Here is a 70729-nt window from a genome sequence, read left to right on the forward strand (position 1 = left end):
CCTGGTGCATCTGCACAGGTGGTCTGCAAGTACGCGCACTCCTGGTCCTACTGTCTGCTGAAGCCGGGGCCTCAGTGGGGGCCTGCGACAGGACAGCCTGTGCGTGGAGGTTGGGGGGGGCAGTGGCGGGTTTTGCTCTCTCTCCGGCCCCCAGGAGAGTCGGCATCCCCCGAGATGGCCCTTCCAAAGTGGTCTGACACGCCCCATGCTGTGGGTCCGCGCAGGAGCAGCTGATTCTGTTCCCATTTGCAGACGAGGACAGGGAGGCTCGCTGAGGCCCGGAAACCGGCTCAAGCACCAGGACGCACCGAGTCTGGACAGGTCCCTGACGTCTGACTCCCCGTGCCTCTGAATGAATCCTCGCCAAGGGAGTGGGTGCGGATTGGGGTCCGTGGCCTGGATCCTAGTAGATCCATGGATTTCTGATGAGCTCAGCTTTTGGGAACTGAGTCTCCTTGGCAGGATGGGCCTTTGGGGGTATTCCCGCCCTGTAGGGCGCTGCCTTCCCTGACCTCTGTCAATGTCATCAGGCCTTAACTGGCACCCCTGGAGCTCCATTCACCTGGGTCGATAGGTGAGACTCAAACCTGGAGGAATTAAGACCAATTACATCTAGTCCTGTGCTGCAGAGGTCACCAGAGAAGCTTTGAGTTTCCTCTGAATTCGTCTCCACAGGTCCTGACACCAGCACCCCCACCTCACTGCCTCCTCACTGCACAGGTACCGAGTCCCACACAGAGCTCCCCAGGCCTGGGCTCAGATGTGGCTTTCTCAGCAAAACCTGCTCTGAACACCTCACCCCCAGGGCCCCAACCTCCCTCCCGACTCCCCAATGCCCTGGGTCTGCTAGTCACCATCTCTGCAAGGCAAGGTGCTCTTTGCTCCCAGCAGTATTCCTAGCTCCTAGGACATTCCTGGTGCACAGTAGGAGTTCAATGTAGACTGAAGATTGAAGGCTTTGTGCACCCCAAGCCCAGAGAGATTTTCCTCTCTCCCATGCCCTCTGCCTCAGTGACCCTGGGATTTGTCTCCCCATTGTGAGCTTCCCACCTGATGTCCTGGGCTAGGTTGTGGTCACAAGTGTGTCCCCCCCTTGCTTCAGGTGGGGTCTTTTAGACCTTAGGCCATCACATCTGTGGACTTCTAGAATGTTCTGTGATACTGTGATACTTTGCTTTTCATTTCTTCTAAAGACTGAGTTATGATTTTTAAGAGTTGAGGTTTAGTTCCTTCCTCCAGACCACTATTTTAACTCTAACAGCCCATCTCCCCTTCTATGTAGGGGCTGCAAAGTCAAGGTGGGGCCCTGATTTATAATCCAGGCACAGGTGGGCTGAGCATTCCCACTCCATCCTGCCAGGAAGTGCCCCAGGCTGTAACTCCAGAGGACCCCAGGGCTCGGGGCTGGGAAGGCAATGTCTTCCCCAGATAAATCCCCATGGGAGAAGAGACCTAAATGTAAAAACAAGCTAAAAAATGTAGACGACTAGAAGGCAATAGAAGTGATTATTTATCTGATCTCAGAGCGGGGAGAGCTTTCCTAGGTATTTATTTCACTCTAACTCTGTGGTTAGGGTTCAGCAGGAAGATCCACGTCACCAGGAACTCCCTCGTGCTCCCTCCCGACACCCCCTGCACCTCCTCCCAGCCCTTATCCAAAAGGTACTCATTGAACAATTATAGTCTATTTACAATTTCCTTTTAGAGCTATTACATGCATTTAAAATCGATATTAGCACATCGCACATCCCGTCCACACCTTACCTGCCCACTGGCAGTGCATTCTTATCATGCATGTACAGTCACTTCTTTCTTTCTTAATCGTTTAATGCGTTTTAAGAGCAACTGACAAAAATTAGCCGAGAAGACAGGCAACATCGAAAATTCATAGTTGCAGGCAGGACAGCTCAGAAGCGTAGCTGAAATCTACTGTAAGATTAAAAATGCTACAGGCACCATTTAGTTGCTGCCAATAAGAAAGTTACTTTTTTATAGAAAATACAAAACGGTGGCACTGTCCGGAGAATTTTTCAGGTCTATTTGTTATCATTATAAAGTTGAACTGCTGAAAGTGGCCACTGGAACTTTCTGACTTGAATGAACGCTTTACATCGGGCGTTCTGTAGACCATCCACACACAAGTAAAAGCAAAAACCTGCCAGGACCTGCTTTCTGTCCTGTTTGTCCACCTGCCATCAAATACTTAGGTAACTTTAGATCCCATAAGGAAATAAAAAATGACCATTCTGAGCCATGGCTGGGGGGCTGGAGCTCTCTTGATTTCATTTATTTTCTTTGTCCCCCTCCTGCTTTGTCATATTTTGCCCCCCAACCTAAAGTAGTTCTATTTTTGGTTTCTTAAATAATTAATTTTGACAGCAACTGATTGGTGTGAAGCTTTTGAAACTTGTGCTTTTCTGTATAAAAATACTTGTAATTGTTTTTATTTTTCCATTATAGATTCAAGCTTCCTTTTTATTTATTTACCATAAATCATTAAAGTTATTTGTGTTTAAAAAATGAATTAAAAAAATAAATGCCCTCTGCATTCCCCTCTGGGAGGTGTCCCTATTTCTCTTTTAACTTTAATATTGGGTGTTGCTCTGCTTTAAAATAATCCATTAATTAATAATTGTTCATGTAAGTATTAAGGGGTTAACACTTCATTCATAAATAATTATTCATCTGGTAATATTTTAATTGATGAAGTCATTTATTAATTTGTAGGAGATGATATATATAATTCTAAATTTCTTACACAACCCAAAACTGTTTTTCCAATTTGTCACTTGTCTGGTGACTCATGTCTTTGCCACATTGAATTCTGAAATTTACTTCGTGGAATTGATAATATTTTCTTCTAGGGGTTTTGGATTTAGGATTATGCTAAGGAAAACATATAAAATATATATATATATTTATACACCCCATACAAATTTATCCAGTTTTCTTTACTGCCTTTAAAAAATTTCATTTCTTACTTGGAAATGTTGCTTCATCTGGAATATATTTACATCAAGAATGTGGAAGCAGTCAAAGTTACTTTTGTCTGCATACTTACCACATTATCCCAGTTACGCTGATTGAAAAATTCATTGCCCTCCACCCCCCTTAAAAGGCCTCCCCTGTCATAGACTCAATTGAGAGAATTGTTCAGTGTAAGGATAAAGGAAGAAGCAACTTCGCAGAAGGTCAACAGACTGTCTGCCTGGAATTGTAAAAATGTCTGTGCGTTCCACTGTGCTATAAACAAGATTAAAGGTTATAAAAGATGCTAACCTTTTGCCAAAAACAGGACAAAAGCTATCTATGTAACATATAAAGATTCACATGTTTGCATTTCCCAAATGTATGAATTTTATAATCAGACAAAAATTTACAAAGCAAGGAGTCTCTTGGGGAGCTGTGTAGATTGTGCTTCTGTTGAACTGGTGCTTTTGGTTGCATGGGTGCTGACTTTCGGCAGGAGGGCAAAGATAAAGCAGCTAAACCAAAGGCCTGTGACCAGTGGGTTTTTGTTTCCCCTCGGATGGGTCTGTGACCACACGGGTGTCACATTTTAATCAATATAGGCTGAGCATATGTATTAGTAACTGGAAGGTCCTGTTTCTGGACCTATATTTTATTGTTCTTGTACAAAATTCTCTCAGCGGTTCCAACACCTTAAATGAATAACTTGCTAATTACTTTCGTCAAATGATGAACGACTGTTGGTTTGATTGTTGCTCTTATTGCATTAAATCTTCATTGAATTTGGGGTGAATGGATGGCTTCTCCCCACTGTGTTTTCCCCTTTTACAGCCCCCAGTAAAGTTTCATATATTTCTTCATGTAGCATCTTCAACCTTTTAGAGTTATTTCTAGAAATTTTATCTTTTTTTAAAAAAAGATTTATTTTATTTATTTATGCATACAAAAGCTGGGATACAGGCCAGAGGTATGGGGGTAGAAGGATTCACCAGAGACAGAGTGGGGAACAGAACAGGTAGATCTTCTGAAATACACTGCTGAGGGGAGCAGCAGGCAAGGCAGGAGAGGTCTGCTGCACCACGTGGGTCAGCTCTCTGGCTGGCGATCGATCGAACTCCTGCTGCAGTGGCTGCCTATGGCTTGATAGGACTGAGATTTAACCCCTTGCACCTCCAGGGAGGCCTGAAATTTTATGTCTTGTGTTATTATACAGGGAGTCTCTTTTTTCTTTATGTAGTTTCATCTGTTATTGCTGGTGCATAAAAAAAGCTATTGACTTTGACCTATTCATCATGTAACTGGCCATTATATTGAACTCATTATTTTTAATAGCTTTTCAGATGATTCTCTTGGGTTTTCTTGATATAGCATACTGTCTGAAAATAACCTAATTTCATCTCTTCCTCCAGAAATTCTATCTCTTCATCTATTTTATGCAGACTTGCATTGGGTGGGAACTCAAGAACAACGCCTATGAAAATATTCTCTGGCTTCCTTGCCTTGCCCCAACTTACTCTGTGATGTTTAACCATGAAATGGGAGATGACATTAGATGTTCTGCTCTTCCTAACTTTCAAAACTGTTTCAGAAATTTAAATGGAGAATAAATATCAAATTTTGTCAACTGTCTGTGTGGCATTTGTTATGACGATTAGTTTTTTACAAAAGCACTTTACCACGTTAATAGTTTACCTGCTGGTAAATCACTCTGCCTTCCTACTAGATCCCATGGAACATTATTTTAGACTAATTGGATTTTTGACTTGCTAATATTTGTTTTTCTGCTCACTTTTTTTTTTTAAAGATTTATTTATTTATTTTATGCAAGCACTCGATATAGTCAGAAGCGCGAGAGGGTGAGAGAATTCACCAGAGCCAGAGCGGGGAACAGAACAGGCAGACTGACGAAATACACTGCTGAGGGGAGCAGCGGGCGGCAGGAGAGGTCTGTGCGCCATGTGGGACCCTCGCCGGTGCCCGGGGATCGAACCGGTGCTGCAGAGGCTGCAGGCAGCTTCGCAGCCCAGTGCTCAACCGCTGCGCCACCAGGGGAGGCCCTTTTCTGCTCACTTTTATACAGAGGCACTAAGTCCACGTCTCAAGGTCTGTGTGTGTGAACCTGTCCTAATATTTCAGGACCTAGAGCCAGGTCGGAGACAGAGATCCTGGGAGAAAGTATCAATAGAAGCCCCCACAACCATCTGCCAAACCTTGAAAAGTTGTAAACCAAACTCTACCATTAGATAATATATGTTGACCTTACCTTTTCAAATACCCTTGGACAATGACAAAATAATCTATAAAACTGTGGTATTTATACACCAAAAATTGGCAAACTCAGAAAAATAGTTCAAAATTTAATTATCACGGTGCTGAAATGGGTTCTGACCTTCAGGTTGGCAATGTTTGGATGCTGATACAATAGCTAATCACTAAATTCTTGAATTGCCATATGTCGATTTCAAAAGTATTGTTATTCCTTCATTCCATTTCAGGAAAAGTACCAATCACGTTGCTACCAAGATAATTACACAGTACTTTTCACTGAGAAAGGTAAAGTATTAAAGAGTCAAATGTAATTAATACAAAATGTGAATCTGCTTTTATGAAAGTGTCAATGAAAAATGTAAATGACAGAAAATTAAAAATTATTCATGCTTTCAAATCATCATTTTTCTTCTAAAACACTGAAAGTGATCTTTTAGTAAATGGTAAAATGCAATTTAAAACCAGTAATTATAAAAATCTAAAGAAAAATTATTCACTGAAACAGAATTTAATTTTAAATTTAGTTAGAGCTTATTAAATGTTTTCATAAATGTTAATTTTCCCCCAATTCTAGTATAATTGGCAATCTGGAAACTCCATTTCTTGCTTCCCGTGCTTTTTGTCTAGACCTGTGTTATACAAATTTGTAATATAAATTATTTAATATTGAAAAATATTCCTCAGCTGTCACGAGCAACTGTCTGGGGATATTGTGCTAATTTATGGGTACCTCCAGGAACACAAATTGTGACATTAAAAGAAGCAGAAAAATGGATGTTGGTGCTTCTGGAAATAATGATCATTATGCAAAAATCTGTTGCCTTCTCCTGCCCAGAGGACGGACTGGCAAGTCAGTCTGTCTGTGCCACCTCTTGCTCAGATCCCCCACATCTGCAGGAACACAGCCGCCTGCCCTCCCAGCATCTGCACATTCACCTTTCAGAGGTGGGGTGGGGGATGAGGGGGTGGGGCTGGAGACCAGCAGAAGCCTCTCTCCGTGGGGCCTGAGCAGTGTTACCCTGAGGGTAACGAGGTTTTGGGCAAACTGAGCTCCCAGTTCTGAGAGGCAGGGATATGTGCCTACGTGTTCTCTGATATTTGTGTGTGCAGGCCTAAGTAAGTCTGCACATGTGTGTGCATGTGTGTATTTGTGTGTCTCAATGTTTACAACTTACTCTCAGATGGATGGGCGTGTGTGTGTGTGTGTGTGTGTGTGTGTGTGTCCGTGCACAAGCATGCACGTCTCAGCTTCCTCATCTGTAAGAGGAAGATGATGATAGTAGTAGCTCATTCAAAGCCCTGGGTACGGCGGCAGGCACATGACAGTTACCCAGTGAAATCAGCTATGACCACTGAACCGCATTGTTGGACGTTGCCAGTATTGTCTCTCTCTTTCCCTTCTACCACCATAGGTTTTTTTTCTTCTAAAACACTCAAATGTGTCTCTTAAATGACAAAATACAACTTAAAATTAATAAATATAATATTACTTATAATTGTAAAATGTTAAAATTATTCAAAGAAGCAGACTTATTTTTATTTATTTTTATTTTTTTCCCTAAGATTTCTTCATTCATTCATTCATTCATTTATTTTTACAAGCACTGGGTACAGTCAGAAGCGCGGGAGGGTGAGAGAATTCACCAGAGCCAGAGCGGGGAGCAGAGCAGGCAGAAGGAGCGAAGTACACTGCTGAGGGGAGCAGCGGGCGGCAGGAGAGGTCTGCGCGCCATGTGGGACCCTCCTCCGGTGGCCGGGGAGCAGCCGGGGATCGAACCGGCGCTGCAGAGGCTGCGGGCAGCTTGGCAACCCAGCGCTCAACTGCTGCGCCACCGGGAAGGCCCCAGAACTTACTTTTAAATTTAGTTAAATCTCATAAAGATGAATTCTTTGTCATTCTAGCATAATATGCAAGAGGTAGCAAAATATCAAAGACTGGTGCATGCAGGAGAAGGGTATGTAGGTTCAAGCTGGGGTGTGAGACAGCACTTGAGAGAGTTCTGTGGGGGACACACAATGTCACATGAATCAACAGGTTGGGACCCCAGGAATGCATCATCTATTGCAAAATGTTAACGTAAGACTAACAATAAAAATGGAGTAGGTAATTATTTTTCTTTATCAACTAGGGTGTACAAGCAATGATACATCTCATTATTTTTAAAATTAACTTCCTCTGGCTCTGAGTGTCCATCCTGTTGGCTGGAAATGTATTAGTCACTACCAGGCAGTGGGGTGGGTGGGGAGCCCTCTGTCTGGGGGACCTGAAGACGAGGCTCATTCAGTTGTAGCCCATCTTGAGTCCTTCCATTCTGATGGTGCCCCCAGGTGCTCATTGTCCAAATATTTTTTTCCAAAGATTTATTTATTTATCTGTAGAAGAACTGGGGTGCAGGCCAGAGTGCGGGGTGTGAGAGGATTCACCAGAGACAGGGTGGGGAACAGAACAGGTGGATCTACCGAAACACACTGCTGAGGGGAGCAGCTGGTGAGAGAGGCGAGGTCTCCTGCGCCCTGTGGGTCAGCTCCTTGGCCTGGGATCAACCTAAGGTTTTAGCGGTGACGGCTGAGACTGAACCCGTAGGCCACTAGGGAGGCCCTTGTTGTCCAAATCTTGAAGGTCACAGCCACGCATCCCCAGCATCCATTCTAATGAGAACTGATGGTAACCCTGGGGGTGTGCCTTTTCCCAGGGGTGGTTGTGGAACGTGAGGGATTCTGCAATAAAATAAAAGGGGGCTTATCATGTAGGTCTTCTTGATTCTAAAGCTCCTTTTTATGCATGAGTGGCCAGCAGGGGGATGGGGTGGACCTCTGACAGGACCCCAGGTTTGTTCTCCATGCCTTGTCCAGACATCAAGTTTCCCTGATGCACTGCCACCCCTCTCCCAGGTCAGCTCAGACGGGAATTGAGTACTTCAGGACAGAGAATTCTCCACTTGGGCAAAGGCTTGCCATGGCCCGCTCTATTTGAAGAGGAAGCTGTGAGAGCAATTTTCATGGGCGCTTCTGTTATGATAAGATGAGAAGATAAAAAACGCATTTGACGTTCTGCAGCAATTTGATAACTTCAATAAGAAAAACATTCAACTGAAATGGAATTGGAGTTGACCTTAAAAAACAAAAAATGTGGGTCTTAGGTTTTCTGAAGAAATGTCTTCCAGTTTTGAAGTATACGAAACTCAATGCAGCGGGAAATTATGGTTAATTGCCTCGAACCTTCTCGGTATGCAATTTCAGATGCATCTAGGGTTACATAATTGTTTCCAATACTCGGAAACACATAAACACGTAATTTCATTGTTTGATGGACCCTCACTGTGCTCTTGCCCTGGCCAGCTCCAGAGTTTTTGTTTTTTCTCTCTTATTTAAAGTCAATTTGTGAGGAGGTAATATCAACATTGTTCAGATTCTGAATGAGTTAGAGGAAAAGGGTAAATTTTTCCTCCAAACCTCTCTCCCTCTCAGCAGCATCAAGAGCCCCTCCCCAGGGGCAAACACACTCTAAACAACTTAAATAATTTTTCCAGAAATATTTTATTCCTACACAAAGAGCAGCCTAGCGGTCATGTGCCTTGCTCTTATGACCTTGCACTTTGCAATGTATTTCGGGGGGGTCTTTCCAAACCAATTATAGAGTCACAGAGAGTTTACTCATTGGATAGGTTTTTATATGCTTTAATAAAATGATTGTCATTTATGGATGGACATTTGGGTTGTATTTTCCCCTTCCTTCCTTCCTTGCAACTTTAAATGATGCTGCAATGAATAACATCGTATCCAGATCATTTCTCAACTGGACAAATATACCTGCAGGAAAAATTCCTAGAAATGGAATCGCTGGGGCAAAAAGGTAAATAAACTTACAGTTTTGAGAAATATGATCGGCTATGCCCCCCCATAGTGTGATTGGCTAGCCACCCCCACAAAGCTATTCCAGTCCATGTTTGCTGTAGGACTATATGAGAGTCCAGGCTTGCCACACTCTAATCGATAGACTTTTGGCTATTCTGGGCTTTGCCAACCTGACGGATGAAGCAAAGCTGCTCATCTATAGTTTTAATTTCCATTTCTTTTAACCTGATTAGTATTTTCACAAGTTCAAGAGTCAAGTTGGTTAGGAACCATCCACTAATATATTTTGGTTGATTTTTATGCTGGATCAGTGATGTTTTTCTTTTCTTTTTTTTTTAAAGATATATTTATTTATTTATACAAGAACTGGGGTACAGGCCAGATGCGCAGGAGGGTGAGAGGATTCACCAGAGACAGAGTGGGGAGCAGAACAGGCAGACTGACGAAATACACTGCTGAGGGGAGCGGTGGGTGAGACAGGAGAGGTCTGCTGCACCATGTGGGTTTCTCCTCGGCTGGCCTGGATGGAACTCGCGCCGCACAGGCTGCAGACAGCTTCACAGTGTGGTGCTCAACCGCCTGTGCCACCAGGGAGGCCCTTTTTCTTTAATGATTTGTAAGAATTCATTACATAGAAATGAAATTTGTCCTTTTTAATGGTGTGAGTTGTGATTATTTTCTCCAGTTTTTCTTTTTATTATAATTCTGCTTATGGTAATTTTTGTCATGCAGCCATGTTGTAATTTGTATTTATTTAATACATAACATTATGCATATATATGTTTAAATATGTTTAAATGTAATATTAAAAATGGATTTTGGGTCTTATTTCTGAGTTATAAAGGCATCTTCTAGTCCAAAGTTTTAAGCTTGCTTGGGATTTCTTCCAGGACTTTTAAGCTTCATTTTTATATGGAAATCTTTCATGTTTATGAAATTTGTTCTGTTGCAACAAGACAATGCAACAGTTAGGATAAGCTAAAATATGCTGCAGTAACAAAGAACCCCAAGTCTAAATGGTTGAAAACAACAAAGACTATTTTCTTTCTCATCTCACACGCACAATCTTGGGTCAGGTTGCTGGGGGTCTGGGACACAGGCTGGCAGGGCTGTTTATTAGGAATGCAGTTGGTGACTGGGGCAGGAACAAAGACACTTGGTGCAGAGGGCACTGTCTTTTAAAGGCTTCTTTTGGGGACACATTCTGCCCATACTTCATCAGTCAAACAGATTATATGGTCAGACAGAGAAGAGAAGTGAAATATTTGTGAACAGACGCAATAATTAGTAGAGAACTTCAGGATCCAACTTTTAATTTCCAGATGAGAACTTTGCTATTTCAACCCCATTTAATGATTAAGCCACCTTTTCTCCACTGATTTGAAATACTTTCTTAATTGTATTCTAAATACCATTATGCATTTGGGGTGATTTATAGATTTCCTATTGTGTTCCCTTGATCAGTCTATCCAAACATTTATATAGTTTTAATGATATATTTTTATCATTCCTAATTAACAGTTCTAGAATATGTTTTAATATCTGCTTAGCCTTGTCCTCCCCCAACATCCTCCCCCCACAAATTGGCTTACTATTCTTGCTGTTTTTTTTTTATTTTAGAATTATCTCACTTATTTGTAATATCCTATTGATGTTTTTATTCAGATCTTGTGGAATTTATATATAAACTTGAAAAGAACTGATATCGGGCCTCCCTGGTGGCGCAGGAGGCTTAGCCCCGCGCTGTGAAGCTGTCCACAGCCTCTGCAGCATGGGTTCGATCCTGGCCAGCTAGCGAGGGCCCCCACATGGCGCTCAGACCTCTCCTGTCTCACCCACTGCTCCCCTCAGCAGTGTACTTCGTCAGTCTGCCTGTTCTGCTCCCCGCTCTGTCTCTGGTGAATCCTTTCACCCTCCCACGCATCTGGCTCTTGTATAAATAAATAAATCTTAAAAAAAAAAAGTTTAAAAAAAGAGAAAAAAGAAGAAAAGAACGGATATCTTTATGATACTGAGTCTTCATACTCACGGTCATGCAGTGTCTGTTTGTTTGAATCTTCTTTATCTTCCTCTGAAGTGTTTAAATATAGTCCCTCCGTCTAGAGTTGACACATTTCCCAAGTTTGGTCCTGAGTATTGGTCATCATCGTGGCTAGTTATAAAAGGGAGTTATTCCTTCTTGCTCTTTCTCTCCATCTCCCTTTCTTTCTTTTTCTTTGTATGTGTGAAAGTCACTGATTGCTCCAACCCCTTTAAAAATTATGAAACGGAGGGACAGATGGGAGAGATTAGCAATGTCCCAATATCCCCTAAGGGTAGGCTAGAGTTGCTCAAAGTTATTTTTTCCCCACATTAAACCTATACTGATCATTGGCCAATGACGTTGAACTCTATGGGTGGCGCTTTTCTCTGCCACCCTGCCCCCCTCAGCACACTCAGGGGCGCGGACGCCAAGGCTGGTTTGGTGAGATTTTCTCCAGCAGGCCCCATCCACCCCTGCCTGCCCTCCTTCCTCCTGGTCCCAGCAGCTGCAAGGGGACCTCTAGACCCGCTAAGTGATGGGGCCACAGGGGTTGGGGGGGCAGCTCCAAACTGCCTCTGGAAACAATTTCTTCTGCTCTGTTTTGAGGGCCTGTGAAATTTTCTCTCCTGTTTTCTTGTTGCCTTTCTCTGCTGCTGTCCCAAGTGTTCTGCTTTCCTTCTGGCTCCAGCCTGCCCTGCATGCACTGTGTGTGTGTGTGTGTGTGTGCGTGTGCACGCGTGCATGCAAGAGAGAGCACCTATGCATGGGTGTATGCATGTTGCAGCAAGTATGCACACACATGCATGCACGTATGTGTATGTTGCACAGCAACAGTGTGAGCATGTGTATATATATGCACGTGCATGCCCGCACATGTGTGTTGTGTGCCTGTGTGTGTAAGGGACAGGCCCCATGTTAACACCCCTTCCTGTCTCTCCTCAATCCCCATGTCTCTGTCCTTCGCTCCTAATGCGGAATAGCCCAGGTTTGCTGGGGCTCCCACCCCGGGTGCCCAGATTGCCCCCCTGGCCCAGACTCTGCCTTGAACCCTCAATGATCCAACGGCAGCTCAGAAGTATTCTGCTTTGCTGTAGGCACGAGAGCTGGACACTGAAACCAAATGTCCAAATGACTCTGGCCACACAGGTGTGGTGGGCGCAGAGGGATGGGAGCAGATGTTGCTTGCATGTGGGGGACTCGGAGAAGGGAACTCCCTCAGCCTACATTTCCCAGCATCCCTCAACTGTCAGACTCAAGGAGCCCCTCGAGGAGCCCCTCCTGCGGCTGCAGTGAGGACCAGATGAAGAGATGCGGGGCCTGGAGGGCGGCCAGTGTCGCTGTGGCTTGGCTTGGGGCGGCCAGGGTCGCATGGCTGGGGGCGGCTATCAAGCTGCCTTTTCAGATCCTGGCACCCTGGCTCTTTCCTGCTGGCCACCCTGCCTGGTTGCCCGCTCCTCCTCCTAAGCTGCCCAACACTCAACCTCCACACAGCCGTCACTGCCTCACAGCTGCCCGGTGGCGTGCCGGCCAATGTGAGCTCCCCTGAGTGGACAGGACTGTCCACCCCAATAGTTCTGGTGTTGCTGGGGCATCTGTTCCCGTGTGCTGGCAGGTCTGGGAGTGTCGTTGTTGCATGACTTTTGGGCCCAGGACTGAAAGCTGCGTCTCCCGCAGCCCAAGGGTGCTTCTGCTTTGGCACAGGGCATGCCGAGTGCGTGTCTGGGACTTGCACAGACCGGTGTGTGGCTGGGGGGGGGGAGGGGAGAGGGGGTGGGGCTAGGCCATCTCAGAGGGAAAATGGAAAAATCCTTTAAACTCTGAAGGAGGAGATGGGGTGCCCTGAATAGGGGTGTCAACACTGCAAACCAGTGTCCAGGGAAATACCAGCCAACCTCCAGAGACCCCGCAGGTCTGGACAGGGGCACCCGGCAGGGCCCTGAGCATGTGGATGTCCATGACCTGGCCCAAGTCCACTCTGGCCTGGACACAGCCTGTGGGGGAGCCCCCAGTGGCCAGAATGGACTTTCCACCACCCGAGGGATGGACCCCATCCCTCTAGGGAACTTAAGGGACCTGTCATTGTTGACCATGCTGTGTAGGCCACACGAGGTGGTCAGAGATTCACCTAACAAGCATTGCTCAGCACCTCCTGGGGGCCAGGGGCGGTCATGAAGAGGCACGAGGCCCCCGCTCCCTGGGGCTCCTGCATCAGGCGGAATGCCTGAGCCAGGCACAGGACACAGCCTGGTCAGCCTGGTCTTTGAATAGGGACTTTGTGATCATTGGGACCTGGGGTTCGTGCATGTGGGAACAACTGACCACTAGACTACCCTGCCCCCGCCCAACTGGGTCACTGGGGGCGGGGGTGTGTGTGTGTGTGTGTGTGTAAATAGCCCCAATGTAGGTCTCTGAGCCCTGTCTCCTTAGGGTCTCTGGACAACTGGCTGTAACCACCCCCTCACCAAGCTCTCCAGGGCTGGGTTTTCTCCACTTTTACCAGCAGGCTGCACAGTCGGGGGTGCCAGGCCAGACTGGGGCCCCAGACACTGAGGATACTGCTTGCTCTTCATGTTGGTTTGACTTGACCTGTAATTTCCTTCCTTCTAAATAAGAAAGCAGCCCCACCCGCCTCCTTCCCCCTCATATGTCCAAATCTGCCCCAGGAACTCAGCCTCCCCAGTTGTTACCCCACAGGGTTAAGTCTACCCCTCTTTGCTGGAACTTCTGGTGTCAGAAGCCTTGTCCTTTCTGGGGGTAGGGGCCTGTTTCCCCCACTCCAACCCTGTAAGCTTTGAGAGTTCACACCCAGTTCGTGTATGCAGTAGGAGCTCAATAGATACTGGTGGAATGCAGGCCTAGCTCCGGCTCTTCCAGCTTCCAGCTTCCAGGCCTCTTGCTGTCCTGAGGAATCTTGGCTTTGTCTCCTCCTCCCTCCTGCTGTCACGCCTTGTGCTGCACCCCAGAAGGACAGATGGAAGACCCTGTCACCTCCTGGCCAGGCCTGCTGAGGGCAAATCCAAGAGGAGCCCATTTTTCCTTGGATCCAGGGATCAGCAGCTACCAGTCAAGCTACAGCAAACTGCCGAATAGAACTGGTCCCTTGAAGGGGCCTCCCTGGTGGTGCAGGCAATTGAGTGCAGCGCTGTGAAGCTGTCCGCAGCCTCTGCAGCCCCAGTTCAATCCCCGCCGGTCTCGGAACAACCCACAGGGTGAGCAGACCTCTCCCGTCTCGCTCGCTGCTCCCCTCAGCAGTGTGTTTGTCTGCCTGTTCTGTTCCCCGCTCTGTCTCTGGTGAATCCTCTCACCCTTCCACACTTCTGGCCTGTACTCTGGTTCTGGTATAAATAAAATAAATCCTTATATAAAGCAAAAAAGAACTGGTCCCTTGAAAAATGGTACCTTCCAGACAACAGAATTGAAACCTCTGTAGTGAGCTCCGGGTTGATGAAATGGAAATTAGCAAAATATCAAAGAGAACTGGTTTTCATTACTATGGCTTGTCTGAGGTCTGTTGATGGGGCAATATTGGGTGGAGGAGGTGCAAAATAAAGACAGATGATTTACACATCTTTATATATTTTATATAACATGTTGCTCTTGTCTTCATTTCAGCAAAATCACAGAAGATCTTGTTATAATAATGAATGTCACATAAATGGGCTCTGTTGACAGAAGGGTCTAAGGGGTGGGTCTTGCACATCTTTTGTAAAATGTGGTCAAGCATTTCTGAACCCACAGGCCTGTGACTTCCGTCTCGCCTCTCAGGAACAGTGTCACATTTCCCTGGGGACTTCAATGCAGGTCAGGCTGGGTTTTAAGTGAGGGTCCAGATGCCAATGCCTTGTCCTAGGGCAGTCTAGGATCCCACAGACACCCCCCCTCTCTGCCAATAAATGGAAAATGAAGGGTCAGAGGCCCCCCCATTATAACACTTGGCTTGGCATAGGGCACGGCTGTGTGTCTGCTGGTGTCCTCATCACTGCTCCAGGTGGGCATCTGGTGAAACTTGTCCCAGGTATAGGACCTGTCCCAGGGGTGTCTGGTCCCAAAGCTAACGGCTCCCTTCTTCTGTGCAGCCGGAGACCCAGGGACGTGAGCCAGTGACCAGCCAAATTCAGCTCCATGACTGACTGGAGCACAGCCCGCAGACAGTTACAACACCCACGCATGCCTGGGACGGGCACAAAGCCTTTCCTTGCAACACTTACCCCCGCGCCATATGCCCATTAATAGGTGACCCTAGAACACGCTTTGTCTGCAACCTTTGAAGAGGTATGGCCGACACTGTACTCAGCCCTACAAGGGTTATCAAGGGGCCAGAATCCCCCCTCATGCTCTACTGACTCCCCAGTGGGATGAGTACCCTGGTGACCACAGCAAGTAGCACCAGCAGTAGCCTCAGCATCCCTACGACCTTGAGAGGAGCAGGGACCGAGGTCCTGGCCCCAACCTGTTGAACCAAAGTCAGGTTTCTAGCAAATGCCCAGTCCAGTGCCCGCAGTGTGAGCGTCGGTGACTTAGCAGAATGCAGACGAGGTAAGGCGCCTGCCCTGCTGTGCCACTTACTAGCTGGTGACTGGGCATCTTAAGCAGCGGGCCTTCGCCTGAAAAGGGAGAAACCACATGAAGCGGGAGAATCAACTGCAGTTGCCTTTTTGGTAGGTTACCGAAAAAGAGCCAAATAGCATCAATTTCATGTGATTCAACCTAGTACTTGCCTTGTTGGTTTTTTGGTGGGAACCAATGATTCATTTTCTTTTTTTTTAATCAAGTGGCATGAGTCCTTCAACTTTATTCTTTTTTTTAATGCATTTTTTTTTTATAGAGGCATGTTTTATTTATTTATTTGTTTGTTTGCTTGTTTGTTTGTTTTGTTTATACAAGCACTGGGTACAGTCAGAAGCGCGGGAGGGAGAGAGAATTCACCAGAGCCAGAGCGGGGAGCAGAGCAGGCAGAAGGACCGAAGTACACTGCTGAGGGGAGCAGCGGGAGGCAGGAGAGGTCTGCGCGCCATGGGGGACCCGCCTCCGGTGGCTGGGGAGCAGCTGGGGATCTAACTGGCGCAGCAGAGGCCGCAGGCAGCTTCGCAACCCAGTGCTCAACCGCTGTGCCACCGGGGAGGCCCTCAACGATTAATTTTCAAGTGAGACAAAATACAGAAAGCACCCGGCACACAGTAGGTGCTCAAGGCTTTGTTTCCCTTCCTATCCCCCACACGGGAGACCCAGGAGAGACACCGTGGAGAGGCCCAGGGGAGAGCAACATTCATTCACCCTGACTCCGCAGCCGAAGCCCCAGGCCCGAGGGCCAAGGTGCTGTTCATGGCTGGATGGGGTGTGCAGGGGGTCCCCCATCAACACCCAGAGGAGGGGATCCCCGCAAGCCCAGCGATGCCTCCAGGGCCACCCAGACACTTAGGCAGCAGGCCGGGCCTCAGCCCGGAAAGGGAGAAACCATATGAAGCAGGAAAATCAAATGCAGTTGCCTTTTGGGCAGGGCCCCACAGAGGACCCCGTTATCCCAGTGGGTTGACCACCCTCCCCAGCAGAAGCACGCTCCTCGTGTCCCTGTGGGAAGTCACCACGAGGAAAGGCCGATGGGATTCAGTGTCTGGAGGCGGCGTGGGATCAAGACGGGGCTGAGACCGGGGAGCCAGCTGGATGCTGGTGGCACCGGCAGCCTCCAAGCCTGCCTCGTCCAGCGTCATCGTGGCCTTGTGAGTGACCTGGAAGGAAAATTCTGGAATCATCGATTGATCTCTCAGGAAGGATCAACTAGGCCTTTCCTTTTGTTTCATTTTTTCCTGCTTTCCCCACACTGCATGTGACTCACCCAACCTTCTCGCCCCCCTTCCCACTGGGATTCCCTCGGCTCCTCTCTGCCGCCCCAGCGCTGGACTTCATTCTGGCCCCTTCGCTGCTCAGTCTGTGCCTTAGCAATGCCGTCTCGCGTCATGTCCCCTTCACGGACACCGCTGTCTGCAGAAGGCTCCCGAACCTGGCCCTGCACCCCTTGGCCTCCCCAGGGCAATGTGATCTTGGGCAAGTCACTTCCCCTCTCAGATGGGCTCGGGGTCCCCAGTTATCTGATTTGGCAGTCGGCGCTCAGAGGGGTGCTGCAGCTTGCCGGAGGCCACACAGCTGGACGGGACAAGCCCGGACCTGGATGCGGGTATGCTGCCCTCCACGCCACGCCCCCTCAAGGGCACAGGGAGGCCACAGGGACCCGGGCTAATGCAGAAAGGGACCCAGGCCACTTTGGTGTAGGACAACTTGACCTGGTAGACCCTGCTTGCTGCTGACCAGACTGGGAATCCTGGTCAGTTCCTCGGCCTCTCCAAGCTGCGTGTCCTCATCTGCAAGAAGGAAGGGCAGCACTGACCTCATCATTTTGCCATGAGGTGTGGCCTGAGCATCAGAGCGCAGGTGGGAGAGGGGCTGAGGGGGCCTGTGAGGTCCCGCCTCTCCAATGTTCCCTCTGACCTTCTGCAACTCTCCCCTCAGTGCGTGACCTTGGCCATTTACCTCCATTCTCTGCCCAGGGCCAGGAGTGACCTATGTGCCTCCACAGATCTTTCTAGAGCTTTCTAGAGCACACATACGATTAGGCCTAAAGCCCCTGATTTGGCTTCCAGGTCATCAGAATGGCTTCCAGGGTTGTCCAGGGCCTCAGGTCCATCCAGATAGGGGACTCCTGGGTCCCAGAGGCCGAGCCTCTCCTCCCAGCCTTTCCCCGGGCCCTGCTCAGGCCCTTTTTTGTAGCTTGTCCTTCTGGTCAGGAGTGACATCCCCAGGAAGCATCCTCTGCACTTGCAGCCCTGACTTTGCTTCCCTTTTCCTGTGTGCCCCAAGGGCAGGCCTGTGCGGTGGGTGGCATGTGGAGCAGGAGCAGAGACGCAGACGGAGGAGCCTCGCATGATTACAGAGTTAGCATCCTCTGTCCAGCAGTAGCCAAAGGGCATCAAGAGCCGGCCTGCCCCCTGAAACCCCAATCCCAACGTACTTTGAAAATGTGCAGTGCAGAGTGTCCCGGGAAGCCCACAGCCACGCCTCGGAGGTGCTCCTCCAGTGTGTAGGTGCTGGAGATGGAAAATTGGGGGAAATAGAAGTCGAGTTCTCTGTAGAGAGACAGAAGTCGGTTTGCTATTGAGATGCGCGTTTGACACACACTTCTGCAGTCAGCAGCCTCTGCTCTCTAACAACCCAGGAGGGCACCTTCTCCTCACCCCCTGCCTCTTCCTGGCCTCTGCTCTCTGTCCCATTCGCCTCGGGAGGGCCACAGAAAGACGTTCCAAAGCTGGTCAGCACAGAGCTGGGGCTGGAGACAGCTTCAGGCTCCTGATCCAGTGCTCCCTCCCAGGCCCCAGTCATGACACCTTCAGGGCAGGCAGGGACAGTGCCCAGGGAGGACAGTACCCTGGGGGGGTCAGCACTCTGGGAGGGCAGTACCCTGGGGGACATGTAGGGGACTAAGCTAGCAGGCAGGGACTGGCTTCCCGGCCTCTGGGCGAGCAGCCTACCTTGTCCTGAGCAGACTGTCCCACTTGATCGGCATTTCGGGAAGCAAGGCATCTTCCAGCTGTGTCAGCTTGCCCCGGTGGGGGACAACGAAGAAGGTGGTGGTGTTGCCCGCGTGACCCAGATGCAGCACGGTGCACTGCAGCTCGGGGTCATGCAGGAGGCGGTGGCCGGCCTTCTGCTTCATCATGGGCACCTGCACCGCCCTGCGCTCGCTCACGAAGAAGTCTTTGGGGCTGGTGGCACTTGGGTCAAAGGCTCTCGCCCACCCTGCTGAGGGGAGAGACACACCCATGTCGCCCTTGAGACAACTGAGCAGGGGCTTAGGGGTGACCCATCTGGCAGCTGTGGGGAGTAGGAGGGGGAGCCCTGCATCTAAGCGAGCCTGGGAGGCTTCCTGGACGCTGGAGAGAAAAGGGGTTGAGGAGCAATTGGAGCCCCCATTCCTGAAGGGAGAGTCCACGCTGATCATGCACTCTTACCTCTGAGGAGCACGCGGTTCGTGGAGACCGCCTCGGTTTCGCTCCTGAGGTCCTCCACCCGGGCCCCAAGCGTCCCCGGGGTCTGCTTCTCTGCGTACTTGTCAAGGTGCGTGCGGAAGGGCCCCGCGCATGGGCTGACAACCCTGTGCTGGTCCAAGGTCACGAGGAGCTGGGGGTCCCGCCCGGGGAGCTTGACCAGCAGATCCTGGAACCCCTCCTGGATCTCAGCCTCGAGCACCATGCTCAGGTTGAACCCCAGGCCCTCCAGGAGCTGGGTCCTGCTGGCCGCAGGGTTGTCTCGGAGCAGCATGGCCAAGGCCAAGGAGAAGCTCACGGGGGAGAAGAGGATGTTTGCCCCCGGATCCCTTAGAGCCAGCTGTCAGCAAAGTCAATGTTGCCCACGGAGATTTTGTGGCAGGGCAGAGCAGGCCTGGGGGGGCTGTCCTGGGGACTGGGGTTGAGGAGATCAGAATCCTCTGGGTCAGCCAGGGCCAGACAGTGAGCCGTGGCCGTGAACACAGTGGCCAGCGACCACCACCGCGGGGCATCCATCCTCAGGGCCCGTGGTGGGCATGCAGGGCCCTGGGAAGACAATGATAGCAGTGTCAGTAATCCACGCTATCCAAGGCACGGCTGCTCTGAGCCAGGCGCCTCCATAGCCGGCCTTCATTCACCCTCACCACAGTCCCACGGGGAGGCAGTAATACCCCCGCTTGGCAGAGAAGGAAATGGAGGCTCGGGAAGGCCAAGTCACCTGCCCAAGTGTGAGCAGCCTGTAGGTGGCAGAGTAAGGACTTGAAACCAGAGCTGGTGAAAGGGGGTGTGCACTCCGGCGAGAAGTCCCCTCCCCTCCACTTTGGAGAACTTCTCACCACCTCTTGGGGCCTCTGCATGATCTGGCCCTCGCTGTCCTCACCCCTGACTGTCCTTCCCCTTCTCTGTCTGCTCTGACCACCCTGGTCTTCTTGCTAGTCTAGAGCTTAACAGCTCATTTCTGCCTCAGGACCTTTGCACTTACGTTGGCTGCCAGAACAGCCTGTCTTCAGGCCTTTCCATGGCTCATAGCCTCGTTTCATTCAGTTCTCTGTCAAAGGTCCCTCAGAAAGTCCCACTCTGTCCTGCCACCGGCTGGTACTCTGCCCTGCTTCTCGTGCCCATCTCGAATGCTGACATATATGTCCAGAGGTGAGCGCTCAGCGTTTGCCAGAAGAGCAGCTGGTCTGCGTGGCTCTCCAGCAAGTGCACTCCGGGACTCCAGTTGCACTCCTGGGGCACAAGCGTTTCCTGGTCCTTGGGGACCCCGCTCCCTGACACCTTGCTCCCCAACCTAGCTCCACCAGCGGCAATCCTGCTTGGCCCTGTCTGTCCCCCTGAGTTTGGATAAAGTGCTGACAGAATTGCTGGTCATCACGTCCCTCTGGTTTTCCGTGTGATCTTGTGAGGCTCTGGCCCCCTCTGAGCCTAAGTTCTCTCTGTAGAGGGAAGAAGCAGCTGAAACGCAGCCTCCAGGAAATCCTCGTCTGCAGAACTGTCATTCCCCAGGGCGGCGGACAGCAGAGAAGGCTCCCTGTCCCTGGGAACCCGCTTTGGTTTATGACGTCAGCCTCTTATTCTACTTAACGTTCCTTCGTTCACTCGCTGAGCAAACACTGGCTGAGAGTCTGCCCCATGCCAGGGCTTGAGCTGCACGATGGGCGTGAGGGACAGCCGCTTCTGCAGGGGGCTCGGGCCTGGGGGGCAGGCACGCGGACACTCTCACGAGCTCTGTGTTGGGCACAGCCAGGTCTCTGAAACCAGAGAGCTTTCGGGCTGACAGGATGCCATGACTCAATCTGACATTGTACAGATGGGAAAAGAGGCTGAGGGAGAAGCTTGGTTCATTCACTGGTTGACTTACTCATTCAAGAAATATTTGGCAGTCAGGACATGAGGGGAAGGCAGCCTGGGCCCTGCCTGGAAAGAGCTGCCTCCTCCAGCTGTTGTGGGAGGAGGAAACGCAGATAGCTGATTACAGTTCTCTGAGCAGCGGCAGCCAGAAGAGACCTACAAAGAGTGGGTGGGGAAAGCACAGGAGGAGGCACAGATAGCAAGGAGTTTCTGGAAGGCTTCCTGGAGGAGGTGGCCCTGAGCTGATACCGGAAGATGGAGCAGGAGAGAGCCCAGAAAGGGATTGCAACAGAGGCAATCGTATGTGGAAGGTCATGGCAGCAGGGTGGGCCAGCACCATCCAGACCGCAGCCTATGGTTGCAGCTCTCAGAGTGGCAGGGAGGCGTGTGTACGGGTGTGCAAGTGTGTGCATGCACTTATGCACATGTGGACCTCAGGAGATGGCTTGTGGCCGGTTCACCACATTGGCTGGGGAGCTGGGACTCCAACCACACCTCCAGCGCCACACTCACCTCAAGTGGAGGGCTTTCTGGGAGCCCTCGCGAGGGCCGGGGTGCTCCAGCAGGTCTGCCTGGCTCTGGACACAGAAACCCGTTCCTGCAGGGGAGGATGGTGACAGGCTGGACATCTGGGATCAACACAGACCGTGCTGCGGCTGCCCTTGGTCTAATGTCCACCTCCGGCACAAACAGCCGGGAGGAAAACAACCCCCGCCCTCCCCTTCAGAAGGTGTGGAAATCCATGCCTGGAGAAGAAGGAGCTGAGAGCATGGCGGTGCCCAGGTGCTGGGCTGGTGTCAGGGGCTGAGTCTCACTCCTCACTCTGCGGCCAGCCTCCCCTGAGTCTCAGGCCTTCCTCCACCCTCCCACCACGCGCAGCTGCCCCCAAGGTCAAATCTGGGCTCCCTAAGGTCAGCCTTTGCAACTAGTAAAGAGCAGAGCAAATTGCAGTGAGAGCCCCCCCTCCCCAACCCTGCCCTGGGGGTTCCTCCTCTCATCCACCCACCAGAGTAGGTGCACTCTCGGCACCCACGTCTCTGGTCTTTCTCCAAGGAGCTCAGGTACAGCACTTTAAAATGTCATGATGGTGGGCCTCCCTGGTGGCGCTAGGGGTTAAGACACAACCTATGAAGCTGTCCGCAGCCTCTGCAGCACCAAGTTCGATCCCCAGCCAGGGAGATACCCTCACAGTGCAGCAGACCTCTCCTGACTCACCCGCTGCTCCCCTCAGCAGTGTATTACAGTGGGTCTGCCTGTTCTGCTCCCCACTCTGTCTCTGGTGAATCCTCTCACCCCTTGCACCTCTGGCTTACACCCCAGTTCTTGTATGCATAAATAAATAAATCTTTTTTAAAAAGGCACCATGGCTTATTCATTGTGACAATAGCGCTTTTTTTTTTTTTTTTTGTAGTGACAAATTCTTCAGGAACATCAATAGAACTTTCCACTCAATGCAGCACAAACAAGTTAATGTGTACAGAAAGTATTTGCAAAACTTTCGTAACTCAGATGGGCTGTCCTTCTGGAGCTGGCTTGGTGGTGGGATGGCTCCGGGTGGCCTGCAGGCTGACTGCAGAGACAAGGTCTCTGTGGGTGAGGGGTGTAGCCAGACAATTTTCTCCAGTTTTGTTTTGGCAACATTAGCTTTGCTCTGCTCGTCCACTGGCTGGACATCAACTCCTGCACCGTCACCACCCGTTGGCTTCTCCGGGCCTTCAGGTCTCTGCCTTGATGCTCACCCGGGGGAGGAGACAGCAGGAGCCCATTATAAAATCTGTTGTATTGAGCCACCACAGGATGCCCAGGCCTGCTGAGGGCACAGTAGAGCTGGTGAGTAAGGCATAATCCTGCCCACACGAATATCTTTGTTTCAAATCTTACTATGGAAAAATTCAAACATAAACAAAAGTAGGCAGGACTGTACAGTGAGCCCCTTGTTGACATGAGGCTAACAATTTTTCCCACACACCTCTGAATTGTTTTCATTCTTTAATTATTTTGAAGCAAATCCTACACATCATCCCATTTTATCTCTAGGATTTTTTTCAAAAATCATAGCTACCTATCACACCTTAAAAACATAAAACGTAAATCCTTAATGTCCTCAAACAGCAAGTGATTGTTACCCTAACTGGCTCCAAATGCTTATTTTATTTATTTATTTATTTATGCATATAGGAACTGGGGTACAGGCCAAAGGTGTGTGTGGAGGGTGGGTGAGAGGATTCACCAGAGACAGAGTGGGGAACAGAACAGGTGGATCTACTGAAATACACTGCTGAGAGGAGCAGCGGGCGAGTCAGGAGAGGTCTGCTGTGCCATGTGGGTAGCTCCCTGGCCGGGGATCAAACTCGTGCTGCAGAGGCTGGTGATAGCTTCATAGGTTGTGTCTTAATCTCTTGAGCCACCAGGGAGACCCTCCAAATGCTTTTTTACCATTGGTTTGTTTGAGTTAGGATCTAAAAAAGATCGCCACATGATAGTTACAAACACACTCGACATTCATGTGACACACTTCATGGTGAACAATTGTCCGTCACGCCTATTGGGTTTCAAACTATTTTCATCACCCCTAAAGGAGATCCCTGACCCATCAGTCATTACTCCCCAACCCCACCCTTCACCCCAGCACCTGAGAGCCGCTTCCCATCCTTATGGATTTTCTTGTTTTGGACATTTTATATAAACGGAGTCCTATGACACGTGACCTTCTGAGCCTTTCTTCATTCAGTCAGCATGTTTTCGAGACTCAGCCACGGAGAAGCAGGAGTCAGTGCTCAGTCCTTTCCATGTCTGAATAATATCCCATTGTCTAGACTGACCCCATTTTGCTTATCCATGGTTCAGATAATGGATATTTGGCAATTTCAGATTTTTTGGTTCTGAATAAAACTGTTCTGAACATTCAAGTACAGGTTTTTGTGTAGATATACGGTTTTGTTTTTCTTGGGCGTAAACCTACAAACAGAACTGCTGACTTACATGTAACTCTATGTTTAATTTGTTGAGGTCCTGCCAGGCAGTTACCACACAACAGCGGCGCTATCTTATGTTCCCATCGATAGGCACAAGTGTTCTCATTTCCCCACGTCCTGGGCAACATGTTATTTTCCATTATTGTCATCATCACTGTCCTTGTTGTTAGGGTGAGTAGATGCAGGGGGCTTGGTAGGTGTATCTCACTGCACTTTGGATTGTGTTCCCTGCTGGCGAGGGCTTTGCACACCTGTCCGGTGCTGGCTGGCCATTTGTAGATCTTCTTTGGAGAAATGTCTATTTATTCCAGCCTCTTGCCTGTTTTGAATTGGATCATTTACCTCTTTACTATGGAGCTAAAAGTGTTATTTAAATAGTCTAGATACAGTAAATACCCTTCTCAAATACATGATTTTTAAAATATTTTCTCTCATTCTGTATGTCATCACTGTTCTCTTCTTGATAGTGGCTTTCGATGTACAAAAGCTTCTCATTTTGATGACCTTCAATTTGTCTATTTTTTTCTCTTGTTGTTTATGATTTTGGGGTCAGAATTAGAAATCGACTGCCAAAATCTTGAAGATTTACCCCCATGTTCATAAGGACCTTGACTTGTTGAAATATGGTGTGAGATAGAGACCCAGCCCGGCCCACCCCACTCCCAATGACTATCACAACTTGTATTCCAATTACAAGTTTACCTGTCAAAACTCCCAAGGGCTGGGACCCTGACACTTTTGTACACCATTGACGTCTCCACAAGACTTCAATGATTAATATTTAATACCAATTTAGTGAATAAATGGATGAATGTGTGAATGAATTGTTATAATTTTGGTTACAAAAAGTGATTATCAATCTGGTTGGAGTCAGAGCTCCTAAATTGCTATTTTTTTTTCTATTTAATTGATGTCTTTTGCATCTTTCCTCCTTTTTTATCTTATTTTGGGGTTATTTGAATTGTGTATATGTTGCCATTTAACTCAACTATTGACTTTTTAGCTATCCTTCTTTGTTTTGTGTTTCTTCAGTGGATTAAGGACTTACAATACATTTTTAACTTTCACCTTTTGCTTTCAAGTAGTAGACCTCTTTAAGTTGAGAAACCTACGTCAACATCCTTAATTTTTTCTCCCTTCTGGCCTTTGTGTGATTGTTCTCTTTTCTCACTTTTGCATTAAGTTTGAAGCTTCACAATATGTTGCAACTATTTTACTATAGATAATCCATTATCCATCAGAGATTAAAAATGAGGAATCATTAAACATTTTTGCCACTCTGTATTTTGGGTTCAGATACCAATTTTTCACCTGTGTTATTTTTCCTTCTTTCCAAAGAACTTGTTTTAATATGTTTTGTAATACCAGTCTGCTATGAAAAAAGGGTCTCATCTTTTGTATAAAATCTGATGCCATCTCCAGGCAGATAGTGTCAGAATTAAACTGACTTCTGCACTTCTGACTTTTGCTTGTGTTGAAGAATTGCTTGTTGGTATGGGGGAGACGTCACACATGCTCAGGACCCAAAATCCAGTGGCCTTGGGAGGAATGACTGAACCTTGAACCTCTCTGTCCTTCAGTTTCCTGGTCTACGAAATGGGCCTAATAATAGCATCCATCTCATGGTGTCAGGCAGTTAGATCAGGGAGAGTGATGCCTAAGAAAACTAACGGCCAACTATATCCAGGATGCCAGGAAAAACCTTCCCAGAAGGGGGAAGGCAGACACTCACCCCAACCTGCCAGGGCTGATACAACTGAGCTACCCCCCCAGCAGTGCAGTTGAAGGGGGCATGACATAGAAACTCCTGCCAGGACCAGTGAACCAACATCTGGAGTAGCTGCACTATCAACCCCAGGAAGGAACAGCGTGAGCTGCCCTTTACGCCTCCTTTAAGACAGGAATCCCCCACTGTTGATGCAACTGTTCTCCCATGCACTCTGCCCCCTCGGGCCCCCTTCCTGGGTATACTGTCACTAAATAAACTTTGCTTTGCCCACACTTAGCTTTGAATACTTTCCTGGCCATAGTTGAGAACCAAAGACCCCTTTCAAACTGCTAAAGACAGGATCATCACAGGTTATTCCAGGTACAGCCCTGAGCAGATTGCTTGGCATTAAGATCTCCATGACTTAGTTCCTGGACACCATCTTCAGCGCCTGTCACACAGCATCTGGGGACGCAGGAATGAGTGAGCACGAGGACTGCTTGTTTTGTGCATTTATTGTTGCTTTGGTGCATTTAGTCTTTACTCCTGGGGCTCCCTTCTGCCGTCTGAGTCGGGGCTCATCTATGGTGAAGAGGACTCAGACCTGGCAAAGCAGCTGAGAGGCTACAGCCGTGAACCTACTTTCCCCAGATTGGGGGTGCCAAGGGGCCAAAGAGGGAGATCCTAGAAGAGGGGAGGCCCAGCTCAGCTGCAGCCGCAAGGGGTGGAAAGGCTGTGTAGATGTGGTCTGGGGTCAGGAGCCTCTGCAAAGGTAGATGGGCATATCCCAGGGGAGAATGAAACTGGAACTGGGGACCCAAGATAGGAATCAGCCTGAGAGCAGCAGGGTTCTCAACCTAACCTACTCCTCTCACACCCCCAATTGGGACCTTAGGGTCACAGGCACAAAGCCAGGTTTGGTGAGCTGACGAGGCTGCAACAGGGGCCGAGGAGGCTTGAAGTCAGATCGAGGTGCAGGGGCATAAGGGGTGTCCAGTCCAAGGAAGATGATTGTTGTCAGGTGGTCTCCAAGTCACCGAATGAACAGTCCACGGGCTCCCTGCGTGCGGGCCCATCTGGCAGAGCCACTGTCACGGACATGCAGGCAGGATCTGGCACGCCACTTAGTACACAGAGGCCCGGGCGCCTGGCTCCTTAGTGCAGGCGGGCGGGGCCTTTGCTCAGGGAGGAAGGCGCCTTACCCTGATTGGGGTTGGCCACTTTGGCCAGAAAGAGGATGCTCTCGGTCTTTTTGGAGACGATGCACAACAGAAAGGGCCTGTTGAAATTCATAATTTTCATCGGGCCCCATTTTCCAGACAAGGGGATCATTTTAACTCCTGTGGCGGCCGCTGCTTCCGTGCCCACCTCAGCCACGTCAAGTTCTGTCTGGTGGACCATCTGTGGGGACACGAGAACATTACCCACCACAGGCAGGATGGCGAGGGGAAGCGTCCTCCCTGAACACTTCCGAGGGGACTGACATTTAGCAGCCGCCGCTGGCCTGGCGTTCTTCATCTGTCCCCCACAGGCCTGCCGCGGGTTGGCATAGTCCCAGCACATGGACAGACGAGGCTCAGGGGCGGTAGTGATCTGCCCAGGGTCCCCGGGGTTGAGAATGGGGTGGAAGCACCCTGCTCTGGACCCCCCTCTGAGCCACTCCCCACTTATTGTTGGGGGCGGGGAGGACAAGAGCAACGCCAGATGTTTTTCTTGCGTGCAACTTCCTGGAAGTCTCTCCACTTCAAAGCAGCTGGAGCAGATCTCTCTTGGGCCAGGCTCTCGGCTGCTTTGCACAGGATGTGGTTCCCATCCCTGGACTGTGCACTCCCACTACCACACCTTTTGAAAGGTGGGGTACAGAGGAGAGTGGGGGGCTGCCCAGCTGCCCCCCGCCCTTCTGACCACTCTGCTCTGGGAGCGCAGTGCAAGGTCTACTCTTAGTGTGTTGTCATCACAACAGCCACATGGCGGTCGTGACTGCCCATCACCTCTTATTGCTCTGCGGGCACTGCATGCTAGCCAACAACTTTCACCCCAGCTTTACAGATGACAAAGCTGAGGGGCAGAGGGATTTACTTCCTCGGCCCCTGTAGGCATTAGCATGGGTGGGGGCCACACAAATTCTGAGCCAGGGTCCTCCCTGTGACCGGCTGTGTATCCTGTGATATTGCAGGGGGGGTGGGGTGGGGGGTCAGCCCCAGCACAGTGGTAACCTCATGCTTCTGGGTGGGGGCAGGGGTGTGGGGAGGGGTTGTCCCGGGGAAGGTGATGGGATGATTCCACATTATCCAAAGGTGTGCGTGGCCTCCACCCTTCAAGCAGTATCCCAGGCCTAGCGACTCACCTGGGAAACCTTCAGATTCTTCCTTCCGGTGACTCCCGAGAAGTCAGCCTGATGGGTGAAGACTTTTCTTATACCCAGCCTGGGCAGAATATTTTCCAGCTGGTAGTTGCTGGAGATGGAAAACTTGGGCAGGTAGAGCTCATCTATGAGGCTAAGAAATGAAAAACATAAACCTGAACATCCGCTTGGCTGGGTGCCCACATCCACCCCCCACAGTCTGGTCTTCCCTTATTTCCTCTCCAGCCTCCTCTGCTCTTGCTGGAATAAATGCTCCTTTCCCAAGTTTCGCGACTGTCCATCCACAGACGCAAGTGCCACTGTGTGATGGGCAGGGATCCGAGCCTGGCCTGTTCTCTGAAGCTTGAAGAGCAGCCAGAAACACCCGCACTCCAGCAAGCACACTGGGAGACTGTGCCGGGGCGACCCACTCCACGGGCACCAGGAAGGCTTCCTGCAGGAGGTGGCATGGAGCCTGAGTCCCAAAGGAGGGAACAGAGCTGAAAAGGAGGGAAGGAGCAGGTGGAAGAAATTGCAGGAAGGTGGAAAGAAAGGGGGGGTGCCCCATAGCCTGGAGGCAGCCTTCAAGTGGGGGGAGGAGAGAGGAGAGGCCATGGGCAGGGGCTGAGCACAGCATGAAGGGCCTGTGGCTACATCTGAAGGGACTGGGGGATCCTGAAACAATGAACTGAAGCTCCCACGTTGTCTCCGCAGTGAGCACCTTGAGGATGAGGACTGCTTCTGAGCTGAACTGGTGAGTTCTTAGGCAAAAACCCTCTGAGCCCCACCTCTCTGCAACATTTCCCTTAAGAATCTTGTCATGGTCTCTCAGGCCTTACAGTCGCCAAATATGAGGAGGCTGTACCTCCCGTTAAACTTTGAGTCCATGGGCATAGAGAGGGCGTCTATTCCTCTGCGATTCATTCATTCAGTAAATATTTACTGAGCACCCACCACGGGCCAGGAATGTCTGAGGCAGGTTTTCTCAGTGCTTTGTAAATCAGGGAATATTCTATCCATTTACAACTAGTCATCAAGCCCCTGCTATGTGGTAGATATTTCGTGTTAGAGGAGGAAAGTTTCAGGCAGGCAGGACGAACACAGGGTTTTGTGGGGGCAGATGTGTGTCCAGGGGTCTCCTGGGATCTGCTGAGCAGGAGCCAAGACACGCAGCATCGGTGGCCAGGATGCTCCTCTCCATTCAGTAGGAAGCTGAGCCCCAGGGGAGAGCAGTGGCTGGCCAAGGTCAGGCTGCCCTGGGGCGTGAGCCTTGGAGCTGGACTTGGTGTCGGGACTCTCCTCCTTGTCAAGCTGCCTGCACCCCCTCCCCTGGCAGGGCCCAGCACTACATCTGCCTCCCTTGTTCCCTTTGATATTGGTCTCCTGAATTCCATGTCCTGGCCTGACTCTACCCTCAGGTTTATCTGGAACCAGATATCCTCCTTGGACCTACCTTCACTGATCGCACCCAGATTTCTGCCCTTGACTCCTAAATGGCCCCTACCTCCGCCCCCCCTCGCCCCAACACCTGTCCTCTGCACACTATTCTCCGCTCAGCATCACCGATAGTCCTTCAAAAACAACATTCGGGTCACTCAGTTTTGGGCCCAATTCTCAAGATGACTCTATTTCACTTAAGGAGGAAGAGTTAAAGTTTTCTAGGGGTCTGCACAGCCCTGCATACCCCAAGCAAGCCACGCCCTGATCCCAGACCCTTCCTCTCACTCATTCTGCTCCAGCCACTCTGGCCTCACTGATCCTCAAACACACCAGCGAAGGTATCTCTGTGCTAGAGTTTTTGCACCGGCTGTTCCCTCTAAGTACAATGCTTTTCCAGCATATCCATGTGGCTTAATCCTTTCCTTCAAATATTGCCTAATGGTTACCCTATTAAAAATCACGAGCTACCTTTTGGTCCAGTTTTCCTAATTTTTTTTTTTTTTTACCCTGCTCTACTCTCCTCTTACCCCTATTTTTCACCTTCTAAAAACATCAAATAATTTCCTTGCTGATTGTATGGTTTTATTGTCACTCTCAAAGGAAGCTGCATGAGCATAGGGAATTGTGCTTTTATTTGCTAGTGCAGCCTCAGGGTCTAAATGAGTGCCAGGCACATAGTAGGTGTTCATTTAACCCTTCGACACATGTTGATTGAAGGAACATAATAGTTCTCAGTCTGTCTCACCTCAACTAGGCACAATTCCTTGTGTCCACCTCGACTTTGAAGAGGTAAAGATAAGGAGAGAACACTCGTGGGCGTCGGGATTACTCATGCCTAAGCAGATGTTAAAGATTCCCCGTTCGGTCCAACATCATCATCAGAGAAAATTAGCCCAAAGCCACGCAGGCAGCCAAGGGGGAGGTGATCCCAGACTCCACCCATCCCAGTACCTGTTCTCCAGCCACCACCTCCGCCAGGCCCTGCATGACTGGGGGCGGGGGGGGGGGGAGTGGGCATTGAGGAAGAGGGGGTGTTCCCGTTGGAAGGAGGGCGGGCAGGTATCAGGCCTGGGCTAGTCACCTCATCTGCAGCGAGGCTCTCCACCTCCTCAGGGTCTCGGGGCTCAGCCTGGCCTCCACCTGCCTCATTTTGCCAGTGTCAGGGAGGATTAAGAGGGCACTGTCGTTGCTGGTGTACTGGAGCTCCAGCACCGTGCAGCCCAGCGCCTTGTCCCGGAAGTTGGGCGCGGTCAGCTCCTCCATGCTCATCATGGACACCGTCACCGGCCTGCTCTTGCTCATGTAGAACTTGGTCTTGAAAGTATCTCGGGGGTCAAAGGGTTTCTTCCACTTGGCTAGAGGAGGATGGAGTGGTCAGAGAACTGTGACCCAGGGCTGCCCTGCCTGCTCCCTTGCTGGGCCCCCCAAGGTTTCTCCCTTGAAAGAATGAAATAGTTTCTCCCGCCTGCATTGGCCAAAGCACCTGCCAAATAGGTGAGCTGTTGGGGGTGAGCCTGGCAGGAGGCCGTGAAACAAAGACCTGGTTCATTTGCTAAGTGGGAAGCCAAAAATGTGACAGTGCAAAGAGGGGAGGAGGAGATAGGTGACCTCCCTGGGAGACATGGGCAATCCCTGAAGCCTCAAGAGAAAGGCCAAAACATTTGGGGGAGTGTTTGGGGAGAAAAAGGAGGAAAGAGGCTGAGCCCCGCGTGTGGGTTGCTTGCTGCAGACAGAGGGGAATGCCCATCCGAGTGAGCCATCTGCACCTGAATGGTGCCGGGAGGACCCCAAGAACAAAACCCCATGGGCAATGGTGACATCTTGGGGGGCAGGGGCACCAGGCATCCCCAGCGCCATGGGTCGAGAAGTGTGGCTTATCTTTCGTAACTTGCAGGGACGGATGGATCCCCTCATGTCGGGTCACGTCCACCCACGGGCTGTCCTTGTGATCTGCCCAGATTCACTCTGGATTCTCAGTCTGGGGCCCCTATAACCCACCCCCAATCCAGGGGGGTTTGGGATTGTGACACTTTCTCAGGCTCAGCAGCCAGTAGCTCGGCGTCTGTGCCTTTCGGCCAGCCTTGGCCTCTAAACAGCCCGGCCATGCACCTTCCTGGAGGCCGCCCCCTCACAGCCCCAGCCTTTCTGGGAGGGATTTCCATGGTGAGGTCAGTCCTGTTAGCAGGGCAAGTTTAAATCAGAATAAAAAGGCCTTTGTCCAGTTCAGACAAAGGGTTAATGGATTCCTCTGCAGAGCCCAGGAATTTGGAACCCCAGGAAGGAAGACAATGCCTATCAGGCAGGCCAGCTTGGACCTCCCACCCCCCAGCCCAGGGCACCCTCCTCTGCCTGGAATGTGTCTATTTACACATTCCACAGAGCTGGGACACAAAGACCCCTGAAGGCTCAGAGCTACCAAGGCCAGTGTTTCCCTCCACCCCCAAGCCCGGCCCCACCTTTAAAGAAGATGTAATTCACCAGGACCATCGCCGTGGGCTGCTCAAGGCCCTTGATCAAGTCCACAATCTTCCCCTGGGTTTTCTTCTCCACGTAGCTGTTGATGAGCTTCTCGGCAGCGGCGGTGTCCATGAAGCTGGTGGAGAAGGCCTCCGCGGCATACAGCGCCTGGGCTTCAGCCTTGAACTTTTCCAGCAGCCTCAGCGACTCATCGATGAACATGGCATTGCCCAGGCTCAGCTGCAGCTGGTCGTTGGGACGGCTGAGGGTGCTCAGCAGGTGCTGGAAGCCCTGGTGGATTTCTGACTCGGGGATCTCCGTGAGGTTGAACTTGAGGCCCTTCAGGATCTCTGTCCAGGTGGCGCTACGAGCCCCCAGGGACAGGAAGGCCAAGGCCATGGAGATGCTCAGCGGGGAGAAGGCCACATTCCTGTTGCGGTTCTTTGAAGCCAACTGCTTGTAGAGGCCGAAGGCAAATTTAGTGTTGCTGGAGGCTAATCGGAGGGTGTCCCTGGGCGCGCCCGTGAGCTGGCCCTCTTGGGCCACATTTTCCTGCTCAGGAATGTCTTCCGATTGACCGCGCACGGGGGCGCAGAGCCCAGCCACCAGGAGCAGGGCTAGGAGGGGTGACATCCCTTTGCCTTCAACTCTGAAAAGCAGAGCTCCGGTAAGTCTAGAAAGAGCAGAGGGTGACCTGCTCCTGTCCCACCGCTCCCTTGGGGGCCTGCGTTCCTGCCTCTGCCTTGAGCTGGTTTTGGGAGTGCCCCGAGGAAGGTGCCCTCCCAGGTACCCAACATATATGAATTACACCTGATTATATTCCACGTTCCCTCCCACTCTTTGAGGGAAGAACTCTAATGTCATTTCCCCACAGAGAGGTGAAGGTGTTACAGGGCAGGGAGAGGGGCAGCCCAAACCCCACAAACCTGCCTATTTTATATAGGGTTCTGCCATCCGCTGCATTTACACAAAACATGAGACTTTAATGGGAAGGAACTTTAATACAATTAGGAAACAAGAAAGCGGCTCCTTCCCCTTCCCTCCCACCTGTCCCTGCAGGTAGAACCCCAGAAAGGCCCTGCAGGTAGCCAGAGAGCACAGAGCCCTCCCACCTCTCAGACCACTGGTGTGACCTTGGGCCCGACTCACCTCTCTGAGTGGGGCTGGCCCTAGTGAGGGTTCAGGTGGCGCAAAAAGCTGCTGGGCAGTGCTGGTGCCTTGGTGGCCTGATGATTGGCGTGAAGACCTAAGGGAGGCAGAACATTCTTTGCAATCCCTGCCTTGGGAAGCCTCAAAGCCTTCCCGGTGGGGGGAAAACAATGGGCTTCAGGTCTCAGGGACCTGGAGGGCTTCCTCTGGGCCGCTGGGAGTGCTGTGGGGCGACCTCTCTGAGGTGGATTCCCACCTCTCTGAGAACGAGTCCCATCTCTGCAAGAGTGGCTCCTGTGAGATAAAGGGTGAAGGGGTTTGACTTATAGTGATGTGACAGCGGAGAATAGAAAACCGGGAAAGGAGGTGCCACAACCCCAGACCCCTGGCTCACACAATGCCAGGAGCTGGAGGGTGGGTAGGAAGGATTAACACAGCCATTAACCCAGCTATAGGAACCAAGGTCCTTAGGCCCCAGCGCCCAGCTCACCGAGGACCCAAGCAGGCATCAGGCTGCAGCAGGGGGTGTCAGGAGCCTGGGCACAGGCCTGAAGGTGGAGATAGGAGATTGAGGGCCAGGGTAGACATCTGGCCTCTTTCAAATTCTACATACTTTATTCAAAGTCAACAACCAACAAACCCCTCCAGGGAGGAGCAGGCTCCCCTCCCCGGAAAGAAGAGCAGTCACTCTCAGGGCGGTCTCTGCACCGGCTGGGGCAGCACTCCCGCTGCCCACCTGTGGCTGTGCAGGGGCTTCTTTTCACCAGCTCTCTGTCCCTCCCCGGGCAGCCGCCTCCTGCCTGTCCGTGCCCTGTCCCAGGCCGGGGCTTCTCAGCACTGACCTCCCTCAGCGGAGGCCGCTCTCCTCCAGGCCGCCCGCCTGCGACGAGGCAGGCCTCTCTCAGCAAGCCTGTCCCTTTCGGGGCAGCCCTTTCTGCCTGCCAGTGTCCACGCAAGTGTCCTTTGCTCTTCTGTCCCCTTCTCTAATAAACCTGCTCTTGCAAATGTAACGAACGTCTCTGTCTCGTGGGGACACTCGCCCTGGAAACACACAGCGCGCTGCTGAAGAGGAAGCTCTGCCCACACCTCTCCCGCAGTGAACCCGAGGACTCGCGCTCAGAACCCAGCAACTCCAAAACACACACGAGCCATCGGTGTTCCCTGCTCTCAGTGGGTGAACGTGCATCAGGAGGTGAACTTGCTCTCAGGAGCGGCAGGTCCAGCTCCAGCCCAGGGCGCAGGGGATGCAGTGGAGGCACAAAGACCGGGGAGAGGCTGATTTCAAAGCTGGTGGCTGCAGCACTAGGACTGCTGGGCCGGCAGCCTCCACCCTCCCAGCCACCCACCCAGGCGTTCAGAGCAGAAAGGGCAGCTCCGGCGGGGGGAGGGAGAAGCAGGGGAAGCAAGTACGGGCAAGAGGAGAGGGAGTTGGGGTGATTTTCTTCAAAGGCCGTGGAGAAGCCCGGCGAGGAAGGCCACTCGGTTGCGGCCCCTGCTTGTTGATGCTCAGGCTGACGCAACTATTTCTTGGGGAAACAGTTACATATTTTTTTCTCACAAAGTTATTTCTGGAGAAAAAGTCTTGTCTGTTTGGACACACTGGCAGGCAGGCTGCCCTTCCTGGCTGGGGGTCCTTGAGGTGAGGGCCCTGGGACAGCTCCCCACCCTCAGCCCCCACACCCCACCCTGTGGCCTCTGCCCCGGGTGGGCACAATAATTCTGTCCCTCAGGAGCCCTACTGGGGTCAGACTAAGGGAGGGAGGCACCCGCCCTGCAGGACTTGGTGTCCTGAGGAGGAGGGGTTGCAGGCACTATGGTATGGGGTACCCGTGAATCAGGATCCTGGCTGGAGTCAGCGCGAGTGTTAGAGGAGGAACGGCTCCAAACACCTCCATCCCCCTGCAGGTGTGAAAGCCCAGAGCCCCAGGGAGGGCTGGGGATTCAGAACCAGGACCCCAACTGTCCCGCAGGGCTGGGCACCCCCCTCTGAGGCCCTCCCACTGCCCCTTTCTGGGGGCCTGAGGAGAAGGCCTGGAGGAAGCCTCCGGATTACCTGGCGGGAGAGCTGTGAGGCGGGCGTCCCTGCAGGCCACGCACGGAGTGCGGGATGCCTGGATGCTACACTTATTTATCCCTGCAAGGGACTCCTCCCCCTCTGGGAAACCTTGGCTGGGCCACCCAAGGAAGTGTTGCTCTCAGACTGGAGACGGCCCCATGGTGGTTTCTGGTAACAGGGATTTATTACATCTACTCAAATAGTTCAGTGAGGGCAAGAGCGCTCATACTTTTTTCCGCCAACAACAAAAAACAAAAACTTGCCTTGTTTCAACAAAACCCCCAAAACTTTCCTCATTTCACTTTCTCTTTGGTTTGTTAAATTACTCACTGAGGAACACTGGGCATCCAGAGAACGGGACACAGGAAAATTCCCTGATATTGGTATTTTTATTTTTTTTTTAAATAACCATCCTTGTTAGTTTTTTTCCCCTCCTGTTTATGAAACACACGTCAGGAGCCATGTAAACAAGTCAGAACACTCAGAGAAGAAAGTGTTGGGATACCATTTAATAAGCTTGAAAACTAACCCCCCACCCCTTGCACAGAAAGCAAGTAGGGGAGGCCTAGATAGATAAGGGAAGTGATAAGGTTGCCATGGGAACCGGCCCTATGACTGACCACCATGACCAGAAAAGCCAGCCCAGCTCCAGGAATGCAGGAGCAGAGGCCAGAACTCCTTTCTGTGTCAGAGGCCAGAGCCTGACCAGACATCCCTGGTGCCAACTGGCGCCCCAAGTTAGAAAGCCCTCGAAGACAGGGTGTACAAAGGAGCCCCAAATCCTCTCCTTTGCACCTCTCCCATCTCGCCCGCTGCTCCCCTCAGCAGTGTATTTCAATAAATACGCCTTTTCTGCTCTCCTCTCTGTCTCTGGTGAATTCCTTCAGCCCTGAACCTCCGGCCTCACCCCAATATTTCTCCCCACCACAAAAATCTTCCCCAGAATTTATCACCAGGGAAGTCCCAGGAAACAATTCATCTGATTTCTTTACAAGTCACTTCTCTTTGATGTGTCTGTGATTTGAATCTTGATACACAATCAGATATAGTTTTTAAATGTAGCACCTTTATTTTCTTACAGATTTTCATTTTCAGACCCTACCCTCAGAGAGGGGCGATGGATTTGAGGGCCCCAGACTCTAAGGGGAGCTCTGTTTTGGGGCCCTTCGTCCTGTTGCTCTTCCACTCTTGGTTCACCTGACAGCTGGTTGTCTCTCCCTTCTGACCTGCAGATCTCTCTGAGCTAATCCCAGACCTTTCTTGGGCTCTCCCAAGGGAAAAATCTCCATAATCCTGTGTAGTCACAAACCTCCATTCCCAACAACCTCTAACAAATGTGTGTGGAACCCTCTGGTGTTCCATAGAACACAGTCTGAAAACCACTGGATTCATGGTGCGGGGATGGCTTGGGCACCCAGTCCACAGGCACCCAGTCCACGGGCACCCAGTCCACGGGCACACAGTCCACGGGCACACAGTCCACGGGCACACAGTCCACGGGCACACAGCACAGGCAAAAGAGCAGGGCATCTTCATGCTTCCTCCCCCCTCCCAAATGCCTGACGTGATGGTAATAAAGCTGATGTGCAGTCAGACTAAATATTGCTCTAGTACGACAGGATCTGTGTTTGGTTTGTTAGTGAGGCATCTCAGTTTTGTTGACAATGGAGCACGGAAGTGGCCAAGGAGAGTTTGTTCTGTTCTCCCTGAAAGAATGACATGTCCTTTCAGGCTCCAAACATTTTTAGAACTGGACAGTTTAAAGTTACCCAGAATCCCCAGGAAACAGGGTAAAGAGATGATTTTACCCTCGTGGCGGGGGGGGGGGGGTCCTGCCACCAGGGCAGGCTGATTGCCTCACACCGTGGGGCTGAAGATTCCTGGCGCCTCGCACCTTGGGGCTGAAGATCTTGTCATGACCTGCATACTGTTCTCTACCTTTTGTTCTTGGCCACAGGAGCAAATAACCTATTTGGGAAGTTAAGTTCTGGTTAAACATTGATTTGGGGCTCAGGCACACTGGGGGAGACTAGGTGGGTGAGCACGCTCAACCAAACACGCTGAGAATTTGTTTTAAGCTCCTGACCCTATACCTTTTAGAAGTTTAGTTGAAACGTGATGATTCAAGAGAAGGAGAGGCTGGCAAACAGGAGACGCTACTGATTAGTAAGGCTGCTGACTCCACGCTCCCAGCGGGCTCCCAGCTGGAGGCTGTAAAGCTAGAGCTAGTCTTTGATGTCACAGCTTCAGCGAAAGGATGTGCGCTGATGATTATCCCCTGTTTTGAATGATTGACTGACCTAGTCATGAAGTTAAGTATAATTCCTTCATTAACCCTAAAGGGCACCTTTTCTTTAGAGTGTCCGCAGACGCCAGATGTCCCCAGGAAAGGAATGCACTGATTGTTTCTGCTTTACTGCGATGCATAGACTGAGTTCCCTCCCGCTTGCCTGCGTGCATAACTGCAGACCCGCTGAGACCCTCCGCAGGAGATACCAGCACGAAACACTTTGTGTCTGTGTCTTCCTTACTCTCTCTCTGATTGCGCCCACGCCGTCCCATCCTTCAGGAGCCCCTGACTCCCAGGCTGCTGCGGCAACGACTGCAGTTTATTCTCGCGCCTGTAGTTCCAGAGGTCGGCCGTGGGCTGGCACGGTGGCTGCCGTGGACCTGGCTCCTTCTGTCTTATTGCTCTGCCGTTGCTGGTGGTGGCCTTTCTGTCCAGGATGACTCATGGCCGTGTCCGCCTCCCACTCAATAGGAAGGCAAGAGGGGCCGGACGGTGGATGCTGTCCTTTGAAATGAATGACCCGAAGGCCGCTGACGTCACTTCCACTACGTTGCATTGGCTGGAGTTGGTGGTGGGGCCGCACGGGGCTGAGTAGCGCGGCTGGTATTTTGCATTGGACTGTCATGTGCCTGGTAGACATTTGGGGTTCTATTACCATGAGACAGAAGATGCGAACAGATATTGGGCATGAGTAATAATCTTGCCCCACGGGTCACCTGCATGCTCCCAGTTGTTCCACCCCGGAGGAAGCATCATTTTCTTGAAAATGGAACTGGCTTAGTCTGAAGCTTCAATCAATATGAAAAGCAGACAGCCCTCTACCTTCCCTGGACACCACTGAGGATCTTGTGGGGCTCACTTTTCTTAGTGAGTCCCCAGAACAAGGCCTCAGGACCCCCACCATGGATCATGCCAGCCTCCCCCCGGGCTCCTCCAGACTTCCTGGGTGTGCCCGGGCCCCGCAGGGCCCACACCCCTGCTGCCAGGAAGGCACAGCTCAGTGTCTTCAGGGCGAGCGTCAGGAAAGCTACGCAGAAAAATGCAGAAAAGCTAAGCACAGCTGATACCAGGCGGAACCATTCCAGAATGAGCTGGCTTCTCTACGGTCATCTCCCCCCTCCAGGTCACCTCTCCACGGACTGTTTGCACCCCAGATCAGCAATCCCTGAAGAATATTCTTGCCCCTGAGGCTCCTTCCAAGCAATTCTCTGTGGCACCAGCTGGGCCACTTACACTTCAGCTCAATTCAGCATCATGTGCCTGCAGAGAGCTCAGCCCCTTCAGATGTGCTGACATAGATGAGAGCTTCTGCTGGCCCCCTCCTTGGGTTTGGCTGGTTTTCTAGAATAGCTCACAGGACTCAGGGACACACTTTCTACCTTTAGCAACTTATTATAAAAGGGCACAGAGGAACAGCCAGGCGGGAGCGACGCCGGGGGCAGGCATAGGGGGAAAAGGGTTGACCTTTCCATGTTGACTGTCACCCTCCTGGCAGCTCTACGTGGTCCCCAACACCAGCTCTCCTAATCCCCAACTATTCGGACTTTCAGGGGGGCTTCATCTCATCTGTGTGACCCATTTCTAACTCCACTTTCAACCCTTCTCAAGAGAATTGGAGCAGGGGGCGAGTGGGGAGGGGGCGTGCATGTGAAAGCTCTGGGCTGCTCATCATGAGCAACCCCTCTCCAGAAGCCCACCCAGAGTCTCTTATTAGAAGCAAAGACTCACCCCGGGGTGACCAGTGTGGCAGAGCCCCATGTCCAGAACCAGGGGCAGGGATTCTGTCTTCCATGACCCCACACATACAGCAGCTCCTCTTTTAGCTCCACTCACATTGGCGCTCGGGCCCACAGAGGCTTGGAGTTGGGATGAATTTCTTTGCTCCCCTCCCACCTCTCTGCACCATTCCAATTGAGGGGCGCCCTCCCCCTTGGGGACCTTCTCTTATCTTTCTATTTCTTGTCCACTGGTCTCCTGGTCCTGAGAAGCCCTCTGCCTCCTTTGCCCCACCTGCCCCTTCCCCCAAACCCCAAACCCCTTCACTCCCAGAGCCCCTCTGTTGCTCGGGTACTGGGGGCGGGAGAGGGGGCGTGCTAGCATCCCACAGGCAGGATATCTACCAGATAATCTGCGTCTGACATCACCCTGCCCCCTGTGTAACTCTGGCTCCTGGTTAGGCTGAAAAGAATCGCTGTCCTCGTTTTATCTAAAGGGTTATCACCGGCGCCAGCCTCAGGATGGGGCAGGCGACTTAGGACAGAGTCCAGCACCGGGCCCCAGGACGTCCCAGGTGGGGCTGCTGGAGGCGGGACGCCCACCTCAAGCCAGATTCACGTTCCCATATTCTTTCTTTAAAAAAATTTTCGAAAGGAAGACATTTTCATCCTTGAAGATAGGAGCGAAAATGGCAGTCTTGGGAGGCTACTTCTTGCACAGGCAAGGGAGTCGCTGCTTTGTGAGGCACAGGTGGTGCAAGAAGGCCCTCTCCCTCACGTGGGCTGGGGCCCCGCCGAAGGGGAGCTCTGTCCTGCTGGTCCCCCACCACCTGTGACCTGAGGGGACCCAGCTGGGCAGCCCAGGGAGGGCTGGGACGTTCCTCCTGGCTCTGGTGGGCTCAGGGCTGCTGATGACAATTGACTCTGGCAAAATAAATGAGTGAATGAAGGAATCAGGATGGAGGGCTCAGCCCCGAAGAGCCTCCAGAGAGCTCCGGGAAAATTTCCTGCCCCGGGAGGATTAAGCACAGCTGACAAAGAAAACATTTCACATTGTCAAGGATTTTCGAGAACATCGGGTGGGGTGTCAGGTTACGAAGTATCTATCTAATACTGGCCCTGGCTTGAGAAAAACAAAGAGGCGGTGAAAATTTCCCAGACCTATTTAGAGCCTTATCTTCTGGGAAGTGGAAGTTTTAGTCATGCCGTAAACCTCTGCGTGGACATTCTTTGAAGTAACTCTTTTGTGTGGAGATGGCAGTTCCCAAAATGCTGCTTTTTCAAAGAGACCTTTTTTTTTTTTTTCCCTCTTGGAAGCTTTCTTCAGGGCCAGGCTCTTGGCTTGTGACCCTTTATTGGAACATGTAGAAGGGGATCCATCCACTTAATTGCTAACTGTGGTTAACGATGCCCGGTTCCAGGCCTCCTGGTGGCGCAAGGGGTTAAGGTGCAACCTATGGAGCTGTCCACAGCCACGGCAGCACGAGTTCGAGCCCCAGCCAGCCAGGGAGCTACCCACATGGCACAGCAAACCTCTCCTGACTCTCCCGCTGCTCCCCTCGGCAGTGTATTTCAGTTAGTCTGCCTGTTCCGTTCCCCACTCTGTCTCTGGTGGATCCTCTCACCCCCCACACCTCTGGCCTGTACCCCAGTTCTTGTATGAATAAATAAATAACTCTTTAAAAAAAAAAAAAAAACAATGCCCTGTTCCAGGGGGCTGTTTCCAGGGCTCAGCAAACCTGGTGGTTCTCAGGCGTGGGCACTGCCACCCAAGGCAGAGTGGCCTGTGTGAGTGGCCATAGCGTCTGCCTCAAAGGTGGACAGAAAAAGGCCTGTCCGGTGCTCAGCCCTGGGACTGAGGCTTGGCATTGCCCCATCCAAGGGCCAGCCCTTGCCATGTGCCCAGTGTCGGGGTGCAGAGAGGAAATCATCTCCTACCCTTCTGGGTTTTTCTAGGCTGGCAGATCATTGAACAAACGTCACACACACTGGTCAGAGAAGACATGACATAGAAGCTTAGTAATAACTTATGTAATAGTAATGACAAGGGTATCTGAGAGAGACCCCGCGTGACTGGTTGGGGGAGAAAATTCGGAGTGGGCATTTACTGGGGAAATGGAGGCACTTCTGTCTTCCCAAGGAAAAGAGACGGGATCAGGTCTCGTTAGAAGAGACCCTTACCGAGAGAAGGGTAGTCAAGGACATCAAAAGCAGCCTCCAGCCAACCTTCAGAGCCTCTCCCCAAAATCAAGCTTTTCCACAAAAGACATATTTTGGGGTGGCTGAAGTTTGCACACCTCTACCAGTTACATGTGGAATCCATGGGAACTGGGTTACTTGGATTTTGCAAGCGTGACCTTTGGGCTGTGGCTCGACTTCCCATCATGACAGCAACCTCTTCCTGGCACAGGTGGGCCCAGGAAAACCCCCGGCCAGGCTGTGTCCACACTCGGGCTGGGATTGGGAATGGAGGAGAGCATAGGTGTGGGAAGGGTAGGCCCACCCAGGAAGGGGGGACAGGAGGAACCCAAGTATGAGGGTGTCCCAACTCCAAGGAAAGGAGAGGCAAAAGCCACGTCCTTCCTGAAGGTTTCTCCTGCAGGGGGAGGAGGTGGGGTTCATGGGCAGGACCTCGTCACCCAGGCTCCTTGGGCAAAATGGCTTCGCCACCATTTGCTAGCCTGGGGCCTTAGGCCACTCGCTTCACCTCTCCGAAGCGCCTCTGTCCATCACAGCTCCTGAGGAACTGGTAGGAAGAAAGAAGACGCTGACAACTGCCCGGCCTTGTCTCTCACAGGCCGTGTCTCTGTCCCTGCTAGAAGAGCCCCGACAGGAGGCTGGGGCTGTCAGCCTCGTGCGCTGCTCCCTGGTTGCCTCGTGTGGGCCTGGCTTTGGGTCTGGGGAGATGCTGGTGGCGATCGGAGGCAGAGCCCTCAGCACAGGCAGCCCCCGCTGTGCCGGGTCCTCACAAGGTGGGGGGCGGGGCACGCCTGGGGACACCCCGGCGGGGAGAATGCCCGGCTCTGCTCTGGAGGCCGCTGAGTTATCCTCACTCCTCCTCCCGAGGTATCTCTTGCCTTCCAGCAGGAGCAGTTGCCGTCACTTGCTTCTCCTTCAGTTACGGCCTCTGCTTCTCTTTCAAAGCCGCCTTCCCAGTTCCAGGCAGCAGCAAGAGGGCCTGGAAAGCCCGTCCGTTTCTCTGGGTCTGCTGGAGTCAGAGCTGCCTGGACGACCTCATGCTCGCATCCGCCTCCCTGAGCCTCAGGACTATTGTCTGTATCAAGGGGACAGGAAATCCCTCCTCACACACACACTCATTTATTCTCTCGGGCCTCCCGTGTGTTGCTGTTATAGAGCAGCCCCGATATGGAACGGGTTCCTGGCTGTGGGTCCTCACCCGCGCGCTTTAAAGGGACTTATGAATACTCCACTACAGGCACACACAAAAGGTTAATAAAAGGTTTATTTACAAGAGAAAAGGAAATAAGGAAAATGTACAACTCAGGGAGAAAATAGGGAAATAAAGTCTTTAATGCGTCCTACCCAATCCGACGACCTGGAAACCCAAAGTCACTCTCAGAGCTGACCAGACGCTGCGACCTGGCGGAGAGCCAAAAATGGGGGATCCTCCAAAGCCCACGTGTCTGCCTTTTCTATCCACCTGGCTGCTGAACCCCACCCTCAGGTCCCAGCCACCTTCCCTTGGGTGGGGATGGGATGTGGAGTTCCCAGTGTCTTTGGCTTTGGCCTGGGGTGGGGGTGGAGTCCACAGAGCCTGTGTGGAATTAGCTTCAGGACAGCCTTTTCCCCCTAACATGACCACGACTCTCCAATGAAGACAATTACACTGCCGGATTCTGGGTCCAACACTCTGTACCTCGGGTTCTCTCTCTGTCTCTCTCTTTGTCTCTCTCTCTGTCTCTCTCTCTCTCTCTCTCTCACACACACACACACACACAGACTCACACACACACTCACATACTCTCATACTCACACACACTCACATACATTCACACTCACATACTCTCTGACACTCTCTGACACACACACATTCTCTCTCACATACACACATTCTCACAAACTCATACTCACACATTCTCCCACCTACTCTTCAACACACACTCACGCACCCTCTCATACACACTCATACATTCTCACACACATTCACACACAACAATCTCTCCACACACATTTTCTCACATACATTCACACTCACATACTCTTACATTCTCTGATACACGCATATTCACTCACACACACACTTTTACAAACTCACACTCACTCTCTCACATACTCTTACACACACACAACACTCACACACACCTGACACACAACATTCTCTCTCGTGCACACGCATGCACACACACTCACACACTCTCTCAAGGCAGCCAGGCCTGAGCAACCCTGGGAACAGCCGGCGCTGGAGGAGCCGCGGAGACGGCCAACAGCCACATGCGTGGACTTGGCCTCCGGATTCTAGTGCCCCTCTGTCAGGTCTTCAGGGACTGCAGCCTCCACCCAGGACTTGACTACAAACTCAGGAGACGCCCAGAGCTAGAACCACCTACCTAGGCCTCTCCCAGACTCCTGAGGCTCAGAAACTGTGAGATAATAAATATTTGTGCTCCCAGTTGTGAACTTTTGGAGAAATTTATTAAGTGGCCATCGACGGATACCCCACATCCCCCTCCCTCCTGGCTCCTGACGTGTACACAGGGAAGGCTGAGCTCGTGTGAGAAAGCAGAGCAGGTCTCACGGTGGCCTGTGTCCACGGTGGGTGGGGTTGCTCGGCCTTCCCCATTTCCAGGCAAACGTGCCTGTTCTTCCTTCACCCACACCCAGGCCTGGTCCTAATGATGATGCAATCACGCCCACTCCGGTTTTTATGCCGAGAAGTGTCGAACCCTCACAAGCACTTCCTGAGGAGGGCTCAGCTCTTTGGCCTCACAGATGAGGCACAGAGAGAAGAAGTGGGGCCCCGAGGCCATCTGACGCTGAGTCCCAGCTGGGTACCTCAGGGAGGACTGGGGGGCCCCCGCCGCTGGCCTCTCCAGCACACACAGCGCCTCTCCCTTCCCCAGACCTGTCCCCAGCCTGGCTGTGGAGACCAGTGGCCTGTCCCGAGAAGCCGGGGGCTGGGAGAGGAGGCTCCTGACTCAGGCGCTGCCCGTGCTGTGCCAGCTACAGGTCCTGGCATCGGGGGCCTGCCCTGGACCACTAGCCAGATTGAGGGCTCCATGTCTTCCCTTACACGCACCCCAGCAGCATGCGCTTCCTGAGCTGCCCCCTCTGCCTGGCAGTCCCACACCCATCCCCAAACCTGCTGTCTGTTGAAGGGCCGCTTATCATTCAAGACCAGCTCCTTTTAGGCAAAATCTTACCTGGCCCCTCAGCAATTCACAGTTAATGTGCTCTGCCCCTCTCTCCACGGCCACACCCCTCTGTTCATCCAGGACCTTGGGACTGTGGAATTTCGTGGCCCGTGGCGCCTGTGCCTCTCACACACGGCCGCTGTCTTGTGACCCAGTGTTCACGTGAACTTTAGACAGCGCTGACCCTGGCCTTATCCAGGTCACACACACAGGTGCTCCCCTGACCTTGGACTGGTGGGTAAACAGCCAGAGAAATATTTGTCAAAACAGCCCAGGCATTTTGCAAGGGGAAGGCACACAGGAGCGGGTCTGACCCCATGCAGGGTCCCATCCTGAAGGCGGGTGCCCAGCCTGAAGCACAGCGCAGGCAGGCTGCGGCCCTGCTGCAAACACCTGCCCTGCCACCGACCAGTGTGCGGGGCACCTGTGTCCCAGAGCCTGGACCTCGCTGTCACCTGCTGGGCTGCTCTGTAAAACGGGTGCTCTGCTCTCCTTGTTCGGGGGACTAATGGGATCACAGTGCAAAGTGACCAGCCAGGGCTGGCAGATGCCCAGTGCTTTGGAGGAGCATCAGAGCTTGGGATTCTGACCTGGTCATTTCTAAGGGGCGACCTTGCGTCATACAGTCCAGACTCTAGGCTCAGAGAGGAGACACAGCTGCATGGGCAGCACCGTGGGTGGGCAGGCACTCATGGGCTGATTTGGGACCTAATTTGGGGACAGTCTGAATGAAGGACTCACTCACTCATTAATTCATTCATCTTTTAAAGTGTCTGATCCCCTCCATTTGAGAGAAGAGGAAGTGTGGTAGCCTTAGAGAGGGAGGAGAGTGAGCTGAGCTGGATCCCACGGGAGCTAGTGGCTGAGATGTCCCTGACCTGAGCTCGGTTTCCTGGCCATGCCTCGTCCACAGTAGAGCACAGGGCTGGGGAGGGGCTGGTCTCCGGGGTCACACTCCCAAGGTCCAGTCCTGCCTCCACCCCCTGTGAGCTCTGTGAGCTCTGTGAGCTATGTAACCCCTGCTCTCTGCAAGCCTCACCTTCCCCTTCTGCCTCCTGGGGATACGGTGACAGGTAAATGCAACCCTCCAGATGCCAGATCCAGCACCAAGCCTAGAACAGGCTCAGCTATATTCACCCCAGAGCTACTTCTAGAAGGACCAGGAACCAGTGACTGCAAAATGCTTTAATGTTATTGCTAACACTAAAATCCAGAGTGAGTTGTTGGTGTCTTTAAATGATACTTTACTATTCGCAGCAGGCCTCCGTCCTGTCCCTAACAGCCAAGTCCTGAGGAGTCAGGAATCCCAAGGGGGGTGTCCTGCCATGATTAACCCTGTCCTGGTTCTTTCCCACCCTGCTATCCACTTGCTTTTCTTAAAGGACAGGTGGCACTTGAGTGTATTGAAGTCAAGTGTGACCTGTAACAACACCCCAGCCTTTTACAGTAGCGTCTCTCCTACCATTTTGTGGCACTGGGCTGGGTATCAGGGCCCTGGATGCTGGACTTCCCACTGATGTGCTGTGTGACCTCAGGCAAGTTGACCAACCTCTCTGGGCCCCAGTGCTAACCTCCAAGGATGACATATTCTAGAGGGTTCTCCAAGGACATCAAATGTTCTCCTTGGTTCTTCAAGGGCTCTGTGTCTTTCAATTGTGTGACAAGGAGCAATCATCACTACATCTACATTATTATTATTGTTATTATTATCATCATGATCATTATTATTAGTGAAAGCCTCATTAGTCAACTAAACCTGTGTGAATCATGAACCACCCGGCATAGGGGGCCAGAATGTACCCTGGGCTTCAATGGTGGAGGCCTGGGGCCTTTTAGGATAAACCCAGCCCCCTCAGGGGTGGTTCACTTTGCCAACAAAGAGGATGTTGGTGGAGTTGTCCACGATGGCCATCAAGAAGGGCCTGTTGTACACTACTCTGAGGGGGGCCAGTTGGGCTGAGCGGAAGCCGACGATGGCCGCTGTGGCCGCAGCTGCCTCGGTTCCTGACTCGTCCACTTCCACCACGGCTTTGTGCACCATCTGCAGGAGAGACACCGGGCATGCCTGAGCCACCGGGGCGGGGACAGGCCAGCACAGGAAATGGCCAAGTTTCTGCCTGTGGTATCACAGCTGGTCAGGAAACGACACAGTGGAGCAAGGACACAGGTACCGGGCTGGGGGAGACTGCGCAGGTACCACACTGACGCCTCCTGGCCTCGCACAGCGAGGGCATGGCTCTCTGATTCTGTCGCGAGAAAGGAGGATCAGACAGGTCCAGTCATGGGAGGTCAGCTAGGGAGCAGAGGAGCCAGCGCCTGATTCCTAATTTTGATGACTTACCCCGGCTCCTCCTCCGATGCACCAGGGTGTAAATGGGCCTGAGGGTAAAACTCAAAGGGAGCTCTGTGACTTTAGAAGGGAAAGAGAGGGGGCGGGCGGGAGAGGAACACAGACCAGAATCAAACTGGACAGAACAGTGGTCTCTGGCAGCCACTGCTCGGGAGCTGGGCTCACCCCGGACAGCTGGATGTTGGAGTGGCTGGAGAGGCGGGACAGGTCAGCTTGGGAGCTGAAGATGTCTCTGATGCCCAGCTTGGGGAGGATGGCCTGCAGATGATAGGAGCTCTCGATGGAGAACTTGGGAAGTTGAAGAATGAGTTGCCTGCAAAGGGAAAAGGGCTTTTGTAGACTCTTCTAGAGCATCCGCTGGCTGAGCAGATCTGCCTGCATCGCCCCTGGGCTTGGTCCTCTGGTCCTGGTCTCCCGCGGAGCCCCTCCTGCTCTGGATTGGGACAAGGGGCTGGCCTCCGAGATCACCCCCCTTCTACAGCACCCCAGGAGGCCCCCAGGAAACCCGGCTTCCATCCTGCTCCCAGGAGGCCTTCACCTGATGCCTCTGGGCGGGGAGCTGTGCTCCTGGGGGTGGAGGGTCCGTCTGAAGTTACCTCTTTTTGAAAATCCTGAGCCACTTCTTGACTGTTTTCTCGCTCAGCCCATTCTCCACCTGCTCCATCTTGCCCTCCACGGGCAGGATGAAGAGGGCGGTGGCGTTCCCCCGGTAGGGCACGCCCACCACCCGGCAGGAGAGGTGGCTGTCCGCAAGGTAGTAGTAGCTGTCCTCGCCCTTCATCATGGGCACCTGCACCGTCACGTCCGGGGTCACGTGGAAATCCTGCTTTACGGTGCTCTTGGGGTTGAAGGCGGACTCCCACTTAGCTGGAGACACAAAAGAAGAAGTGGGGGAGCTCTGTGCGGGAATTGGGAATGGGGAACAGGAGTCCTCCTGGAGCCTCCACACCAGGGATGGGGTCCCCGCGGGGAAGGAACCCCCTTAGAACTTGGGGGAGGTGGGCACTTCTCGTGGGACTCTCCCTTCAGTATTTGCAGAGCAGGAAGGGTGGTTTTCAAGCCTTGTCTTCAGAGGCCCCGAACGCCTAGTGCTGTTCTGATGCTCAGGGGTCCCTCCAGGTCGGGTCTCCCCAAGAGGGGAGGAGCAAGGAGCAAGGATGCCTCTGGGTGCGCCTCTCTTTCCCCCTTTTCCCCCGGGAAGGGGCCTGAGCTCAGTGTGGGAGGGGCTTGTAAAGTCCCTGGAGCAGCCTTGCTCCTGCCGGATGTCCTCGGGTGCCCCCTGCTGCGTGTGTTTCCTGCGGGGCCTTCGGACCCAAGTCACAGGCATCGTTTCCATCTCCTTCACAGGCGGACGCAGCTGCCCCTGCAGCTCTGCAGCCCGGCGAGGCCCATGGCCCTGGACGAGGGCGGGACGTCTCAGGATGCCCGCTGGCCGCCAGGTGTGGCCATCGAAGAGGGCGAGGGTCAGTCATTTCAGTCTTTTGTTTCCCCGCCCCCTCCCTCCGCTTCCCTCCCCCTCCCCCCTCCTCTCCCCTGCATTTCCCTCCTCTGCTCCCCACCCAGCTTACCCCCTACCTTCCTCCCCTGCCTCCCCTGTTCCCAGCCCCTGGCCCACCTGCCATCCGCACTCTCCCCTACCCTCCCTCCCTCCCCCCTTCCTTCTGCGCCCTCCCCTCCCCTCCCCTGCGTGGCCCCCCTCCTGAGGCTCCCACAGTGTCCTGTCTGGAAGGAGGAGCTGAGATGCGCAGGGGTCTTTCCAAGAGGTGTCCGGGAGGCGAAGGTAAGGAAATCAGCTCTCCCCGAGGAGGGGAGAAAAGACTTTCCAGAGAAACCGTTTGTCCTGGTGTTTCTGCACTGGGTAATCCTCTCCCTGGAGGACACGGTGCGGGGCAGGGGGTGAGTTGCTGGGGCGTTAGGGGCTGGGTTATGCCCCCGACCCCACGCTAAGGTCCTAAGACCCACAGTCCTGCCCTGAGTGGCCGTGGTGCCAGGCGTGGGAGCTGTGGCCCGTGCTGCCCCAGGGGCCCAGACACCGGAACCAGCTCGTCCCCGGGGAGGAGACAGTGTCCTGGGCCATTCATGTCCACGGCGCTATCTTGCCATGGCGGCTGCGGACACCTCAATCTACTCCTAATCCTCTCGTGGGCAGGATTGTTTTTTCTTTTTTACATAAAAGCAGCTGGGAAGTGAGAGGAAGCTCAGGTACAAGCCATGGTCTTACCTTTAAAGTAAATGTAATTCACCATCACCATAATCTCCGTGCCGTCCAGGCCTGAAATCAAGTCCATGATCTTGTCTTTAGTTTCCTTTGCCACGAAGTCATTGATCTGCTTCTGGGCCCCCACAGGGTCCCCAAAGTCCGTAGGGAAAGTGTCTGCCAGGTACAGTGTTTTCACGGCGTTCAGGAAGGTCTCGTGGAGATGCACCGCGGGGCGGATGAACAGGACGTTGCCCAGGCTCAGCTGCAGGCTGTCCCTGGGCTGGTTGATCTCCTGCAGCCGCTTCTGGTAGGCGGTGTGGAGCTGCTCCTCATCCCAGCTCTCCTGCAGGGAGAGACCCAGGGCCTCCAGGACCTGCACCCTCGTGTTGGACCCCGTCCCCAAGGACAACATGGCCAGGGTCGTGGAGATACTCAGAGGGGAGAAGAAGACGTTCTGGTCAGGTTGAGAGGCAGCCAAGGCCCTGTAGAGGTCGAAGACAAAGTCCTTTTCCCTGGGGGCCTCCGTGGTCGCTGGCAGCACCTCCTTAGACCTCTTCTTCATGGCCCCGGAGTGGTGGCGGCGCAGGGCAGCCACCTGCGGGCTGAGGAGCGCCAGGCACAGGAGCAGGCACAGCTGCATGGTGGCTGCCTCTGGTTCTGTAAGCGAGAGTCGGAGACCTGTCAGGGCGGGTGTGCAGACGCACGGCGCCTCAGAAAGAAAGTGGGGAGCAAGTGCGCAAAACCAATGTTCCAGACAGGAGTCACCACTGAACCAGCAGAAAGGGGAGCTGCGATAGCTGTGAGGCTGGGGGTGAGGGTTTAAGGAGCCGAGTGGGGGCTCCAGGACAGAGAACTGGGGACATAGATAGCTGATGGTGGGGAGAGGAAGAAGGCAGAAGGGTGCAGGTCCACAGGGGGCTCTGGCCACCAGGACAAGAACCTTCACCCTCACAGAGATCCAGTCTTGGTTCGCCGGGGGCCGGGCCCGGGGGCTGGGCCTGGGGGCGGAGGACTTGCCTCTGTTTGGCCTGGTGGGCACCTGAGGTGACTGGTGGTCCGGAACCAGTGACCTGCTTCTGCTTGAACTTTTACCCACACTTCTGTCACCCCAGAGCAGTGTTAAGCAAGGCTTCGTGGTCTTTCTCTACTCAGGCCAGCTACCTACCAACTGACCCCTAGCCCAGCCACCCCGCCTTCATTCCGCATTGGCCGTGGGCCAGGCCCACGCCAGCGCCTGGACTCGCAGGTGAACGCACGGTGCCTGTGGGTCCCCTTTTCCTTGCCCTGGGGCTGCTCCAGGGTCTGCAAGGTCACGCTCGCCCCTCCTCTGAGGTCCTTCCCCACTGGAGGTTCTGACCTCTTCATGTGAGCACCCCAACTTCCCTCTTTTCAAATGGGCTGAATTGTGCCCCAGATCCACATGTAGAAATCCTACCCCTGTGTCTCAGGATGTGGCTGTGTCTAGAAACAGGCTTCTGGGCAGCCCGAATCCAGCAGGTCTGGTGTCCCCGTGAGCAGTGCTGGTTAGGACACAGGTGTCCACAGGTGAGCGCATGAGGGCGCTGCAGGTGGCGCCTCCAAGGCCTCAGAGGAAACCTGTCTGTGACCCCTGACCTCGGACCCCCGGGGTACCAGGCCAGGAGGCAGCGAAAGGCTGTGTGGGGGAGTCTCCCTTCTCTCAGGCAGGACACCCTCACCTTTCATCTTCCCCGGGCCTCTCAGGGGGCCTGTGGGGGCTTCCATCTTCCCGGTGTGAAAGAAAATAAAGCAATTTGGGGCAAGGAAGAAAACAGAAGACTGGCAGAGGCGGGAGTCAGCAGAACAAGGCCATGTGTGCGTCAGCCCAGCGCACTAGGAGATCGGCCTGGAGGCCCGGAGCCTGCCTGGGTCACTCCGACACGAATCCCCCCTCTGACCAAACAGGCATTTCCTTCTGACGCGCTTTTATTGGCCGAGGCCTTGTCTTTCTCTCGCACCGGCTGCACCCGCGAGGGGTACTGATCCCCGGAGTTTCAACCAGGCAAACATTCTGCCTGAAAATTAACATGTGCTCCAGAACAACACTGTCTTGCAACCTGTTTGCCACCAGCGTAACACCTGGACTCCAGCCTCGATGCTACGCAAGCCAAACCTTACCTGGGTGGGGGGTGAGGGGGTGAGGAATGCTGATTGGGGCTCCCTGAGAGTGAATCCTCCTTCCTCCCACGCGGGTGATTATTTATCCATCACCGTCAGCTTTGTCTTCGGCTGAGGTGCCTCCTCCCCTTCCTTCCTGAGGCCACTCCACCTCCACCCCCACTTCCAGGCCCCTGTGCCTCCCCAAGTCCTTCCACCGGGTGAGAACAGCTTTACTTTAAGCTGCGGCCCCAGCTGCCTGGGCTCAAATCTCAGCTCCACCCCCTCCCCCAAGCGTGGTTTGGGGCAAACCATTCTCTCTCCCCGCCTGCCCCCACCCCCCCCCCGCCACTGACCCGCTGTATGAGGCAGGGTGCCTGCCCCCTGGGGTGGCCGGGCCTTGAATGTGTCAAGGCCAGCACCCTGCTAGCACAGGCCCAGGATGGCGCTGAGGAGGTGCAAGTGGCCGGGGGTGGGGGTTGTCTGGTCAAGACCCGCTGGAGACATCCCCCAGGCCCTCCACAGGCACGCGCTCCCTCATGAGCCAGGCAGCTCACCCCCACGTTGCTGATGGCCTGACCGACTCCGGTGAGGCCCTGCCAGGCGTACCCTTCTCCCTGTGGATTCCCTCCAGGGGGGTGCTCTTGTTCCGTGGACACCATGTCCTCAGCATCCCAGTACCCCAGACCCAGGGGGACACTGCTACTCTGTCCCAGTGCAAGACCAAATCCCAAAGGCCCCAACAGCAGCTTTGGACACTGCCCAAAGAGCGGCCCCACGGAGGCAGGGTTCCCCCCATGCTCCTGGGAGTTGAGGCTGACCTGGGCTGCAGTCCTGGCTTTGAGTGAAGTTGAATGGTTCCAGGGGGTCACCTTCACCACCCCTGACCCCCAAGGGGCACCTGAGCTCAGGAAGCACACTCTTTCAGAATGTTTTGCCTGTACAGCCTCCATCCACTCCTAATCTAACAGCGGCTGCAAATCACTGGACACCACTGGACTCGCTGTGATGACCTCATGGATTGTCCCCTCACACCTGGCCCCTTCTCCACTTCACAGACGGCACTCAGAGCAGCTGAGTCACACACAGGGGCAGGCGTGATCTTGGAGCACCTGGCCCTCAAGGGCCAGGCTCTATCCACCACCCTCCCTACCCCTGCACACTGTTCGCCTCCCCAGATCCCTGTCTGCAAGGTCGGGTGAAGGTCTCCCTGCTCAGCAACCCTTACCCCTACTCCATAATCTGCAGATGACCAGGCCTTCCCAGGGGTGCTCCCTTGTGTTCCCACCTTAAAAGTTGCCTCCTGGAAGGTCTGTAAAGGGCAGCGTGGGTGTTCAGATCTCTGTATCTTTTTAATGTGTCTATTTTACAGCACAACGCTATCAGTGCAGCTGTCCTGCTAAAGAAACAATTCAGCTCACCACCCCCCAGATGAACACCCAGCTGATAATCACCCTCAAAGAACTGCTTTCACAGAACAGCTACAGGAGTAGAGGGTGTTCCACAGCTTGGCTCCAGAACCGCCCTGCCCCCAAACCCCCTCCACAGCCCCCACCCCACCCCGACCTCTCCTGAAATACCAGAGTCCCGACGGGTCAGTCGCCCTCTCTGAGTGTCCGCTGAGTCCCTTGGGGAGCAGCATCTCCTTGGCGACACTCCAGTTTCAAGCAGGTTCCCCAGCCAGCAGGTGTGGGACCCAGACATCTCGCTCCATCGGGGCCCACTCTCTCTATCATCATCAAAACCACTGTTTGGTCAAGACTGACTGGCCCTTGAAAGACTTTATCTAGGCCCTTGATAAATATTACTAGAATTAATCGTCATCAAGAGTCAGCACTAATAACGCCATTTTGCAGATGCTTAAACTGAGGCTCAGCAAAACGGAACAACTGTTCCCAGCCAGTGAGTGATGGAGCTGGATTAAAATCCAGATTCCATGGTGTAGACACGGCCTCTTGGCTGGCATCGAATAGGAGTAACACCGCCCTCCCCCGCCTCTCCAGCTCCCGGGGTCTATTTTGGGTGTCTCCTCACTGTCCAGCTGCAAGAGCTCATTTACACCCACAGCCGCAGCGAGTTGCCTCATTACCGTAACTGCACAGAGAGGAAACGGAGGTCAGAGGTCGCTTCTGAGCGAGTGGAGGCCTCTGCGTACTCATTCCAGGTTTCCTAATTTCCAAGCCCAGACTTTGCCATGACATTCCTGGGCCTCTGGTGGAAACACACACTTGGTCACTGTTCTGAACCAAGGTTGAACCAGGGCGAGTCTGCTGCAGAACCTTGCGCCTGGCACTAGGTGAACTGCCCCCACCACCTGCTGGCGCAGAGACTGAGCTGACCCCCCTGGGCCCCTAACCCCCACCTCTATTTCTGCAGTGACTCCCCCATGTGTCGGAAGGGAGAGAGCCGTCAGTCAAGCTCGTCTGGCCTCCCAGGCTGAGTGCCCGGAGGGGGCAGGGGACAGCAGGGGAGGGCAGTCCCCCACCCAACCCCCTCTCTCTTTCTGGACCCCCTCACTTTTCCACCTGTGGTGCCTAAAAGACTCCTTCCATCACAGACACGTCACAGGGCTCCCCCAGAACGCCATGGCCAACCCTTGGTTTGGAGTAAAATCGCACTGGTCTGGGGGAACCAGCCACGCTGCTCGTGGTCGGCCCCTGTCCGGTTCTCGCCTGCCTCCCCTCCACCGCAACCGCAAGGCCGTGCCCTGGTCACGCCTCTGCCACCAGCTCCTCCAAGGCAGCAAGCCCTTGGCAGCTCTGCACCTCCCGCTCCCTCTGCTGGAAACTTCTCCCTCCCGGGCACCTTCACCACCTTCCAGGCCCTGCCTGGGGCAGGTTCACGATGCACCCCCCTCCCCTTGCCCCCGGTTGCTTCTCTCAATGCCATGACAATGCCTTTCCCTGGGCTTCTTTTGCTCTGGGCCCTCCCCACTCCCACCCTTAGGTGTTCATAGCAGGCAGGACCCTCATCTGCGCTGCCCTGGGCCGCAAGGCTGGGCCACCACGGGAGGTGCTCGGGCACCTGGCGGGGTGAACGGATGAGTGTGTGGGCCAGCGGGCCCCGCTCCCCTCAGTAATGCAGAGGGGTCCCCTGAGCTCTGGAAACAGCCAGGGCGGGGCGGTCATCCGGAGGGAGCCCTGGGCTGCCCTTGCCGGTCACCTTGAGCAGCTCCCCGCGCTGCCCAGCCTCGGAGTCCTTGCCTTTTCTTTATGACACGGAGGGGCCGTCGTGTCCGGCCGTGACGGTGAGTCCGGAGACGAGTCCGTCCCGCAGCCACCACCCCTCCCTCTGCCCGCGCGCCCTGGCCTCTGGGGCCCCCGCCGCTTTGCTCCTCAGGCCGCCCTTCCTCGACTTGTGAGTGGGGTGCCGGCTAGGGGGGCCGTTTCCTTTTATCGAGTTTCTCCTCAAGGGCACCAGCCCTAAAAAAACCTAACATTCTGTCCACTTTACATCACTGCGTTGCTGCACCCTCTCTGGGCATTCTGGGCGGCGGCCTCTAGGCTGGGGAGCCCTGTCTCAGAGAAATAGGTTGTATTTGATCGTTTCCCCTGATTTCTACATGTTTGGGGTGCCGGCATGGAAGGCAACCCCAGCTGTGGTTGGTGAGGCCCCTGCACCCCAGAGAGGTGGTCCTGACCTCGGTGCAGGGTCTCGCTGCAGCCCGGCTGGCAACTCACCTGGGTCAGCCTTTGTGGTGGGGGCACCCTGGGTATGGGAGACGGCGCAGCAGTACCCCAATCTCTGCCCCCTCCTGCTGGGACCAAAAAATGTGGCCAGATCAGAAACACCTTGGGCATAAAGTCAGGCCTGGTGAGAACCACCGCCTCTTTGATCCCTTCAAGCCCGCATCTCACCTGCAGGGAAGCGGAGGGTCTGGCTAATTTAGTGTGCTGCCCAAGGTCGCCCAGCGAGGGGCACTCGTTCAGCTGCCCCAGGCCCTGGCGCCTTCGTGGCACAGGGCAGGGTTTTCCCAAATCCCATAGCCCCGGGGTCCATTCCTGGCCCTTCCTCAGATGCCTCCAGCCCAAGGACCGCTCTCTGGCGCCTGCACTTACTCCGTCCGAGGCCGAGGCGCACACAGCGGAGACCACGTCCTTCAGGGTCAGCGAGCAGCAGAGGGAGCACTGAACTGGGGCTGGCGTTTCCCACTGACCACAGCGGGGTCCGACTCCACCCCTCCCTGAGCACGCCCCGCTGGCCTGACCCTGCCCTGTCCCAGGAAGCTTCTAGCCAACAGCCAGGCGGAGGCAGAGCCACCTGAGGCATGACCAAGGCCACCCACTCCGGCCCTGCGGCTCCGCTCTGACCTCCACGGGCCTGCAGCGGCACGGCCACCCGCAGACGACCGGGCAGGCCAGCGCCAGCGCCAGCGCCCCAGCCCAGGGACGCCCTCCAGCAAGCCCTCCCTCTTGCCAGGCTGATTCATTTGTCTCCTGCTGCCAATCTGCCAGGTCTGGGGTGGGGCTGGGGGCAGAGGGTCTGAGCCCAGGCTTGCTGGATCCACGGACCCTGGCGGGCAGATCAGATCCGGGTGGAATGAGGGACCGAGAGTCTTGCAGTGCGTGAGATGAAGGCCACACGTCCCGCCCCTTACTGCACCAACAGCCGAACTCTGGCTCACACGCGAGGGGCTTTTCAGAGTCCTGCTGGGAATCGGGGGAGCAGAGAGCGCGGCTGGCTGGCCTCCGGCCTGTCCTCCTTGCTTAGGGAGGGGCTGCCTCTCGGCTTTCTGTGGACTTGGCTGGACCCTAATTTCCACCTTGAAACTGGGGCTTTCTAACTCAGTCCCACACTTCCAAAAGGATTTCCAAGACACTCTGCTGCAGGCATCTCTTTCCAAGGTCCCCAGCTTGGGGTTCTGGTCCCGGTTGTGTGGGTGTAGCCTCACCCTAGAGGTGTGGTACCCATGGGGTGTGGAGTTGGCAGAGGAAATGGAGAACTGGGCATTTCTGGGGGGGACACGACCTTGACACGGAGCAAACAGGGACCCTCTAGATCCCTCTCTACCATGTGGGGGCCTGTCATGGCCCAGTATCTTTCCTCATCCTCACAGACACCCTACTAGGGAGATACTGAGCTCACCTCAATCTAGAGAGCATCACTTCCAGGACCCAAGGGTTTGTTCTGTGCTCGCGGTGCGTGGAAGGTGGGTACCAGTGTCCCCACTGAGTCAGAGAGAAGACAGCCAGAAGCAGACAGCGGTTAGTGGCGGCCCAGGGCGGCGGCTCAGAAGGAGCAGCACCACAGGGGATGCTTGGTCGCTCTGGTCCAGGTTTCGCTTTGCTTCCACTACACCATGTGGGCCCCTCATCTCACAGGACCAGCTCCTTTTTCAGAAGGAGAATCTGGACAGAGACACCCACACAGGAGGAGGTGACCTGAAGGCACGGGGGTGGTGGGGGGTGAGGCAGCCAGGAGCCAAGGCAGCCACCCAGCCCGGGAGCTGGTAGCCGTGGGGGCAGATGGTCCTCACAGACTCGGAAGGAGCCCCTCCTGCCGGCCGCTTGGTCGTGGACTGGCAACCTTGAGCTGTGGGATGGCACGTGCTGGGGGGCCATCAGCCCGGTTTGTGGTATGGGGTTACAGCAGCCCCAGCAGACAGCGCCTCAGCAGTGGGTGGTGTCCAGATTCGAACCCAGGTACTCAGGTTCCAAAGCCCAGGTTTTCTACTTGGGGATCTGTTGCCTCTTGACTTCTGGAAAGCCCTGGCCACTGTCTGGCTCACTGTGGCCTCTCGGGGTAGGGAACCGCCCCTCTCAGGGAGGGCCCCTGTTCTTCCCAGCAGCCAGATGGAGCAGACCCCTTCCCATCTCTTACCCCCCATGAAATTCAGGGGGTCCCATGCAACCCCCATCCACGGCCGCTGATGCTGGATCTGTGCCCACTTACAAGGGAGAAAGCTGAGGCCCAGCAAGCTAATTGCTTGCCCATAGCACAGGTTAGTCCTCCTGGTTTACTCCAAATGTCGGAAGCCACCCCCGCGCATTGGGGAGGTCCCTTGCGCTTCTCGCTAGTGGCCAATCCCCACTTAGTAACTTTGTCCAATGGGAGAAGGAATAACGGGGTGAGCAGGGGGGCATGTGTATCTGGTCGGGAGAGCCATACAGATTTGTATGGCTGGCACAGGGACTCCCCAGACCACCCCCCCAGATGCTCCGTCCCCTCCCACTGCAGGCACAGGAGGACTTTGTTTCTCCTGCCAGAAGAGAACCAAGGAAAGAGCAAACACGTTGTCCCTCTGAGCACTGACAGTGCCTCCTGGCACTCCCCCGGGGGAGTGCCCACCAAGCCCCCACAAACAGGGGGAGCCGGCAGAGCAGGGATCCCAGCACTGCTCTCTGCTCTCCGGGAACAAGGCCTCCTGCATGGAGTCTTTGTTTGTTCAAAGGTCCAAAAGGGCATTTTGAAAGCTGAGGAGGTGGACTGAATATTTATCCAGTAAATTCCAGGGACACGTCTGAGGTGGAATGGTGGTGCTGAGCAAACAAACTCTCTCAGAGCACAGCATTTTTCATTCATTCATTCATTCATTCATTCATCCATTCATCAAATACTGGCTGGATCTCAGTTATATGCCAGACTGTGTGACCTGCACTGGGGCCTCTACCAGGGTGACTGGAAAGAATTAAGGGTGACGAGGGTCCTGCCCTCAAGATGCTCCATGTGATAGGGCCTGGGGTGGGGGTGGGAGGCAGAGAGTGTCAATCAAAGCTGTTTGATGGTAGGGGACAGTCTGCCTTTGGGAGGAGGTGGGACATTTATACTATATGCAGAGATGGGAAAGAGAACATTCTGGGTGAGTGAGAGGGAACGTGCAGGGGCCAAGGCCTGGAGGTGGGAAGTTACTAGAATCCTGGACAAACAGCCAGACTTTCTCAGACTGAAGTCATTGGCTACGTGAGAGCATGAGGAGAAACTGAGGCAAGAGAGACAGGCAGGGACCAGATCAGGAGGGCCTTGACTGCAGAGAGAGTCTATCTCTGACTATCTTGCGGGCAACAGGGAGCCATGGAGTGCTCTTGCGCAGGGGCGGGGTGAGCACAACCCGAATAAGCAGGCATTGTTTTGAAGACCAAATTGAGGGTGCGTCCCTCTTTTCTCCCCTTCATTACCCCAGGACTTCACTTTCACACATCTTCGCAGCAATGCCTTTGCCAGTGCAACCTCAGGCCCCTTTCAGGCTTGTCTGAACCCACCCCCGGCCTCTGTGGGGGCTGATTTGGGAGTGAGTCAGCCTGGCCCTGACTTTCTATCTTAGCAGACCATTAAAAAAGAACCCAGCTTCCCAGCAGGCGCAGAGGGGAACAGACCGATCTGTTCAGTAACGCACTTGCTTTTCTGCCAATAAAACCAGGGTGGGGTGGAGGGCGTGCCCGCTGGGCCTGGAGGCCCCATCCCAAACGCTTGCTGGGGCCTTGTCCACACGGAGGCCTGTGTCGGTGCTGCCAGCCCCTAAATGCTCTTGCTCAGCAAGTCCCTTATTTGGGAACTTTCCCTTGTCAGTCTCGCCTGGAGGTGCCCCTGGATCGTGATCCTCGCTCCTCTGGCGGCTCCACGTGACTGGTGACTGGGTGGCTCTTGGACAGAGTGTGGGGGCTGCTGCCAGACAAGCTCAAACCGCCCCCTCTAGAGTCCAGAGTCTTTGAAAACAGCTCAGCATTTTACTCACTGCCGCCGTGTTAGCCCCTCCTGGGACCATCCTTGCTCAGGGCAGCACAAGCGCCAGGAAGGGCCTGCTGAGCAGGGGTGTCCTGCAGCACATGGGAGCCCGGCTGTGGGGTTTTCACCTTGAGGGTCTCTTGCTTGGTGATTCAGCCCATTAGCTCCTGCCCGGTCCTGGGCGGTGCGCTGGATGCCCACCAGCCATAAGAGGGCGTGGAGGGGGGGAGCGAAGCGCCTGGCTGGGGTCCGCAGAGCCCTGGGGAGAGCTGGGAGTGGAGCTCTGAGATGTCGGGGCCCAAGACAGAGCCTCCACCGGGGACTCTTTCTAGCAGCAAGAGGCCGGTTGCCTTTTGCCCAAATCAACATTCCTCTAAAACACCCCTTCATAGGAGGAGTCTTGTTAAAAACAAAGCATCCCAGGCCCCCCCGCCCAAGCTTCATGAATCAGAATCCTGGGTGTGGGCTGGCGGGGGGGCTGTCATCTGCCCTGGAACCACCTCTCCAAGGGGTCCTGAAAATGGTCCAGCACCGAGAAGGGGGCCTGGGCCCGCGGGCCGGCGTGTCACCACCAGAGGGCGCGCCGGCTCCTGGCAAAGGCAGGGGCACCTGCGCTGCCCCTTGGGGCTCCTAGAACCAGCCCTGGGGCTGTGGGTGCAAAGCTGGCGGGTAGGGGGCAGGGGGGTTGTCTTTGGAGAGCACACCTGGCTGTTTGCCACTATGAAAGCGCAGAAGCCACTCAACTAGTCCAAGCCTCCTCCTCCAGAGAGGCCCGGGAACGACCCAAGGAAGTAAAGGCTACCACTGGGTTCAGCAAAAGGCGCAGAGCTCTGCGCACCCCTTATTCCCCTCTGTCCCGGCACCCCCACGATCCTCCCCTCCTGATCTCAGATTCATTTACAGGATGAAGGCGGAACAGAAGCACCTGGGGGTTCGGGGAGGAGACGCCTTTGGGCTGAACCCTGAAATCGTTCATTGATTCCGTCTGGGCCAGCTTACTGCTGAGCTCCTGCTGTTCTCACTGTTGGATCCTGGGGAGCGAGCGAGCACCCCTAACTGCACCCCGAGTCTATGGCTCTGATTGGCCGAGGGACAGGGAGCCGGAGGCAAGGAAGGGTTTCGGTGGGACATCTGAGCGGAGCCGGAGGAAGCCAGCTAGAAGAGACGGTTTGGAGAGAGGAACAGTGTTCCACTGAGGGGGACAGCATGCGAGAATGTCCTGTGGGGACTGAAACTTGGAATGGTGACGGGGTCAGAGTGTGAAGGGCAGGGAGGAGGGACAGGCTGGGAGAGGCTGGCATTGGGGACACAGTGCAGAAGGCACAGCCTTGACCTTAGAGGACAGGCGAGGTTTGGCTGAGCGTAGAGACAGCACAAGGCAGCAGTTGGCGAGGCCGGGAGCCATAAAGCAGGGATTGAAAAGAGAGAAGAGGCAGGCTTCATGGAGGGGGTGGCACTGGGGTGGATCCTGGTTTGGCTGGAGTCGAGGCTCAGGTGCCTTTCCCTGACTGTGCACACAGTCCAGGCATGAGGATTTTCTGTCTGAGCCTGGACAGATTCTTCCAGAAGGTAGAAATCCCACCCACCCCAGACCCCTCCACGGGCACTGACCAGGCTGAGAAGATGCAGCCAAAGGCAGACTGAACACACAGTCCAGGCTGGAGCCCCTGCCATGCCCCCTCACCCCTCAGCTCAGAGGCCTCAGTCGTGAGAGTTGCTGAGGATAAAGGGGAAGCGCCAGCTTTGTAGTTCACTGTGCGGGCATGAAGGGCTGATGGCCTGGGACAGAGCTGAGTCTGTTTCTCCATGTCTGACTGCTGACAGCTTTTAAGTCTCCTCCCTCTCCCTGCGCCCCCGCTCCACATCTGGGAGAGAGGATGAGAAAGAAAGCCCATTGGCAGTTCACACTGCCCTGGGGAATCCTCAGCCCACCCTATCCACCTGCCACCACAGAAACCCCGAGCCAGCGGAGAGTACTCCCTCCATCTCCGAGGCCTGCAGGCTCAACCGGAGCGTCGTCCGTGGGTGGTGAGCTTTCCCTTGCTGTCCGGGTGCACGTGTGCTGGCATCAGTCTTGACAAACAACCCAAATTTTAGGTGGCAGTCCATGATGGGCTCAATTATGTGACCCCCCCCCCCAATCATCTGTGCTGGGATAAAATACCCACGTTTACAGATGGGTAAACTGAGGGCACAGAGGAGTAGCTTAAATGTATGGTGGCTCCCACCGTGGTTACATGATGGGGACAAGCCAGGATGACATCTTTGGGATGAAGGTTTGCAAGGTATGATTTCCTGTCTCTCTCCCCTGCATCTAGCAGAGTGCTCAGGGCAAGGTGGTGGAACCAGATTGAACAAGACTGAACCTGCTCCTTCAAGTCTGTAGATGGTTGATGGCTGTTGGTGCCTTTCAGCAGAGCCTCCTGACCTGCTGCAAGAGGATGCTTGGAACGCTAGGTTCAGAATTGCTGTACTCAGTAGGTGAGAGTTCCAGGATCGACTAGTAATGTCTGCTGTGGGTGCAGAACAAGACAATAGGAAACCACTCTTTTTGCTAAGCCTAGAATGGAGGAGGGCAGAAAAATATCCCATTAGAGAAGATTTTCCTTGCATAGAACAAGTTCTCTTAATTGTCTCACTGTGAAACAGATGAACAGCAAAGTGCATGCCAGAATCATAGAGACCATGGAAGTAGGACAGAGTTTTCTTGTTTCCACCTTTTGTGTGATATGTTACATGGTTACAAGAGGGAGGACACTTTGCTTACCACAATTACTCTTTGGAAGAACTGGCCTTGAAGAGCTGATCCTGGACTCTTGCCCAGGTTGATTTTTGCACTGTCTGGAGTGGTGCTGCCTCCAGACTTACCTTCCATCTGCCACACATTTGAAGCAGGCTTTCCAGTCTACAGTAACTCTCCCCTCCCCCACCCGCCACCAGGGATCTGTTCCAAGACCCCCAGGGGATGCCTGGAACCATGGACAGCACTGAGGTTGTATGTACGTATATACATACACATGCTTTTTCCTAGATGATAAAGATTTTGTTTTGTTTTGTTTTTTTAAATAATTCCAATCTCTGTCTTTTATGAGAGTGCAAGGTGAGGATTGAATAAAACCCATCTGGTTCTGTGGTATGATTGCAATTTAAGGTGTACCAGGAGAATGTTCACCTCCTAAATAACCCCACATTTCCTGGTGTTATTTTCTTATATCCTCTTAATCCACACACACACACACACACACACACACACACACACACACCTGCTCAAGAATTAATTACTTATATGGGGCCTCCCTGGTGGCACAAGGGGTTAAGTCTCAGCATTATCGAGCTATCGGCAGCCACTGCAGCACGAGCCAGGGAGCTACCCAAATGGCGCAGCAGACCTCTCTTGTCTTGCCCGCTGCTCCCCTCAGCAGTGTATTTCAGTCAATCTGCCTGGTCTGCTCCCCACTCTGTCTCTGGTGAATCCTCTCACTCCCCCACACACCTCTGGCCTACACCCCAGCTCTTGTATGCATAAACAAATCTTTTAAAGAAAGAATTAATTACTTATATATGATAAAGCTTAATTTATAAATTAGGCACAGTAAGAGATTAACAATAGCTAATAATAGCATTGTTATTAGTTAATAATAATATTTCATGTGGTTTGCTACTCCTAGGCAGCCTATTCGGCCACCATTTTGTCACCTAAACAAGGTGAAAATGGCCTGGCCAGTTAGGTGCAGGAGCCCAACTCTTCAGCCCTTCAAATCAAACAAGAGCACAAAGCTGGATCACGCCGGGAAGGTTATGCCTCACAAGGTATGTCCGGAATGCCGGGGGGGCTGAGGACCAATGCATAACACGTACTGCCGACTTATGCATCATGAGGTATGACCAGGAACGCCCAGGGGGGCCGAGGACCTATGTATGGCAAGGGACCCCAGATGCTGATCAGTGGAACACCTTGTTGATAAGATTAAAACCATGGCTGGGGATTAGGGTATGTCATCAAGAAGATAAGAAGAGCCTGGAGGGCAGATTTACAATCTCTAATCTTCTACACCCTTCCCCTTTCTTTAATCTCCTTCCCCTTAATCTCCTTTTGCTCCTCCCTCTTACAACCGATGCTGTGTATGAATAAAAAGGCCAGGATCTTGCTCTTCAGCAGCATCCTGCATGATGTAGCCTGCTCCACGACTCCCGTTTCTTTGTCATTGTGGTGCTGCCCAATGCAACAATTATTAATCGACCATATTATTAATATTTTATTAATAACACTATCATTAATATTAATAATATATTATTAAGAACAAGTATAACTATATACAGTAGGCAAGGTCATGTGAACATGGCTTACCTCTCTGTGTCTCTATCATACTGCGTGTAACATTTTAGAACCGGTAGACCACAGGTGACAGAAATCATGACAAGACCACGGGTGACAGAAATCATGACAGGCAAGGCTGTGGATAAGTGGGGGCTGAGTACTGCATTCTGGCTTCAGTCCACACGGCTCCGCAAACTACAGTGAACTCATCTGTCAGCGAATACTGTTTAATGAAGCTGATTAAACATCGCTAAAGATCCAAAGCAGAGACTGGAATAAACTCCTCTTGTGGGTGGTTTGCTCTGCCCTGAGCCACAGCAGTGTCTAAATGTCTCAAAATAGGATGTTTGCTAGATGCGTGGGTTCTGTTTCAGTCATGCAGTGTGCCTTGAAAGCTATTATTGTTTTGGTGAAACACTAAAGGGAAGATGTGCAAGAGAATGTATTTTTTTCCAGCCCTGTTATTTTTTAAGTCAAAGCAGTATTTTTATGGGAAAGGATTGCAGGCATCATGCTGTTTGTTTGGACTAGAAAACAAAGGTTCTGGGGTGGGTTGATGGACCAGCAGACACAGGAAACCCTCCTTATCTCATCTGTAAGCAAGCGATTAGCAGCTTGTCTAATTTTATCTTAAAAACTTAGAAAATTATTTTTTATAACAAGGTGACGAGTCATTTAGAATGTCTTGGTACGAAAGTATCTTCCATAGACTATAATATCAATATATTACATTTTATATTTACCCAAAGGACACAGAAACATCAATTCCAAAGAGCACCTGCACCCCTATGTTTATAGCAGCACTGTTTACAATAGCTAAGCTTTGGAAACAACCCAAATGCCCAAAAATAGATGACTGGATCAAGAAGATGTGGTACATATACACCATGGAATATTAGTCAGCATTCAAAAAAGATAAACACATGCCATTTGCAGCAACATGGATGGCCTGGAAAGGATCATGCTCAGCGAAATAAGCCAGAAAGAAAAAGAAAAATACCGGATGGTCTCACTCATAGCAGGAATCTAGAAAACTTAAATAAATAAGGGACCAGGAAAATGAATAACTATAAGAAAGTGAAAATCAAAATCAACAAAAAATTATGAACCAGAGACACTTTTAGGGGGGCGGGGGCGGGAGGGGAGGGATTGGGGTCAGAATGGGGGGGCTGCAATTGTATGGGGAATATAACAATAAAATTTATTATTTAAAAAAAAATTACATTTTATTAAACCATCTCAAATCGAATCAAGATGAAGAATCACCTTGAAAGCTTTGAGATCACACGAAAATGTTCTGCTTATTTTGTGTAAAGTGCTTGAAAATGTGATCTGTAAGATGAAGTGACTATTTTCTATTTTAAATAAATAAGAGCAGTGTTTCAACTTGTTGCTTTTTTTTTCTTCCTAATAAATGCATCTCGTTGCCAAACGGATTTGTTTACCCCAAAGTAAGCTGTTTGCTAGGCAGCAACTTTACTTATGAGCGAGAAGGTAACAGTTTTCAAAAGACAAACAAGTGAAACCAGACGGGCACCTGGGACGTCTCCTGAAAACAGATGTACAGAAGCGTTTCCATGGTCAAGGAACGCTTACGGCAGCTTCTCTCCTCTGTCAACTTGAAACCACTTGGCAACAAGAATTTCCAAATCTATCTAAAAGCTTTTTCCAAACGAAAGGGCTTCAGGGACTTTGACCCTGGGGTGGACGGTCTCCTGGCTGCCGCGCGCTCTGCTAGGCCGCGCCGCCCGCCCCTGGACAGCCAGCCCGTGGGGAGCGCGTCCCTTTGGGGAAAGGTGTCCGCAGCACCCCGGCTCCTTCCCCACCCCGTGACCACAGGCAGGAGTTGGGGCTCCCCGTGGAGAAGGCATGGAGAACAGCAGCTTCGTGCTTGCTTACTCCTCCCCACCCCCAGGCGCGGGCTTGTTGGCACCACTTTTGCGCGTGGCTATAAAACGTGGCTTGGAGTTTTCTGATTTCAGCCCCTTCCAGCCCTGTGTCCCCCACGGCGGCCGGGCCCCAGGAGGGGGCGCTGGAGGCCACGTTGTCAGGCTGGGGCTTTGGCCTGCTGGGCCTCGGGGCTCTCCCCGCCTCCTTAGCAGGAGTCCAGAGAGCTTTCCAGAGCTGACCCTGCTTCGTCTCTCCTGAAGCCCAGGTCCTGCACCACGCAACTCCCCCGCCCGACACCCCGCCCCCAGGCCCGCCAGGCCCCCCCAGAACCCCCAGCCCCCCCCAGGACCTCCCAGTTCCCCCAGGACCCCCCAGCCCCCTCAGTTGCCCGAGGACCTCCCAGTTCCCCCAGGCGCCCCCAGCCCCCCAGGACCTCCCAGCACCCCCAGGACCTCCCAGGCCCCCCAGGCTCTCCCAGGCCCCCCAGGCTCTCCCAGGCCGACCTTCCACGCTCCACCTCTGGCGTCTTTGCTCTGCCCCCCAGCTCCTGAATTATTCATTTATAATTTATTTATTTTCTTACATTTCTGTTAATTTTTGGATAGTATTTGGTTTCTCCAAACCAGGGGAGGGAGGTGCAGAGGGGCGCTGGTGGGGCCCGCGGGACCCCGCGCAGGGGAGAGGCCCAGCGGCCCTCGGCTGGGCCGGCTGAGCTTTCCGCCTTCGGGTCCTGCGCCTGCAGCGCGCCCCTCCCCCGCGCCCGACGCCCCCCTGGGTCCGGGCCAGACACCTGCTCCGGCGCCTCCCGCTCTCGCCCCTGGGCCGGCCAGGAGCCTGCCCTGGCCCGGCTCTCCCGTGCGTCCCCCGACTCCGGAGCGCCGGGCCCAGCGGGTCCCCTCTGGCTGGAGCCGCCCGGGCTGAGCTGCCGAGCGCCTGGGGCGCGCGGGTCCGCGGGGAGCGTGGCCTGCGATGGTGGCTGCCGGGTGCTCATCTGCAAGAGGGGGGCTGTCACCTCGGGGGTGCGGAGGAGACCGAGGCCAATAATGCCTTAGGGCTCAGAGACCCCCAAGCCAGTGTCCTAAGGCCACCCTCTCCCGCGCCCCGGCTCCTCCCGCCAGCGGCCCCGGCGCTCTGCTGGGCCCTGGAAGGCGGGGCGGGAGCCGGGAGGGGAAGCTGCTGCTGTACGCGGGATAAAAAGACGAGGGAGACAAGCGTCCCCCTGTGTTCACGCGGAGCCCAGGGGTGGCCGTGAGCTCGGGGCGCGCCCTCTGCACCGCTGCGCCCCCGGCCCAGCGCGTCTCCGGCGTCCTCCTTGACAGCCTGGCGGGGCCTCGGGGTGCAGCCTCCCTCCGCAGCCGCCCAGCCCCTCCCGCCCAGAGGCCTTCGGGGCAGCCAGTTCCCCACCAGTCAGGGTCGGAGACCAAGGCCCGTGTGCGGCCTTCAGGAGGGGGAGAGCTGACAAAGCAGAACAGGCGCCCGCTCCAGCGGACTCGGAGGGGTCTCTGCAGGCCGGGGGGCTAAGGGGCCCGGTGGGAAGAAGACATCAGGTCAATGAAAGGGCGTGAAATAAAAACCTTAAAAGATTAAAAAATGAATTTCATGTTGTGAAGAAAGGAGAGAAAAGGCTTGCTGGTGCGTGGGGATGTGATCTTGCTCTGAAAGCGGGTCTTCGCGGGGGGTGGGGGGGGACCACCTTCACATGCGGTCCTGAGAGGGAGCCCGCCTCCTCCCCCAGGGGGCCGGGCGGGCAGGGAGGCCGCTGCACCTCAGGCTTCGGCCGGGCTGTAAGGGAACACATTTCTGTTCCTCTGGCCTCCCGGCGCGTGGTCCTTCCTTGCGAGGGTCCCAGCAACCACCTGCCAGGGGACACGTGACCCAGAGCTGGAGGGACCCGTGCGGGCGAGGCTGGCGGAGCGTCCACAGGGAAGGGGGCCATGGAGCTGCATCGCCAGCGTGGGGGGTCACCCACTGACGGAGAGGGTGTCCTGTCGGGCGTGCATTGCCACAGCTGAGACAGGTGCCAGCAGCCTGGACAGAGGCACCCACGTCCAGTGGGCTTGGGGGTGGGGTTGCCCCAGGAGATGGTGGCATCAGGGCCTGGTGAGGAGGGAGATTGGAGGGGCCAGGTGGCTTCAGGGACCTGGGCTGAGGGGTGGTGGAAGGTGGTGCCCCAAGATCGTGAACAGGCAGGGAGCGCTGTGAGGACCGGGCAGGGGAGGTTGCTGGGGGCCTGGGCCTGGCGGCTGTCCGTGATCCCTCCAGGAGGCATCTGGGCAGAAAGAACCTATTAGAACAGTGCCTCCCACACTGGCCCCTTGTCAACCATCAGGCTCCTTCAGGGAAGTTTTTCCAGCCACGCCCTCGCGGCCGCCTCCAGGACACCGTCGCCCTGCCCGGCCTCGGCCTTATGTGTCATTTGTTCCTTCGTCTGCTGGCTCCAGCTCTGTGTCCCCACGCGTCAGCGCATTAGAGCCACATTTCAGTCACCCCTCATCAGTACTAGGGCGCTCTCACACTGAGGCCTCCCTGAAACCCCACTGCCTCCCGCTGCCTCAGATGCCAGCTAAGTTCTGTTGAGAGTCTCATTCTCCCAGGAAGCGGATGGTTTGAATTCTGCAGAGGTGGACCAGAGGCTGGGACGGGGCAGTAACTGCCAGGGCCGAGACAGGTGTTCCAGCCCAGCTGATGGAACTCCAGCCTGGTCATGCACAGCCCGGCCGCATCCCATGAGCGCCCATCCAGTGACTGACTCAAGTATCTGCCTCACTCAAGTTCCCTGGCACCCCCAGGTTCTCAACACCCCAGGTTCCCAATACCTCAAGGGTCCCCAATATCCCATGGTTATCCAACACCCCATGGGTCCTTAACACCTAACATGTTCCCAACAACTATGGGCCTCCAAGAGCCACAGGACTCCAACACCAGGTTCCCAGCACCCCTGGGTCCTCAACAACACCCCCTGGGTCAGTGCCCTCAGCAAACACTTCTCCCACATTTGGCTGGTGCCAGTGCTAGTCCCAAGTTACAGCAGACACGGAACTGAGAGCCCAAAGGCTGGGCCCCGCACCCAGAGGCAGGCAGAGGAAACAGAAGCGTTCCAGAAGTCTGAGGGCAACGTAAGATAAAGCAGGGGGAGATGACAGAGGCACGTGCCCCTCTGAGCCCAGGGGGAGCCCCTCTGAATAAAGGTGCCAAGACCCATGGAACAGAGAACAGCAAGGACAGCGGCCGCGGGCTGAGAGACTAAGGGAGCTGCCAGGGGGAGGCGAGGGTGTCTCACAGCTCTGGCTGTCCTGACCCCCAGAACCTTCCACCTAACCCGTGTTCCGTTCACCCCACTCCCTCACCTTATGTCCAAATACCAGCTGCCGCCACCCAGAAGCCCCTGGCCCGGCCCCGCCCAGCCCCAGGTTCCCTAGAGGCCTCCGTGGCTCAGACCACATCTGTGGGTGCAGACCCCTTGGCGCCAGGAACATCTGTGTCCATCCACCCGAAGGCCCCTGGCATACCCACACGCACCCACATGGCATCTCTGTCCTGTCCCAGCCTCAGGTAGTGACAGTCTTTGGAGCCACTGCCAAGGACCCGCCCTGCCCCCACCCCAGCCTGCCCTGCCCAGCTCGCCCCCAGCCCCCACATTACATTAAGTTCTGGACATTTTCTCCCACCTCCGCCAGGCATCACTAGGAGGTGAGTCACAGTGGCCAGGGCTGGCTGCCTGGTGGCGCTGGTGTCTGGCTCTGCCCACAGGCCTCGGGTGCGCGCTCCTGCCCAGCCCAGCATGCCCAAGGCCACCATTGTCCCAGGCTGGAGCCAGCGGGGACTGGGAGGTGGGCTGGATTGGCCAGTGGACATAATTGTGGAAATGCTTTGCTTCTTGGTTCCATCTCCATTAGCAGTGTCCTCATAAAGCAACAATTAAAATTAAATATGATAACGATCATAAGAAAACAATGATGTTGTTGAATTTAGCCCCATGGAGCGCGTCTGCCGCACGGCTCAAGGGTCTGCCTGGATTACCTCCCCCCGGGCAGCCAGCACTGGGTGGGGAGGCCTGGCTATGCCCTTTCCACAAGGAAGCAAGTTGAGGTACAGAGATGTGATGGGATTTGGGGTGCAGAAATCTGGTCCTTCTTAGACCCACACCCCTTCTCAGGATGTGAGTCCCCCAAGGAGCCACCAGAGCAACTTGGCGGAGGGAGATAATTTCTGGCCTTGTGAAGTGACACAGAGGGGCTGACAAGTCCCCTGAGTGTGGGGATGGGGGGTGGGGGCTTGGCTTTCTCTGACCTTTGGGGATCTGACTCTGGAGTATTAACCATCGTGTGTTATTCATGCTGTAAATTCTCACACCACACACATTTCAAGATGAGCACCTAATAATTTTCTTATTCATCCCTGAAGGGAGATGAGAACAATAGCGAAGCAGCATGATCCTACCTGACCTGATTCCCACGTGCCTGCTAGACTGTCCTATCTCACCGGGCTTGGGGATAGAGAGAGGAGACAGGGCAGTAGCTACTGGCCCCATAAAATTCCAAAGTTACAGAACAGCCTATGCCCAGGTGGGATGGTTTGCTCTGCACCTCTTTTAGTCACCAGTTTAATTGAATTTCCCCATGAATTTCTCAAGCATTTCTCTGACCTTATGGGTGAAGAGGTCAGGATCCTTCCAGGTGAAGTAACTTGAGGAGGGTAGTGTAGCTGGGAAGTAGCAGATGGGAAGTCTGGACCCAAGTTTTCTGATTACAGATTGAACCCTCTGCTCATAACCCTCTGTTTCCCTGTTCTGCAACGTTTCTGTACTCTGAGGCCTTTCCTCTCCAGCTTCAGATTCCCGGGGCTCTATTGTTTCTTTCCTTGCCTACCGTAAAGTTATCGGATATTAGTCATTTACACTCTAGTATGAATAAGATTCAATCAACACATTCTCCTCTCCAAAATTATCCTTCACTTTATCTTGGATTATAGAGTTCTCTGTACAAGCTCAGGGCATAGCCTTGCAAATAAAGGGGGTCTACTTACCAGCCCACACATGGACTTCACCAGCTCGCTTTCTCTCATTCTGAAAAGGATTCTAGAAACATGGATGGAGGCACCTTCCCTTCTGCATTCCTGATGTGCCTCCTTCCTCCAGAACTGTTTCCCTCCTCATTTCTGTACCAGTGACGGGTCCTGGGATTGCCTGGACTATTCCTAGAGGATGGAGGTGTTGTCTTGAGAGTTTCCTCACCACTTCTTCACCCAAGTGGTTCTGCTTCCTCAGTCCTGTGACTTGGCCTTTTCGTTGGTCCTTCCTAGAAAGCCATTCTGTTCCCCTCATGTTCTAAACACTCAGAAATGAGTGTTTTCCATCTATAATCACACTCAAATCATAAGGCACCCAGCACTTACCCAAACAGGACCATTCCCTGTGCCAACTGGGTTATTCACCAACCTTGATTGTCCTTCAAGTTCCAGTCTTGCTGTCAGAGCCATTGTTATTAGCCCATAATTCACGGGACTGGCAGGAATTGCCCTGCCCTGGGCCTCCAGCCGTGTCAGACACCCAGCGCATGCTCTTCAGATGCCATAGGGTGAGAACGATGAGCAGTGTGTAACTAGGAGGAGCAGGCTCAGCGGTTCCTCATGCCCACATTACCATTATTATTATCGTTATTATTAATTACTGTCATTACTAGTAAT

The 70729-nt window shown here is 53.5% G+C and overlaps 2 protein-coding genes across 2 annotated transcripts; both read right to left on the minus strand.

Annotated features, from left to right (window-relative positions):
- Window positions 1–19482: 19482 nt before the first annotated feature.
- On the minus strand, window positions 19483–32560 carry SERPINA3 (serpin family A member 3; the record flags this gene model as incomplete). The annotated part of the gene is made up of 6 exons (XM_084240327.1): window positions 19483–19698; window positions 20752–20846; window positions 26889–27087; window positions 28034–28184; window positions 30552–30825; window positions 31927–32560. The coding sequence occupies 6 exons, from the start codon at window positions 32558–32560 to the stop codon at window positions 19483–19485; spliced, it is 1569 nt and encodes a 522-aa protein (XP_084096453.1).
- Window positions 32561–46361: 13801 nt separating this feature from the next.
- LOC311175138 (plasma serine protease inhibitor-like) lies at window positions 46362–49699 on the minus strand (the record flags this gene model as incomplete). The annotated part of the gene is made up of 4 exons (XM_084240068.1): window positions 46362–46550; window positions 47025–47172; window positions 47456–47726; window positions 49081–49699. The coding sequence occupies 4 exons, from the start codon at window positions 49697–49699 to the stop codon at window positions 46362–46364; spliced, it is 1227 nt and encodes a 408-aa protein (XP_084096194.1).
- Window positions 49700–70729: the final 21030 nt, after the last annotated feature.

Source organism: Talpa europaea, assembly GCF_964194135.1.
Source record: "Talpa europaea genome assembly, chromosome: 8".
Taxonomy (NCBI): Eukaryota; Metazoa; Chordata; class Mammalia; order Eulipotyphla; family Talpidae; genus Talpa; species Talpa europaea.